Genomic DNA, 72,089 nt, shown 5'->3' with positions numbered 1-72,089 from the left:
TTGAGAACGTACTCTGGATTGCATACTGACCCATCTGGTCCATAAGATCTGAAGCAGGCATCCATTTCTCCAAATGCACTACCAAACCTGGTTCTTTCAGAATATAAGAACATAAGCAGTGCCCTGCTGTATTAGACCCCTGGCCTATCTAGTCCAGGAGCCTGTCTGCACAGTGGCCAACCAGCTGCACAAGGAAACCCACTAGTCTCCCAGAAGACTGCCTTCAGAGGCAGTCATACTGCCATCAAGGCTAATAGTCATGACTTTCCTGAATTTGTCCTTTTTTGAAGCCAGCCAAACTGGTAGCCACTACAGGTAGTCCTCATTTAGCAACCACAATTGGGACCAGCAACTTGGTCATTAAGTGAAGTGGTTGCTAAGTGAAACCACGATTGGGTTTACAATCCTACTTCGGCTTTCCTTTGCTTTACAGAACTATGTAGGTCATAAATGTGAGGAGGGGTTGCAAAGTTACTTTTTCATCACTGACATAACTGCAAACAGTCACTAAATAAGGCAGTCACTAAATGAGGACTACCTGAATCACATCTTGTGATAGCAAATTCCAAAGTTTAATTATGCCTTGCCTAAAACAATGTTTCCTTTGTCTGTCCTGATCTTCCAGGATTCAATTTCATTGGGTAATCTCTGGTTCTAATAGGGAAAATACTTCAGCCAGCCTATGCTTTGTTTAGCAGAGTGTAATGTCAGCCTTGTGAGTGCTGTACTTGAAGTGCCTACAAGCATCACTGTATTGTGGCTAACCCATGTTTTCTCTTCCAGGAGAAGGAACAGTTAATATGATAGCTGCCATCTTTACAGATGTTCTAGCTGGAATGCCTACTAAAATAGCAAGGATTCAGCCGGACTGCACTTTCCATGGGGGTGGAGGATGGAATCATCACTCCCTACTTCACTTTCTGTGAAGAAAATGCCTTGTCCCATACTGCCTTTATCCATGCAGAAGAAGAAGGGAGCCTCTTTTCCACCTCTTCCTGAACGGATAAAGCAATGATGCTACTCGCAGTCTGTTTTGCAGAAGTTAGGATTTCTTTTCCCAAGGATTCAGCTCTTGGCTTCATCCCCCTGCTGGGGCATGTAGAAAACAGGATCTGGCCTGAAAAAAATACAGTTCCCCTCACCTGACTAGACAATTATGTGTCAATAAATCTAAATGTAACCCAACATACCCAGGTACCCTAATTATCTAATCCTTTGATAGGCATATAGACAGAACTGGGTTACCATAGTACCCTGACATAGTGCAGCTTTAGGTTTATCTTCTTTATAATTGCTTGTTTCTAAACATAATTATATATTTCAAGTTGCTAGATACTCTTGTGTAGCTTTGCAAAAAAAAAAAAAAAAAATTATATATGGTGAGACACCCAAGGCAAAACAAACATTATGAAATCAAAGAAGCCTTTATTAAGGAAAGTGGCACATAAAGGACACAGAGAAAACAATATTCTTTCAACTACACAAGCTTAAATTAAAATGCTTAATACCTTCTGGGTGGCAATTCTATAGAAAGTTACTGCAGAATAGTAGAGAACTTTCAGTCTGTGGGCAAAGAATTATAGACATATACAGTATTGCATATAAGGAAACTGTGATTCACCAGACATACTTAGTAAACAGCATTAGTCACTGAAGGCTACTTTCTTACAAAGAGAAAAACCTAGTGGGTGTACTCTCAGTTTCTACATGGGATACCAATACTTTCAAGCATTTGAATAAATTTTCCTTTGTTAAAGTGTTTGGAGCATGCTAAATACAGAGCAGGGACGGGAAAGAACATAAATGTAGTTTAAATGAATAACCCTACCACCCAACTGTAATAAAAGGACAGCAGGACAGGGAAGGTATCGAATATGGAAAACTGCTTTTCATCTCAGTTCAGGAACAAAAGTAAAAAGCTTGTTCTGGCAAAGAGAAACTTTCACATTTATGAGTGTCACATGAGTTATTCCACATTCATTTGGGGACTGAGGATGTGCCATCTGTCCTTCCTCCTGTCTATCTAAGCTGGCCACCTATGTTAAAATGCTGTTATGGAATGCATTTAAAGCTGCATTTGGGTTTGTGCAGCTTTGCAGCAGGGAGCTGAAAACTGATCTAAAGTCATGAGCAGCTCCAATCACATAGCTCCTTAATTTTTTGCAGTCCAACTTGTTCTATTTAAAAGGAAATGAAGAACAGAAGCCGCATGAGAATGAATGGATGTTCACCTCTTTTCCAAAGTATCTCATACTTCCTATAGGCTTCAAGTGTGACCTGTAAATGTTCTGTTTTTTAAAATGCATCCTGTTACAATTCTTCCTGCAGGTAATATGCTGAACCATTAATAATAATGAACATATTAATAATTAATTGGTCCTAACAGCCGTTGAGAATTTGCAGACTATTATGACCTACTTTGTTGTCATACAGCCAAGCATTAACATCTCCTTAACTAATTTCCTTTTTCCTTCTGATCACATCAGCCCTGTCTTTATCTGCAGTTCTCAGGCAGTCACTGGAAGAATGTCACATTCCTTTGCCACAATCAATCCTTTATCCTAATGAATCAGTGTTTAGCACTGACCATGTAGCATCTCATTCAAGCCACTCCAGATTTTTGCAACTAACCACATCAATATATGGTCATCTTTTGGCAAAAAGACAGGCAAACTATTGGGTCTCAGATGCCTAGGTGCGATCAGCACAACTGATATCAGATCTTCCACTCTTTCCACTAGTCAGTGCTATATCAAAAAGGAAGAGTTGCAACTGCTGTTGTATTTGTTAATTTCCCATGCCATCTTGGAACAGATCGCATTTGGTAGTGCTACACATGCTGTATTTCCATTTACTCCCCTATATACCTGATAAGCTTGAGGGACATCAAGGAGAGGAAGAGGAAGAAGAGTGGCTGGTGGACATTCTACTACCTGTAAAATTTTGTGCTGCCTGTAACTAAAGTCCCAATCTATTCAGACCTTCAAAAGGAAGGAGTTATGCAGATAGCAGTGAAAACGGTTTCCCATCCTTGGTTTACTTTATGTATGTATGTATGTATGTATGTATGTATGTATGTATGTATGTATACATATTCATTCATTCATTCATTCATTCATTCATTCATTCATTCATTCATTCATTCATTCATCAAAGTTAAATACCTGCCCATCTCACTAACATGACTTTAGGTGGCCTACAATAATAATAATAAAAAAAATCTTGAAAATCTTAAATAACCATTAAAACAATTAACATAAAATATAAATAAAGTCATGGAAGAATCTGCAACCCAACCCATGGCCTGCAGCTCTTCCTGAGCAACAAAGAGAGCTGTTAGCCCAAGGTCTTCTCAGCACCAGCTGGTGAACATTGACTGGTCTAATACTAAGTTAAACATTAGGAATCTATACTGTTGTGTATGCAAAGTATTTCACAACGTTCAATTATTTTATGTCGGCCTTTTCAATGGCACATGCAGTATACTGCACATTTGAACTCTGCTACAAACCTGGGAGCTGGTGGGAAAGTAACCTGGATCCACTTGTACACATTTCCATTTTCCTTTTTCCCCCATTAATGTTCTTGTGTGATATTGTATGGATGTATGCAAGAAAGGCTGTATCCAAAACCTTTTTCTCCATACCTTAGAGTGTGTATCCACAAAATATTGCATAAGATGTGTCTTGATACCATCATAGATACAATATCAAGGCCGCCTTTTTGCAGTGTTGCATTGTGTATGCACAAATTTGTCAATAAAGGAGAGTCATGTAAAAATGGAAGCCTCCACTTCCAGAGTCATTTAAGAAGAAGTGCAATACACTGTAGATCAAACCAATATGGAAAAGGATATTTTCAATTTTAACTGTTCTAAACGTTAGGTAAGAAAAAAACAGCTACTGTGAAAAACTTAAATATTCTTTAGAAAGCCTTTCTTCTATAGAAATGAATGGAATGAGTGCATTTTTCATGCTACATATATGCATTATCCTACTCAGGCCAGCAATACAGACTTTGTGGTCCTTTCTCCTGCAGTTCACCTCCCAGCACTTTAAATCAATTCAGCCAATAGTGCTGGGATCTGTTGTTCACCAACATTTGGAGTGCAACAGTTCATCTCCTTGACTTTGAAAAATCAGTTTCATACATCAATAAAATATAAGGAAGCCTTACTCAAGTGGAGGGATGTATGTGCTGGAAATAAATTCCTCAAATAAGACAAAATAATCCTACTCCATGGAGGCAATTAAACTATGCTGACCTTTGAGGAGATCACCAAGAAAATGGGGGATTGGGAAGACTTATATAAATCATATCCCTGCCCAGTCCCACATCAATCTCGTGCATTGGAAGCATATGGAAAGCAGCACTAAAAGCCAAGATTCCTACATCCAACTTGGACTTTGAAGTCCAGATTATTCATAGCAAGGGAATTACAGAAGAAAAAATCATTTGTCTAAATTCAGTCTCTTAAACACAGTTTGTCTTAAGATATGGTAGCGCTTGGTTGACATTGTCTGGCTGTAAAGCAGGGCTACTTAATAGTTTAATGGGAAACCATCAATGAATACCAGGGGCTGTAGGCTAAACTAAGAAGATTAAAAAAAAAAAAAAAAAAAACCTTCCTTGAAGGCAATGGCAAATCACTTCCATACTGATACCAAGAATACTATATGGACATGATCTTGAAATTAGCAGGAATTGATCTTGACTCAAGGATCACCTTAAATTCAGATGTTATATAAAAATAGCTGCATTATTTATTTGGGGGAACTATTCTAGGGGATTTCTAGCATGTCATATATAATTTTATAATTTATATATGTGAATGAATATGCTTCTAATTACTATTTATATGTTAAAATATTGCAAGTTAGAAGATAATTTATGACTTTTATTGCATGGTCCAGTGATCCAATTATGTCTGGTCTAAAGCAGGTATAGGAACTGAATTCAGTTGCTAATGATGGGGAATAGTATGTAAATAAAGATAGTCTAGGGTGGAAACAAATCCAAAACAAAAGAGATGCTATAGATAAGTAACATTCATTTTTTGTCTATGTCAACTTTTTAAATACTGTTGCTGAGGTTCTGACAATACCAATGGAAATCAATAACATATATATGGAAAATATTATCTACTGTTATAATCTTTTTTTTTTTTTCCTGTCAATGGAACTGTCAGCCTTTTGAAAATACAAAATTTCAAAGCTTATATGACATTTAAAGTTAAAATGGTGTCAGTGATCCCACTGGGATTGCTTGATAATTAGACAAGTGCAGGAGAAATTTTAAAACATGCCCTGAATCTCACATTTTACAGACAAGCATTTTTCATGGATACTTAACTATATATCTGTGCCCTAACTAACATTTTTTTCCTCCTAGATCTTGGATTTTGGCTAAATTTAGGCTGCACAGCATCACAATGTGAATTTTCTTTATTTTTATAGCAGAGTGAAATTAAGGACAAGCTACAGATAAACTATAAATACACTAAAGAATCCACACAGAGGACAAAGAACAAAAAAAACCAGGTATGCTACATGGATTGCCTTTTGAGCAATTGGACTTTCCCTTCTCAGTTTTCTCACTTTAGCCCTGATAGTTTTCAAATCTTTTTTGGGAAGGTTGGCTCAAACTCCCTAGAACAGATTTTGAGGAAAATGCAGGAGAAGAAAACATTGACTCTTCATGCTGTGTACCAAAATGATAATTATCTGCCTATAATTTGCGGTAAGTAATTTTTTGGCTAACATACTTTCCTGTCAAACACTGCTTAGATTTTGGAATTGAAGATGGGTGCCTTCCAATCTTTTTATTCAGAAAGGTTTTATTCCAGTTCACAGTAGGCTGCTCTTTTGTGGATTTTCAAAAGTAGAGATAAATGAAGTTACTATAAAGTTCTTCTCAGATTATGATATTTAAGTGTTTTAAAAAAAAAATTGGGAAGCATAAAATTGTGCACTGTCTAGGGTCCTTAACTGCAGCAAAATAAATAAAGTGAATATCGGGGAAGGAGAACGTTGAAGAAAAAGCTAGGAAGAATGGAGACAACTTGATCATTTCAAAATGCAGCAAAGGGTTCTGGATGGTGGCAACATAAGTAACTCTGCTTTGTACAACACAGCTTCTTTTAGTCTTGGAACATTCTCAGTCCTGTAAAAGATCTTGTAGGTGCTAGGTAGAGGGGCAATGTTCACTGGTGGCCTTCAAGATGTTGCAGCATGGTTTATTTTTTCCAGATGGTCCCACGCTTTCAATCGATTCAGATAATTGCACCAAAATGGAAAAAGCTCCCACCATTTGGTTTTGTCGATGGCACACCTTGTAAGCTGAACTCTGCTGATAGGATACTCCTGTTATTGAAAGGGAACTCAGAATCTAAGCAATTCACTCTTGTTTTGTTTTAAATGTGAATGCTAAAAATGTTTAATATGCACATTCACTTCTGGAAGCTATACTGTGATTTGATTTATTTAGAAAGCAAATGAATCAGTCATTAAAAAGCTGTCGCGTCCGATGTTCTTGGAATGGATGAATCAATTATATTGAAAAGACTAGTCTTTTATTTGAAAAATAATGAAATGGAAAACCTTTTTGTTTCTGCCGTTAAGGAGAAAGGCATACAAAATTGATACAGAACATTTTTCACAATTTAAAACTTGGCTAACCAAAATTTGATGATGTAAGAGAATAGTTCACATTTCTAATCATGTTTATATTTCATCTGCCATCTATTATTTAAATTTAAGGCCTGCAAATCTTCATACTCATATTATGCTATACCCCACATCATTTCTATTTGGCCATAAATGTGATATAGACAAATACTGACATGAAACTGGAGCCATGCAATAAATAAATAAATAAATAACATGTTATGTTTCCTGAAAAAATTGTATATCATGAAAATTTCCCTGATAAATTTGTCATAATTACAAATGATTCATGGCTAGGCAGGATGATGGCTCATTCACTAATAGAATTATGATGAAAAGACAAATTAAGAAAAAGACAAATTGACAAGAGTTTGGTTTGGTCAGATTATAGATGGCTTATTTATGCCATGGTTCCAGAGGACAGTAATGCGGATTTCCATTCAATCTTTCACAATCTTTTCTTTAAATCTTAAAGAAGAAAAATGAAAAAGAATTTCAGAGGCAAAGTACTTGTCTATAAATTGTAACGTGTACATATGAAAATAAGGCATTGAACTTGCTAAATATATTCATACATTTTCAGTCACTGAAGATTAGGAAGAGGACTGCCAGATACAGAAGAATGTTTAGATTATATAGCATAAAACAATGATTTTGGATTCTCATAGAAACATAGAGCTGAATATGGATGCTTATGCCATCATCCAACAATCTGCATAGTTTAAAAGTCCAAGTCAAAGATAAGGGCTGTTCAATCTCTGCTTGAATACAAACTAAAGAAAGAAGTGGAATCACCTCCCCCCAAGTATTAATTCCAGAATCAAACTTCTCTTACTACTAAGAAGACTTACTTAATATTTAACCAAAACATTATTGATTTCAATTAAGGCTATTGTTCTTTCTTTCTGGGCAAAAGAGGTCAATACCATGGCTTTCTTTTGTATGTCAATCTTTCATATCTTTGAAGTGTGCTCTTAAATGCTCCCTTGTCAAAGCCATATAAACCCAGTTTCCCATATGCCTCTTTATAGGACATAATTTGTAAACCCTGATCATTCTCAAGGTCCTTCTGACACTGTTTCCAACATTTGAATTTTACTTAAGTACAGTACTCAGAATCAGATTAGTACTAAAGATGAGTGTGATCTGTGCAGATTATCTAAAACTACAATTTGCTTTTTTTTTTTTTTGCTGACATATCACGATGTTGACTCATATTTAGCCTATGATAGATTATAATTGAAGGACATCTTGTTAGGTACTATTACAAAGACAGGTATCCTCCTTTTATACCTGTACATTTGGTTTCTTTTTTCTATAAATGTGTGTGTGTGTGCGTGTGTGTGTTAAATTTTATTCTTCTATTTTAGCCTGTTTCTCTAAACTACCAAGGTCATTCTCATTTTTTTTTTTTAGTCTTAGAGCTATTCTGCTCCACTTTGTGTCATCTGCTAATTTAATGAGAATTCTTTCTGTGTTATAATTCAAATTATTCCAGACCATAATTAGCTTCTTAATCATAATATAATGGGGTACTTTGCTAAGATCAAGATATATTATGTCGACATTATACCCAGAATCTCTTAAGGAAGTTACACATTAATAAGAGAGATACAGTGAGTCTGACAAGACATCTTCTTGACAAATGCAAGCACTTATGTTCAAAGTACTTACAGACTAATGATCTGCTCAAGAAATCTTTCTATTTATTAATGTCAGGCTGACTGATGTTAATTCCCTCTTTCCTGACTTTCACTTTCAAAACATAGGGACAATGCTTTTCCTCCTTTACTTCTGTGCTACTCCTGTGCTGCCCATACTCAAAGTATTCTCAGAATTAATGGGTGGAAGTTTGGCTAGATGTTAGTGAGCCATTCATTTGTCCAAAGAGAGCTGGATATATTCAGGATAAATTGATATTTGGTTAATAGCCCTCAGTTAATCTCAAAAAAGCCATCCTTTCTGGGTACAGAAAGTTTAGCCAACATATGAATAAGCAATTCAGCCTTTTCTTTGTCTAACATTAGCATTTTGCCAGCTTACCAAGCATTTCCATACTGGTATATACAAAACAGGTTAGAGCTGAGACATAATAAGAGTTTTATGTAAAATAGTAGGAGTTTGCTAGAAGTAAGAGAGTTAAAACCTGGTTCAAAGAGCTGGATTAGTTGTTGCCAGGTAGTCAGAATTTGGGGCATAGGAATCTCTGGAGAGAGCAAATGGAGGAAAGAGTTTAAGAGGAGATAAATTGTTGCTTTAGACAAAAGGAGTAGACAGTGTGTTGACCTAAAAGAATTAGGGATCTCTGAATTATTTTTAAGTAAACTTATGGTAAAAGGGAGAAAACAAGACATTTTTCTCTCCCAACCAGACTTCCACTCCCTGCACTTAACAGGGAAGGGGGGAATGAAGGGTGCAAAGCAATACAGAGCCTCTGATGGCGACAGGTTTTACCCCAGTATCAGCTTGGGGAGGTTTGAAACTTGTAACAGACAAGACAAGAGGGGCAACAGAAAAGAGATCAGGAGACTGGATGAAAAGGACAAAGAGATCCAACCCAAGGGCAGATGGAGGAGAGTGAAAAAACTGCTACACACATCAGCTATTCCCTATGGCATTTGCAAAGGAAGGGGATGGGGGAGAAAATAATTGGTTTGTTTCAATATGAATGGCATATTTAAAATGTACTGCATCTTTAAGAAGTCTGCTAAATCATTGTATATGTGAGGAAGAGAAAGGAGAATGATTAGCTGCCGGCTGGCAGAAAACAACTCAGCAAGAGCAAAGGGCACTCATCCCATTAGTTCAACAGCTAATACAACAGTATTGTTTTTCAAGGAATTCTGGTACTTGTGTGATGCTGTTTGTATATCTATATGGTTGCTGTTTCTTTATTGCAAATAGTAAAGCTATTCTTGGTAGTTCACACTTAGGGGTTGGGGGGGTTTATTGGCTGTCCCAAAAGGGAGGAAGAAATCAGCTCCTTGGATATTCTGCTTCTTCCTCAGTTGATTGGCTGGGTGGAGACATGGCACCAGGCTTATTTAAAATAAATTGCAAAGGAGCTAAAGAGACCCACCCTAGTCCTTAGGGCTGTGATGAAAGTCAACTTCTTGAATTCAGAACACCCTCTACTTTACAATAGTGACTACTTGTTTCTACGGTTATGGATTATTTACAATCAGAGCTTATAGCCTCTCCAAACATAGCTATACTGAAGTTAAATGAAGAATTGCATACAATCTAATTCTGCTATTAACCGAGCAGTAAAGCTGCTTTCCATGCACATGACCAGATAATCACCATAGCAGCAAGAAACTCCTGACATTTTAGAAATTAATGTTATAGCTCAGCAGTAAAGCCGTCATATGCACTTGGACGAGTCTCTATTATTAGCTGTTTCCATTTGTTAGGTTTTGAATGGCAGAGAACAATCAGCGATAGGATCATCTATGGTTCCATTCTGAGTTCCTTGTCAATGATCCATTCTGATTCTAAGCATCTTTTAAATACTTACTGAAACATATCTTGCAGATTTCAAAGCTACCTTGGGTCCCTCAATGATAGCAATGATATTCCTCATTGCTCTTAGATCTAAACTGATTGATCTACATTAACATGGGATTTTGAGTGTCTCCTAGAAGAAAGTTGTTATGGTTGTTTTTGCCATTATTATTATTACTACTACAACTTGAATGAATTAGTTTCAATATTTATATATGCTGTAGCAAAAGGAATAATTTCTTCTTCTCTAGAAACCCCACCCCCTCTTGTTTCTGTCTCTTGAGCACTTTGGCTAATGCATAGAACAAGAACATGGATGGTAGGGCCAGTACAGATCTGACTGCATCTGAGTTTGGTCAGAAAAAGTATGATTTCTGGTTGCCAGGCAACATCAAGCAAAATCTCCATAACAGTCTGCATAACAGATCTGCTTTCTCAAGAATCCATGTCTTCATTCTGTAAGCCAACAACACATCTTCCAAAAAGTAGCTTACAAGTACTATAACCCATTTTGAGGAATGGACTTTTTTGTCTAGCAGAGGCAGCCATAGCTGTCATTTTATACTGTCATGCATAGCAATCAAAACTTCAGCTATAAGACTTCTAATACTCTTTGGTGGTTGGGATTTAATATCTCTATGATTGCCTTCTAATTAAGAAATCCTGTGTTCTGCTTCTATTATATACCGTAATAAGCCTTGCAGGATATTCTGATCATCAGAAAGAGTAAAATGATGACTAAAAGAACTGCATGCTGAGCAAGCAGAAGTGGTGGTAAAGGGGTTCTAGAAGCTAGCTGTAAGTTCAGAAAGCTAGCCTTCTGAATAAATTGGCCCTATTCCCGCCAAGTCAATCACAGATGCCGGTCCAGAATTTTAGTATCCTGAAATTCACATTGGTATATTATATAAAAAATAAGTTAACCTTTTCTTCAATAAAGAGAGAGAATGGGAGAGATGGAGAGAGAGAATTATTGCAAAGTAGCACCCACTCTGGTTTAGTAACACATATGAAAGGAAAAGAATTTACAGAAACAAAATATCTTACCATAGAAAAGGTTAATTACAGTATTTTGTTAATTAATTCACATCAGAAATACTTAAAAAGAGCACTGTTTTGTTTGTTTCTTTACAAAGGTACCATATTCTTCAGTGGCAGGCAATTGCAAGTCAATACTTAAATGACTACAAATAGTCAAAACCCATAATTGCTTGGTCCATCTGATGTTACCTTTCTCAAAATGTCCTATATAAAGAAGTGGGTAAATCGAAATGCAGGCCACTGCCATCCCATACCAGCAACAGGAGTGTTGGAGGGAGAGCAAGGCCAATGTCAGTACAAGATACAAGTGCAGTGAATAAATAAATAATCCACCCCCGCAATGCCTATGCAGACATTCACTTGCTTATATGATGGTTAAATAACTAGTGGAGAAAGGCAGACATCCAAGTTTCAACATTCTCATTTCTATCTGCTCAGTCTCTGATCTTCCCCATGTTGATGAGAAAGACTTGGAGAAGGCCTTAGCTCATATTTAGTTCACTACGTCTAGCAATCCCTGCACAAATAGAAAACCTGATAAAGTTGGGATTTAAGCAAATACCATCAGGAAACATCGCATCTCAACCCAAACTGAGCAAGAGGGGACAATGACATTAGGGACAGGGTTTCCCTGTATTCTCCCTCTATTCTTAGAACAAGCTAAATAATTGCCTAGTGTCACTATTATCAGATCAGATCAGATTATCAAGTAACCATGGCAGTTAAAAGGTTGGAATAAAATATAGATGAAACATTAAGCAGAAGAGAAAATCTAGTCATTCCATAAACCACATTCTTACTTAAATACAAGAAAAATACAGTACAAATTCCACTGCCTAGCAGTGGAAACTTATCAACAAACTTGCATGAAATTATCATTAGGTATTGATGAGAAAAAGCTCCCCAGAGGATATCAACAATCTGGCAACCTTATACCTGAGTGAGACATTGTCATCTTTTCCCATACGGAATTACTGTCTATGTATCCTCTCCTACTAACTTCTTGAAAGAATCTATGATCTATCTAATTTAACAATTAGGAGCAGAATGTAAGGAAATAGAGAAGAATTAGACAATAACTATTTTTGTCCAAGCAATTAGACAACAGGCACTGACAGTCATTGTAACACAATTCAGAGCAGAACATCAAAATAGTTCAAATGTGGAATACCTCTATGAGGCAGCTGTAAAATACAACATAAATGAAAGAGTTTTGTTCATGGTGGGGACAATACTGAGAACTCCTTCTAGAATGTCACATACCAAATGTCATTGTGAGGACAATAATTCATTATTGGAAACTGAATATAACATTTCAGCTAGAGAAACCATTTAAATGAATATGCAGAGGAGAGATAAATTCAAAATAGTGAGATTGTAACACACAGAAACATTCAGAGTGAGGCACACTACTTTCCTTATAGGTACATCAGGTAGTAAGGAATAGAACTGAGCTATATTTAGAAGCCAGCCAGGTTAAAAAGGGTTTCTTCCTTACTTCCATGGCACGCAAATGGAAATATAAAATCAGATCAAATTTTCTTTGAAGTTAGGAGATACACTTGTGGAAAAAAAAAAAACTTTCCAGACGACTGCAAGGTTTGTGAGAATAATCTTTTTTACAGTAAAGATAACAATCTCACATAAATGGGGAGACTTTGATCTTCAAAACAATTTATATGTTTATTTCTACATGAACTCATTTTATCCTATATTGACAATAGGCAGAAGAAGAATACATTGGCATAGTGCATTTGCACCACACTTTGAAATACTTTCGGTCACTTTAGTTAAATGAATGGATGTCTATCTGGTATATATGAATCATATTTAAATATGTCCTTCTTTTACCTTCAACAATCAGCCTTTCTTTTTCAGGCATGGCAGCTGGGACTCTGAGATTTACACTGGATTAGATGTCATTCGTGGGAGTCATTTCAGTTGGTATTGTAAGTAATACAACAGATATTGTAAGACCACTTCTACAGTCTATATAACTATGTATTTATCAACCTCTGATGAGCTACTATACATATTGGATTGTGTTTTAACCTGTTAGGTCACACCCATAATATTAATAGGGAAAAGCACTAATTTTCCCCTCCCAGTGAAAAAACATCTATTGGATTGCTGCCGAATTCTGAAACGATGTACTGAATGTCCAAAATGCTGAAACGTGATATTATCCTATAAATAAATAAATGCATATTACCAGAATCCGAAAAATGGATGAATTTCTACTTCCTTTTCTCTCTCTTGAAGCCAAAGCACTACCAAAAAAGCCAGCTCTCCTTGCCAAACATATAGATATAATAATAAATGCAACAAAGAATCTTGTTTTCATAAATGCAACAAAGAATCTTGCAGTGTACTAAAGACTGACTTTTTTTTTTACTGCCAGAAATATTGTGGGCTATGTTTCCTAAAATCTTAAGGAAAAATAAATTTATTGGTCTTTAAAATGTCTCAAGATTCCCTGCATTCCTCCATAAACTATTTTATATATGACATTGTTCTACCCAAGTATAACACATTCTAATGTTTAAAACCTATGGATTTTATTGTATGAGTTAATATGAAAAGTTAATAAATTACATTACTTCCTAAACATTTTCCAATTGTTCCAGACTGTCACTCCACTTACCTACCATGGTGAAATTGTAAAATAAAACATTCAGTGTATGACATAAGAAAATTTTAATCCAGGCACTGCAAAGTTTCAGATTCACTTGAGACTAAAGGAAAATTATATTTTTATGAAAGGAATCTTTTTTGGATTCAGTTATGTGTCCTTTAAACTTCAAAGTTGTCAGCTCTTCTAATCAAAATGTTAGCTCTGTTGGAAGTTCATCAGGTCACCCAGCACTGCTCTACCAGCTGAAATTATTATAACATAAAGCAGGCAGGTCATAAGGACAGTTAGAATAGTTAGACAAGATAAGGTTATTTGCCAGTGCACTTCAGATGTACCTGAATATTGTTTCTCAGCTTAAAAATAAGGAACAGATTATTAGTTGTGAACTGGCCTTCACTTTTTCAGTGAGAATTTCAAACTGGTCACAGGTTGGTTGGTTTGTTTATTCAATGTATATAGCCTATAGCTTATATAGGGTTGCTGGTTTATTCATTCATTTGTTCACTTGCCTACTGCTGAATTTTGTGACTCCCAACAGTTCCCAATAAGCCATTTGAAACAAAAGGCATTCAAAACCAAAACCAATAACATAACAATAAAGCATTGAAATAACAATAAACAGTTTCAGATACATTGATGCCAACCCCACGTTCACATTGTTGTGAGCAGCTCAGAGTCATCAAGAGTCAGGCAGCATACAAACTCAATAAATAATAATTACTATATAATATAATATGTATTATAATTTTATATACTGTATGTGTGTGTGTGTGTGTATTATATATATATAATTATATAACAATAAATATTATTGTTGTTGTGATGCCATTCAACACTCCGTGGGGAAGCTCTGTCTTGGCAGTCAGGATTTGACTTCAGCTTGTTTCCATCCAGACCAAAGCATTAGGTCAACATTTCTACACACACCCTAAATAAATCCCAATGGAAGCTTCCTTCTACATATAACAATGACCTCTGAGGTATTTTCTTTTTACTGATATTTCATTAAGAGGCTAGGTAACAGAAACAGCTCATGGGGGAGTGAAGTTTTTGTAATCCATTTCTTTATGATGACTTGTCCTGTCAGCCTTGATTGGGGCACTGTTTCTTCTTGATAGTTCTATATATATCGGGGGGATTGTCTATATCCCACTGTTTCTGCCCAGTTGGTGTGATTGGGCAGAGTGGATGCGCTTCAGGCCCTTTAACAGTGTCATTGATCAGGACCCAGGAAATGTGCCTTCTCTGCCACAATGCCTGCCCTCTGGAACATCCCCCCAAGGGTCTGTGCGGTTCCCCCAAGTCATTGAAAACTTGGTTGTTCTACCAAACACAGTGGGGCACAGCGGGAGGATGTTTTGCTGTTATTCAGAGTTTGCCTTCTGGATACTTATGGTCAAGTTTTTTTTTTAATTGTTCTCACTTTTTTGTTCTTTACTTTAATGTAAGCCACTCAGATTCCTCTGGAGTCAGGCAGCCTCTAAACTGTAAAAAGCAAACAAAGAAATAAAAACAGCCAGAAAACTTCTTTATCCATGCACTGATGATATTACCTAGCTTGATAATGAAACACTGGCAAGAAGAAAAACAAATTCACAGAATACCAAGAATCTAACAATTCAACCTTGAGCTACATATATTTTCCGCTAAATAACAATTGCACAGTAGAGAAGAACGTGACTTGCAAAGGCTCCTTGTAGCCCCAAGGCCTTGGATGAATCCTCCAGAGCCTCTTAAAAGAGTTGTCTGTGGTGAGATGGGTGACCATATAAATTGGTTAAATAAATAAATAAATAAATAAATAAATAAATAAATAAATAAATAAATACCGGTATTGCTGATTTCTAAATAAATAAGTAAATTGGGATATGATTTCATCATTATTAAATATGCAATGGTTAATCTTATTAACTCCAATTAATTACATTTAATATTTGTTTGTTTTTGTAATACATTTGGAATGTGATCCTATCAGGCTATAACAAATCCTAGTATTGCCCTTGGTTCAAAATATACAGTATAACACACTCTGTGAAACAATTATGTTCTCAACCTGATTGGGCCGTCTGTGAATTTTCTTTTTTCAATAAATAAAATAAAATAAAATGGAACATTAAATGTGATATTTCATTTAGCATAAATACATTCAAACTGTTGAACAATTGGACTTATCTCCCATGCTAGTAGGGTAATGTTCAGCATTTTGCAATTCAGAGTTTAATAATATATGGAATGAGAACTGCTGGATATACAAGCTGGGTCCAAAAAAGGCAGAGGCACCTGTGACCCCATTGCTAACATCCCATGGATAATGGAAAAGACATGGGAGTTCCAGAAAGACTTCTATTTCTTTTTTTTACTTTATTGTTTATACAAAGGCTTTTGACTATGTACACTACAACAAATTGTGCACAACCCTTAAAAACATGGGTGCACCAAGGCAGCTGATCTGCTTAATAAGAAGTTGTACAATGATCAAGAAGCAACAGTTAGGGCAGAATATAGAACAACTAAATAGTTCAAAATTGGGAAAAGAGTATACCAAAGTTGCAAACTGAATATATTCTGTGAAATGCTGTACTAGAAGAAATAGAAACTGGAATTAAAATTGTTGGGAGAAATATTAACAATATTAACAACCTCAGTATGCTGATGACATTACTTCAATAGCTGGAAAACCTCTCATTTTTCTCACAAAACATCCTGTGGAGTAGGTTGGGCTGCAAAATAATGACAGGCCCAGTCATCCAGTGAGCTTTTATGGCTAAGGGTGAACCTGGATGTCTAGGACTGTAGTGGCTGTCTGTTTCTTTGCTTTAGAATATCAATGCTGAATTAAACTCCATGGTTTCATAGCCATGATCTGCTCTTGACCATGAATATGCTTGAACTGACCCCTTGAAGATGGCTGGTTCTACCAATGGTGGAGGAAAGGGTCACCATCATTTGTATGGGAAACTTACAAGCAAACACTCATGACTATCTGGACTGCACAATGAAATCTTCAGTAAGCAATTAGTTATTAACAAGCTGCATGGAGCTCATGGGTCATCGGCTATACTCCTCAAAGATACAGACACAGAAGAAACAGACCCATATATCTGGTTATAGTGTTCAACTGGAACATGGCATAATAATAATAATAATAATAATAATAATAATAATAATAATAATACAAGAAGCAAATGAGGAGAGTACTGTTAATGCATAATCAATTGCATTGGGAGGAAGAAGATCAAGAAAATGCTCTTTCTGCTTAGTGCTGCTGTTAACCAGGTGAGCTAGGAGGCCTCTCTGTTTTGCCTAAGGCCATCAGAACCAACAGTGGTATGAAGAAGAAGGAACCATCTGCTCTAATGATGCAATCTGGACTTCTCTTCTATTTTTCCTTTTCTATCTCCAGAATTTGTCTGGTACAGATTTGATACCAGAAGCCTTGTCTTTGGCTAATGCTAGTTTCGAGAGACAAAGAGTTGTAACTAAACTGTTCCACCTTCATACCACTTTAAGGCACAGTTAAGAGAGGAGAGAAAGTCATATAATTCCAGTACTAGATTTGAGACAGCAGGTTCACTAACAGAGGAGGAATCCCATGGATATATGTCTTCCTCCAACTGAAAAAGCAAATGTTTCATGAGATATGCAAAAGAAGAGAAAGAAGAGTAAACAGAAACCCAAATGCACACCCTCACTTCTGTTACGCTCAGGAGGAGTTCAAATCAGTGTCTAGCTCTGACAGGGAGTCAATAATCTCAAATGCACTTAACTTCAATAAAATTGAATACAGCGTCCGCATATTCTATTGTGTTTCTACTATCAATTATTAATGATGAAAGCCTTGTTTGGAAAACCATTTTACTCTCTTGTAAAAGCAGGACTGTATCCTGTGACAAACATTTTAGAATAATTACTGTTTAAGACAAGAACATTATTTATTCCCATTTTGATTATGGCTCCATTTCTTTCAGGAAAGTAATTCCAAAGTGAATATAGAGCACTTAAAAAGCAATCCCTGGCCTGACTCATGTAAGGGTTGGAAGGGAAAGTGGAAATCATCTAGTGCAGTGTTTCTGTTAGCCCTTTAAGGTAGTCCAGACAAGAAGCACAACCAGGAACATCAGCATGAGCATTATCATTATTGTAAGGCTACATTAAACAGAATCTTGCAAGATTCTGAAAGTATTTCTCCCTTCCTCTCTTTTCAGTCTCCAGAAAACTGGAGAGGGTCCCTTTTGAAATGTTTCTCATGCTTTTCTCCCACCTGCTGACTGAGTTGCCTCTCATCAGACCCTTGCCTAGGCTGCAGATATTCCTCCTGTCTCCCAAGGTCATTCCTACATACCATCACAACTTTTTAAAACTTTTTTCTCCAAGAAGCCCTTCTCACTTTTAAAAATTATGGAGGACCAGAACAGCTTTTGTCTATATTTATCAATATTTTCTTTTTTTCCCCTAGCATTGTTGCCCATGCCTGATGCTGAGGGCTGACAGAGAGTGACTGGCTTAAAGTCACCCAACCAGCTTTCATGGCTAAGACAGAATTAGAACTCACAGTCTCCTGGTTTCTAACCTGGAGTCTTAACTACTAGACTAAACTGGCTTTCAAATATTTATCAATATTTACCTTATTAAAAATTAAAATTGATGCATTTGCTGCAGCTACCACTTCTCATGAATGTTTGATGGGATTTTAATATTGCATTATTTTCCAACATAGGCTGGCAAATAATTTTGATTTTGAGGACCCCTGAGAGGGTCTTGGGGACCCCCAGGGGTCCTAGGACCACCCTTTAAGAAACACTGATCTAGTGTAACCCCCTATAGCCCATGAAGAATGGCTGTATTACTACAGCATCCCCGACAGATGGCATACAGCCTTTCCAGGAAAACATACCCTCAGTTTAGTTATAAGTTGACTTTACAAGCCTCTGTTGCAGTCTACAGTAACCCTTATTTACCTTTGAGCCTATATTTCATGCTATCTAGTGAAGATAAGAAGAAAAGGAAAAAGAAAGAAGTTGCCCCTTTAATGGTGGGATTTATTGAATAATTTGCCTTGTTTATTTATAAGAGTTATAAGTTTTATGTAGATACCCATGTTATACAGTATAATCTCAGGTGTTATAAACAAGAACCTCACAGAATTAAAACCATTGCACAGCACCAAGGTGCCATAGCACTCACATGCCAACCCACATGTGCTGGGGTCAAGTCCTATCCCGGCCCTATATTTTCTGGTCCAGATAGCGTTCTTCTCATTTGATCCTCTCAACAACTAATGTCAGGCCAAAATCTTCTCCGCTCACCCTCCACCTCCCAGCTTCCAAAACTCTTAATGTACTTCTACTGCTTTCGGGAACCACCATACAATTCTTGGAAAGTTGCAGGTTCAGAGATTAGCTATTCTTTTATAATATGAAATATCAAGCTTTTCTTTGTGTAGGGCCATTATTTCCTTGATTTGCTTCCAGAAACCAGCAAAGCCTTTGCATTGTAACTTTTTATCAAAGACCCTCATACAGCATTCTGCAGCTTCTCCAACACTATATCATGGATATATGACCTTTCCATGTCCATTCCAAGAAGCACGGGGGCATCTGCAGGGTTGGGGGTAGATGTTAAAATCTGCAAGATGCCAAGCGTAGCATCATGATCCAAGCTTACCTCTTTTGCACATTTTCCACATTGAACACACATTCAGATGGGATGGAGGTTGGATTGCAATGTCATACCCTCTATCTTGCAGATTTTATCCCCCAGTAGGCACCATTGAGGAAGCACTATGGATAGAAAATCTATGGAGTATCACACAACGGTATATAGTTTAAAAATTGCAGTGAAAGAAATAATGTATAGCCATCATGTAAAAGCAATGAATAAATATCAACTTCCAATAAACTTCCTATTGCAAATGCCAAGCAGTTTCTTTTTGCTTTCTCCTTCCCCATGCGTAATTCTTAAAAACAAAACAAAACAAATCGACCACAATGTTTGGAATGCCAAAATCAGCAACCCTAGGACAGAAAATTGCTTGTTTAACTGGTGAGCTTCATCGTGATGGAGCAGTCCATTTTACTATATTTTACTATATATATATATATATATTTTACTATAGTCACTGTCTAGAATTGTGACAGCTGTATGCAAAATGGACAATCTACAGAGAAGTTATATTGCTCTCTGTCACTCAAGTCGGCCTTTCTCAAGAAGTGACCCAAGACAGGCATAAAGAGATAAAGCTGCAAGATAGAAATCTTCAGTTATTTCCTTTATATGACTTCCTGATAAGGTATTATTCATACAAGGAGGCTCTTAGTGTCACTTTTCTACAGCTGACACAGGATGCTTCTCAGTGAGCCAGAAGAATTATTATTTCAATATATTCTCCCTGAAGAATTTCTGCCTCTTTTACAATATCCCTCTGAAGCCCTGTCCAGGTTTCTGGACTGAATATCATCTTAGACAGGATTACCTGAAGCGGGGTTTTCTTAAAGATGCCAGGAATCGTTACATTCCCTGCTGTGTAGTTCACACGGTTCTGGTACTGTTGTCAATTTGCCTTGAGTTAAAGACAATACTCTTTCAAACAGCTTGTATATCTCTCCTAATGTGTGGAGAAATGCAACTTCAATTGCATTTTTAAATGTGTATCTTTATAAGCAATGCTGGTCTCTATCCTTCTGTGACTTCTGATTGAATCTTTTTTTTCACTCTTTCCTTGATATGAGTGTTACTGTTTTGAGACAGTGTTCATTGCCTATATATATCACATTTATTTATTTACATTTATTTTAACCGGCCAATGTGGGCTTTTAGATAAAATTTGGGAAGGAGGGAAAATAATTTAATAAAGACATTCCAAGCTATTTTGGTTCATCCTGCAGTATATTATTGCCAGCTTTAGCATTTGCATGTCAGATACTGAAAAAGGAATACACTTCAGAAGGACAATTACAATTAATAGATTATTAATAAAGTCTAAATACTTACCATGTTGGAGAAACTCCCTCTCAGTCTGCCACAGTGAGCCAAAGCAGCAGGGAAGAAAGAATGTTATGGCCTCTGCTTACAACGGGTTTCCCTTTATAGGCCAGATCTTATAGCCCCCCACTCCTTCCCCTGTGCCTTGGAATGCTCACCTGAGTCCGGATAAGGTTAATCAAAAGGGAATTAAACAATTTATTTCTTTAGATTTTGCAAACAAAGAAGATGAAAAGAGCACATAGACAGACAGTGGGGAATCCTCTAAGAATGTTATGTAGTAGAGTAGGCTGTTTACCTTGTTAAGCCCATAGCTGCACAGCGCAAGCCATGCTGGTGGTGAAAGCGGTCAGCAATTAACTTATTAAAGTCAGAGCGGGGACTTGTTAGTTCATGGCTCGCGCTTGGCAAGCAAGCGGTATGACGCTCCAGAAAGCAAATAGGAAGAGCTAGCTTGTTTAAACAGCCTCTCTTCCTGGTGTTAATTGAAAATGCAGGTCAATCACAGGACTTACATTCTCTATATTTGCGGATCTGCCAATGTGCACATCTTGGTTTGCATCAACCACAGCAGCCATTTAATCAGATCTTCCTTAAAAATGTCATGGCAAATTCCAAGATTAAACCATCAACAAAAAATTTGAGGTATGTAAAACATTACAGGAGCTGATAATCTTGATGTACGGCATGTGCTATTGTCCCATATCTGTCCAAATACCACCTCTCTTTTCTTAGATGAACTTAAGGTTATTTTCATGGAAATCTTTCTCACTTCAGTTGACAGCTATATACAAGGAGGTTGTGTCCTGTGATGCCCACCCCCTAATGGAACAATATCCATTTGCAGAAAAGATCCGTCTTCCCTGTCCCCATGCATCCTCCAAAACTGATTGAGGATTGAGGATATTTCTGAGAAGCTTTGGCAGCCTAGCAGGAGCTACTGGGAGAAAATATGAGGTGATGTTCTCCTGTACTACTGGAAATTCACTTGCCTAGTGCCCAATACATATGTAAGGATTTCTTGCATTGTACATGACTTTATTTATTTACAAATTTATAAGACTATCCAACTCATACTGACTCTGGAAGAAAATATATTTTTTCCCTCGCAAAGGGACTGGGGGACTGGGGTTCCTATTACAACTGCCTCATCTACCGATGTCTGCAACATTTTCAATAAATCACAAGTTTCATTATATTTAGGACAAAATGTGATGCTGTTCTACATTCATCATTGTACCATCCAGCATTGATATGATTATGTAAGTTCTATGATGTTTCTTAATTTGGAACATTGTGAATTTCAGTGTTGCTTAATTTATATATCAACTTGCTTCTCTGTCAACTTGTTTTAATTGCATAACAACCAAATGCAACATTTTTAACAATTAAGTCCTCAGAAAAAATCATTGCTTCTTCTTTGATGTAATGAGAGACCAGATGGCTGAAAACAAGGGTCTCAAGCTTGGCTGTTTTCCTTGATGCAGAAGAGGGAGAAGAAAATGGTAAATATTACCAGCTGGGTCCCCTTAGGCAAAAAACAACTATGAAAAGAATAAGTCATCACACTTGAGGGACAGGAACAGAATGCCCACTGTTTCCTGATCCCATTGCTTACATGGAAAGTTGAATACAGATGGGAAGAAACAAGAAACAAAACATAGCCCTCCTTGAGGCTAGGAGTGGGGAAGTGAGAAGTCTTTGCGTACCAGTAAGCTGTACCATGAAGTTAGCAATTATTTTCAGATTCTATCTTACTGAGAATGACTGGAATAAAGTTTTGAGGAGGTATATTTTGGTAATAAATTCATTTTCTATTTATTGGTTTGGTCTATCACTTTGTTTTCCATTTAGAAAATTACTGGCAATAACTCTTTTATGAAAGACTAGCTCTAGCATTGTACAGGAGTAATTTTCTTTTATGTGTGGTGATTTCTTTTGCCTAGACCAGGGATGGGGAACTTGTGACTCTGTAGATTAATTAAAATTTTGTGCAATGTAAGGTCCTCTAGATGTTTGTTTGTTTGTTTATCACATTTGTATGACTGTCCATCTCACAAAAAGTGACTCTGGGCTTTTAACAATCTGATAAAACAACACATATATAAAACAATCAGTATAAAAATATAAGAATCAATATTAAAAGATAAATAATATAAAAACATAATATATACAAACCCTAGGCAAAGAGAGAATATGAATAGCCACCTCAGCAATGGAGCCATCTAGGCATGTTTCAGGTTCCCTGGGAGCCCCAGGACTGGTGACATAACCAGGTCTTGAGGGACTTCCGGAACATCAAAAAGGATCTAATTTTGAGGGGAATAGTGTTCCATAAGGAGGGCACCATGGCAGAGAAGGTCCTGTTGCCTGGAACCCACCAAATGTACATCCCTAGCTGATGTTACCTGCAGTATGCTTTCTCTGCCAGATCTAATGGGGCAGGCTGATGTAATCAGGGAGAGGTGGTCCCTCAGATAACTTGGTCCCATGTCATGAAGGGCTTTAACGGTTAAACCTTGAACTGGACCTGGAAGCAAACTGCACCAAAGATAGCATAGTCCTGGAGCCAGTGGGCTTCAAAACCCAGAGCCACTCAGTCTTGCCAGGGTTCAGCTGAAGCCTGTTGTTCTCCATTGAGATGCTCACAGCCTCCAGGCACTTGGATAAGAAATACACAGCATCGCTTAATTCGCCAGGGGGAGAGATAATTGGGTATCAGCATACAGATAATATCTCACCCCAGGGCAATGGATAAGCTCACCCAGAGGCCTCATGTAGATGTTAAATAGGAGAGGGGAGAGCACCAAACCCTGCAGCATCCCACATAGTAGGGGTCGAGGGTGGGACCTCTCCTCCCCAATAATCACTGATCCCTGGAGATTGACCCTGGAGAAAGGAAGCAAACCAGCACAGTACTGTGATGTCCACCACCAATCCTCTGAGCTGATCCAAAAGGATATTTCAGTGGTATTGAAAGCCACCAAGAGATCAAGTAGAGCAAGGATGGATGCACAACCCCAATCCTGCCCACACCAGAGATCATCCAAAAGTGTGACCAAGGCCATTTCCATCCCATATCTGGGTCTGAATCCTGACTGAAAAGTATCCAGATAATTTGCTTCCTGCAAGACCCTCTGAATCTGTTGTGCAGCCACCTTCTCCATCACCTTCCCCAAGAAAGGGAGGTGAGATACTGGATGAAAATTGTCCACTATGGTGGGGTCCAGTGATGGTTTCTTGAGGAGAGGGCAAATTAAGGCCTCTTTAAGACCTAAAGGAACAACCCCCTCACTCAAAGGGTTGTCAGAATTCACCACCACTAGAACCCACTCATACAACATCCCCCAGGCTGCTTTAACAAGCCAGGAGGGACATGGGTCTAAAGAGCAGGTGGCCAAGCTCACAATCCTGAGGACACTGTCTACTTCCTCAGGTCCAACAGATTCAAACCGTTCCCTGGTAAGACTCCTCCCCAGGCATCTCCTCTGGACCTGCAACAAGACCAGCATCCAACTGGGAACGAATCCAAGCAACTTTATCTGACAGATGCAAATTTCTCCACACACCCATGCAGAAGGTTCCCTGTGCCCCCTTTACCCAAAACACAGCTGCAGGACTACAGTCTGTGAATACAATAAGGGTAGAGAAGTACTGGTGCTTCACTGTCTTTACTGCCACAAGGTAGGCCTTAATAGTGCCTCTAACACATGTTCAGCTGAATTCATCCTTTATTGAATGCTAACAACACTCTAGATGCCTCCTCTCCCATTTCTTTTCTTTCAGCGCCTCTGTGAACCATGGGGAGTGATGGATTCCCAGAGAGGAGAGAGGTCACATGGGCATGACCTAATCCAAGGCCTCAGCCAACTCCTTATTCCAAGTGGCAACCAATTCTTCAGATGGACTGTGCAGCAGACCAACAGGGACAACCCTCAGCTCCCTCAACCCATCTGGGTCTATCAGTCACAGGGGGCAGACCAAACTAATGGGTCCATCCTCCCTGCAGTGGATAGTGGTGCTGGAGAATCCCATAGAAATCAGGGTGTGATCTGACCATGACAAGAGAAAGACTGAAAGCTCCCCCAATTTCAGATCACATTGCCACTGCTCCAATGGGAAGACCAGATCTGGAGTGTGACTGCTGTCCTAAGTTGGGCTCTGGATGACCAAGGATAGGCCCATGGCTGTCATGGAAGCCATGAACTTCTGAGCCACCTCAGACCCCATTCCTCAGGAAGGCGGATTGAAGTCCCCCAGAACCATGAGTCTGGGGAACTCCACTGTCAATCCAGAAGTGGAGTCAAGTTGCTCAGGCAGGGAGGTTGCTATGCAGCAGGGAGGCTGGTACAACAGTAATAATCCCAACTGATCCCTAGAGCCCAACTTAATGAACAACGCCCCTGAAAGCCATGAGAGATTCCCTGATGACCATCACCACACCCCCTGCCCTGGAGTCTCAGCTGATGCCACACTTGAAATCCAGCTGGGCAGTTTCTCAGGCAATCCTCCCTTCCAAACCCAGCCAGGTCTCACTAATACCTGCCAGGTCTGCCCTCCCATCAATGATCAAATCATGGATGAGGGAGGCCTTATTACCAGGCATTTAGAAGCAACAGCCAGAGGCCAGGGTCTGCTAAAAGGGCATTGGGGCTGAGATCAAGAGCTGGAACACAGAACTATTAGCAGATAATAGTTCCTCAGTCTCTGAGGGTAGCCCACTCCCTATCTCTTGCCATATCTCCCCATGCCCAACGCCATCATGATGCTGTGGCCAACCTACACCCCCCCCATAGCAGCCCCATCCCCAGAATCAAGTCCCCCAAGACCTGGGACCAGGAACCTCCCAGCATCCTCACCTCACATCCCTGGGTACCCTGAAATAGCTTAGCTCCACCAGCTATCAGCACCAACAGGGTACCCAGCCCTCACCTCCCCACACACTATTCCCCACACACACACATTAAAACACACTCAAACACCCACAAGCTCCCACCTATGCCACTCCCACCAGCAGGAGGAGGGCTCCCCTCATTCATCCCCCAATTCTGCCCTTGGCTCTCACCCAGAGGAAGGAAGCAGACCATTCACAAAGGCACTCAACCCAGGTGGAGCCACATTGTTCCCTCCCTCCCTCCTTCCCTCCCTCCCTCCCTCCTTCTTTTGTCCCCTCTCAGGGCTACCCAGAAGGCAGGCAAAAGTGGCCTCCACAGAGGAAGGGCTCCACAGTAGCATGCCTCTCTACTATTCCCATCCCCTCCCCCCAGCCACCTGCCATGCCTCCTAAGCCCCAGCATCCCACAAGAAGAATAGAGGAGGTGATATGGAAGGATCTCAGCAATGTTAAAGGCATCTGGCAACAGGAGCTCCAGCAGCAAGCGTCCAGCCACAGCGTTCCTCAAAGTCAGCTTCCAACTGAAGTGGCCAGTGGTGGCATCGAGCAGTAGCATCCCAATTCATCCCAGAGTGTCCTGCAGTCATCTTTGGTCCCAAAGCATCCCTCAGTCCTCTGCTTCTCAGCCACTCCTGGCATCTAGCAGCAGACCAGTCCACTGCAGGCAGTCTGCTCCAAACACCATTCCATAGCAAGGATGGCGGAGCCAGACCAGAGCAGCCTGGTAGAACTGAACACAGTTCTTTCTGCCGGGCAGCCCCCTCTGAGTAACTGCTGAGCCTCACTCGTGGAGCTACTCTGCGTCAATCCCAGAGCCTTTTCCACCAGGCGACACCAAAAGGACGGGTCCGGGCCAAGAGTGCATGGCGAAAGGATTGCAGGGCATCCTTCCCACGGAGCTTGGAGACCCAGCTGGCTCGCAGCCTCGCCCCTGCCCCTGCCCCTGCCCCTGCCCCTGCAACTTCAATTTTTTTCTCCTCCATTATTGGTTACTCTAGCCAGAGTTAAGGGGAACTGAAGTTCAATATATAGAAGACAAACATTGTCCAAGTTTGTTCTAGATGTTTTTCTCTACAATATGCCCAATTATTATTAATGCTGGGATTTGTTACATGTTCACTTGATAAAGGAATAGCAAATTATAGCAGTAGCTTAAAAAAATAAGCAGTTATAGTACTAAAAAATAAGCAGTTATAGTACAAATACCTCTAAGGAGGTATTTCTATCAAATGGTGTAAATCCCCCTGTTCACTACAGCCATAAATCCAACTTGTTTCCCAATCTGATTCTGAACAATGTATTAAATACAGAATACAGGCCTGTAATTTATAAGGACATTCTGAATTTGTTCCTTCTTCCTAAGCATTTGCAATTATTAATGTTCCTTTAAAAAAATGAGGATCCACAAACTTGTTCACCATAGTTGCCATGGCAGCTTTTCTCTTCCTTGTGATAAGCATGAAGCATAACCAGGACAGGGTATAAATCTTATAGCAACTATGACAAGACACAAGTAAAAGTACATTATTGAGCTTGTTTTGTGACAGATAGGGCAGTAAAAATCTCCCATTTCTCCATCTACAAGACACAAGCTTTCTCAGGTTATGAAAGCTATTGGAACCTAAAAGACTCACTGTGGTAGGGTTGCTAGGCATTTAAGTACCGATGCTGTGTTTGTGGAATACCTTCCCCAGAGAAGCTTACCAAGCACTTCCCTATTTAGGATCTTCCTGTAGCCAGATGAAAATTTTTCTTGCACTGTACCATATTAAAACACCACGTTAGACTTACTGGATATTGTTTTGATGCTAGTTAATATTGCTATCTTTTGTGCTTTTTTATCTGTGGTTTTTGTTTTCTCTGTTTTATGCTATTCGAATATTTTGTTTTCATAATATCATGGAAGAGGTTATTGAGTCCACCCCCTGTTTGGTTCATGAAAGCAAATTAAAGCATCTGCAACAGGAAGCTGGTTCGACCCTACTTGAATGGAGCCCATTGTTTCCATACTGCATATTATAAAGTTGATCTGATTTTCACACTGTCTAGTGGTCTAGAAATATAATAAATAAATAAAGAAGTTCTTCAGATTTGGTTTGACCCAATCACCAATTCCAGAGGAGGTATTCAGAACATCACTCGTCCTGATTTTATCAGAATTGTTTTAGGTAGTATACCCTGAGATTTCAGATAAGAAGCTTGGAAAAATCAGGCCAACTATCTATATCCTTAAATTTGTTCACCTCGGCATCTTACCAATCACACCAAAAGAGATTGATTAAATATGCCCTACTGAAAGAAGGAGAGATCCTGGAAGCCTTTAAGAGACCAGCCCTCACCAACCTGCACCAATCGGAAACCAGTTTGGCTAAAGGCCAATCAGAAGTCAAGATACCTGGCTATAAAGACAGGAGCCCAGTCAGTCCCTGCTTAGTTGCCTGTGGTCTGTGTAGCAGAGTACCTTGTTGCTGAAGATGCCAGCTACAACTGCTAATGAAACATCAGGAAATCTGTTGTCTAGACCACATTTACTAAACCCTGAAGCCCAACACTGTGCTCTAAGATAACTTTACAAGAAAGCCTAACTGGAAACAGAAAACTGAAGTAAATCTGGCAAAAATGGCTTGAGACCTTAGAAGATGGTGATGATTCATCTCCATGTGCTTCTAAATGAAAAGGTTTATTTATACCTATTTCATTCCAAGTTTGGAACAAAGGTTGGCATGGTAACTACCTGTCCTAATGGATAGACTTTGCTGAGAGAGAAAGTGTGAGGCGTCCAGATTTCCCTTCCATACCAGCTAGACCATTCCTTTAAGTAAAGGGTATGCTAAAAACTTCACATTCCAGGCTGATTTTCATATGACTCAGTTTTATGCTAAACAGGTTCTGTGGGACATCGCTGGGAGGCACTTGGCCATATTATTTAAGATACTGATTGGTCATGTACCTGGCTCTTACTTCTACTCCCTAGTAAATTTCCTGCTGTGTGAACTTATTTGCATTCAAAAGGCTGGCTGAAAATAAAGGCCAGACCCTGCTAAGAAATCCCACAGAAACACTCTGTAAGTATTTCTGAATTAAAGTTTCCTGATAAGTTTGAGTAGCTATATCTAATACATTTCAGTTAGCAAATCTATTGTAGTTCTTGTTATTATTTTAAATTGCAGCTGACCATTTCTGACTTCTCTCTGCTGGAGTATAAAATTAAGAGTGGAGAATGGCCCACTGAAACCTTCTGTAGAGCTTCAGCACTGGAAATCCAAAGATTGCCTTTCTCTGTTCTCTGATGAGATATTGAGAATGTGTGCTGAACAATGATAGGTTCACATGACAGATATATTGTAGCTCATACTGAAACTCCATGCTTTTAAAAAGGTGACATAATAGGATTAAATAGATTTATTGTGTCTTAAACTTAGCAAGTTTCTGAAAATATCAAATTTTCAGAAGAAAAACAAACCACATGCAAAATATGGGCTGACAGTGATTGAATGGCTGTGTTGTGTGGATATATCATTAAAAAAATGGGATACTGATCTAAGTCTGCCCTTCATTAAATCAGAATGCTAAGTGTTACAGTATTCAGAGAGACACAATCAAGGAAGCATCAGGCACTTTTACATGACCACTACTTTCACTCCCCAATCTCTCAAAATCTGCTTGAAGATGATCCATAATCATCCTTAAACATGTGGACCTCACAAGGCTGAGATCAAGGAGCAAAGACTCACTGTTCCACTCTGAATTTTTGCAGCTCCTAGAAAAACAAAAACTCCCTTACAGCCAACACAAAAGGTAATTTATTTTAATTGATTGTGTACACACCCTATCTATATACTTCCTACTGTAGTGCATATTTGTCTGGTTGTGTTAATAATAATAACAATATAATTAATTTTAAAAAACACAGGGGCTCCTATGAAAAATGCTAAAAAACAAACAAACACTTTTTGCCTTGAAAGACCTGAAGTCAAGGCTCTGGAAGGCAAACATTTCTCCAAACAAGGAATTAGACTGTTGTATAAGCTTCATAAAGCTATAGCATTAAATACATCATCACCACCACCATCACAGGAGGAAACTGATACTGTCCCAGTAAATACACCAATATTTATGTTGTTTACTTCAATGATCTGTTTAAATTCTCTAAATGCTGATGGTGCTAAAACAGTAAGGAAGTTAGTATTTGCATTACAAAAAAAAAAAAAAAACCAAGCCAAACCTGAGTACTGCCATTCCTATCCTTTTTTTTAAATAATATTTTATTGAAATTTTAAAGTTACAAAGTTAAAAGTTAGAAATGAAAAAGAAAATTGAGAATACAAATTATAAAGAAAAGGAAAAGAAAAAGTGAGATAAAGTAAAAGAAAAAGAAAAAAGATATGAAAAATAGATAACTTCCAATCTATCTCTGGTTTTAGGAATAGTAAGACTATCATAAGTGCTAGTTTTTAATACATTAAATAGGAGTAATTCTTTGTCAAAACATATCCCATTACATTTATAATCTAATCTTCAAATCCCCATGTAAGCTTCACCCCACCTGCATTTTGCAATTAATCCATCAATGGTTTCCATTCTTTAAGGTAACAGTTATTTGAGTTTTCCTTTAATAAGCAAATCAGTTTATCATTTTCTGCCATTTCCATCAGTTTTAACAACCATTCTTGTATTGTTGGTAGTGTCTGGGTTTTCCAAAATTGTGCATAAAGAAGTCTTGCTGTGATAATCATGTATTGAGTAATTCTAATAAGATGTTTTCCTATTTGAAAATCCATTATCCCCAACAGGAATAGTTCTGGTTTAAATGGAATCTGTATTTGTAGTATGCTCTGCATCAAGGTTTGTATTTGAATCCAGAATTTCTTTGCAATTTTACATGTCCACCACATATGGTAAAATGACCCTTCTTGTTGGTTACATTTCCAACAAACGTTGGAAATTGTCCCATACATCTTTGATAGTCTTTGGGGTGTCATATACCATCGATGCAACATTTTATAAAAATTTTCTTTCAAATTATAAAGTAAATTTTAATCCTTTAGACCACATATTTTCCCATTGCTGTATATGTATATTATGTCCAATATTTTTTGCCCATTTAATCATGCATTCTTTAACTTGTTCTTCAACCATTTCTTCTCTCAACAGTAATTTATACATTTTTGCTATTAAGTGTTCATCTGTTTCACATAACTGAATTTCAAATTCCGATTTATTCTGTTCAAATCCAAATTCTTTATCAGTTTTAAATTTTTCTTTATATTGCATATAAGAAAGCCATTGAAAACTATATCCTTCTAAAACCAATTGCTTTTTTTATTTGATTTTATATTCTCCTTGTTCTTTTTCTAATAAGTCTTTTTATCTCATCCATTTATTTTTATCTCTTGTTTCAGTTCTATAGAAGGCTTCTTGTATAGAGGTCCACATCGGCATCTTAGGGCATAAAAGTGGTCTGCATTTAGTCCAAGCTTTTAATAGAGATCTTCTGATATAGTGGTTTTTAAAGTCCACATTAACTTTAACTTTATCATACCACAAATATCCATGCCATCCAAATCTCAAATTATAACCTTCCAAGTTTAATATTTTTTCATTTCTCAAGGTAATCCATTATTTAAGCCATACTAAACAGCAAGCTACATAGTACAATTTCAAATCAGGAAGACCCAAACCACCTCTTTCTTTCACATCTTGTAAAACTTTATATTTTATTCTTGGTTTTTTCCCTTGCCATATAAACTTAGAAATGTCATGTTGCCATTGTTTAAAGGGTGCTTCTGAAGTCAGTATTGGAATTGTCTGGAAAAGATATAGAATTTGTGGCAAAATATTCATTTTAATCACCTGCCATTCCTATCCTGATTTCCAACATTAGGGGACTTTCTCTTAATCAATAAATCCTTCAGGACAGGCCAAATGCTGCAAGTTGAAACGCTTCTGCTACATTGTATGTTTAATTTTGGTGAGTTTATTGCCAAGAATAGATAATGGATCAATAGTGCTTCAGTATCAATATTCTTGGTTAATAATTTAATATTGTACCCTTTTAAAACAATTTCCAAATTACTATAGGGGCAGTAAACATTCTAAACTTTGGAGGTGCTTCATTCACATTACTGATATATTAACTTTACAAGGAAGATAAACTACATGTTACTATCCTTCCATCTAAATGCATTAAATAAGATGTGCGTTATGGACACACACACCTTACTTGTAGCATAATCTGGAAATCAACATGGTGAAGGGAAAAAATTTGATTGACAATGTATGTGTAAAGCCAAGCAAAATTGAATGGACTTAACCACCTTGTTGTAGTGGTTAAGGCAACAGATTAGAAACTGAAGACCATGATTTCTAGTCCTGTTTTAGGCATGAAACCAGCTGGGTGACCTTAGGCCAGTCACTCTCCCTAAGCCCTAGGAAGCAGACAATGGCAAGCCACTTCTGAAACCTTGCCTAGAAAACTGCAGGGACTTGTCCAGGCAGTTGCCAGGAATCAACACTGGCTTGAAAGCAGACCCCTACCCCCCCCCACCAAAATCAGTAGATGGCAAATTGACATTTGTTCAAACCAGATATGGATATCAAATTTCAATGCATAAGAACTTTGAATATTCTAAATGATGGGATACACAATGTACACTCAGATAACTACTGTACACTTCCATAGCCCAATACTTTGTACCATGGAATAAAGACAGTGGAGATAAATCTGAAAGTTATTAGATATTAATACCTTTGAAAATGATCCCATTCCAAAGGACTGGGTCATTTGGTTAAATTAATATATTACACTAAAGACTATTTTGGATTTCAGCTGGGTCAAGCAGTGTTTTGGCAGGTAGCCCCCCCCCCCCCTTTTACATAGGCAGGAGAGTGACACAGTAAAATCCCACAAGTGAGCAAGGCTGAGATTTCTATATCAATATACAATACAATACAAATACAATACAAAATACTTTAATGACCAAGTATAAAATATATACAAGGAATTTGTCTTCGGTGACGAACAGCAAGATCAACAGTGCATTTGGATAGTAACAGAAAATAATAAACAATAACAATAACACTACACAATAAAATAACTTTTTCAAAAGCAGAAGCCACTGTCCAGCACATATCGAGTCATGTAATATTTAACAGAGCAATGGCACAAGGGAAAAAACTATTCCGATGTCTAGATGTTTTAACATATGGTGCTCTGTAGCGCTGTCCTGAAGGAAGAAGTTGGAACAGTTTATATCCAGGATGGGAAGAGTCTGCAGATATCCTCTCTGCCCTCCTTTTGACCCTCACAGTATATAGTTCTTCTATAGAAGGCAGGCGGGTTGCAATTATCCTTTCTGCAGACTTAACTATCCGTTGGAGTCTGAGTCTGTCCTGTTTGGTTGCAGAATCAAACCAGACATTTATAGAGGAATACATAACAGACTCAATGATTCCCCTGTAAAACTGTACCAAGAGCTCCTGGGATAATTTAACCCTCCTAAGTTGCCGCAGGAAGAACATCCTTTTCTGTGCCTTTTTAATGATGGCTGTAATGTTAAGCATCCATTTCAGGTCTTGGGAAAGTATAGAACCCAGGAACTTGAAGGACTCTACCACTGATACTGGGCTGTCAAGTATGGTAAGGGGAGGAGTATTAGAAGGATTCTTCCTAAAGTCCACAATCATCTCCACGGTCTTAAGTGTATTCAGTTCCAAGTTATTACAACCACACCACAAGACCAGTTGTTGAACCTCCTGTCTATATGCTGACTCATTTCCATTTCGAATTAGACCAATGACAGTTGTATCATCCACATATTTCAAGATTTTAACCGAAGAGTCTTTTGAAATGCAGTCATTGGTATAAAGGGAGAAAAGCAGCGGGGAAAGCACATATCTCTGAGGGGCACCTATACTGATTAACCAGGTACTGGATGTAATTTTGCCTAACCTCATGTGTTGTTTCCTACCTGTTAGAAGACTGATTATCCACCTACAGGTATGATCAGGCACAGTAAGCTGGATCAGTTTGTTGTGAAGGATTTCTGGAATAATAGTGTTAAATGCTGAGCTGAAGTCCACAAAAAGAACTCATGCATAAGACTCTGGAGATTCAATAAGTTGCAGAATATAGTGTAAGGCCATGTTAACAGCATCATCTACTGACCTATTTCTTCGATAAGCAAACTGCAGTGGATCTAACAGGGGATCCGTGATAGCTCTTAGGTGAGCCAGCACTAACCTCTCAAAGGTCTTCATGACCACAGATGTCAGTGCAACAGGTCTGTAGTCATTCAGCTCACTGATGGAGGATTTCTTAGGAACTGGGATGATTGTAGAGCTCTTAAAACAAGAAGGGACATAACCCATCTCCAGCGATTTATTAAAAATATGCATGAAAACGGGGGCCAATTGTTCTGCACAAGCTTTCTGTGATGGACTGGAATGGTGGGAGGGGAGTAAAGAATGTGCTCTCATCTCCAGAGGAGCGAGGAAGAGATAAGCGGAGGAGATTGGCACCTCCCTGAGAAATACCATCGGTACGAACTGGCTGACCCTGGGAACTGGGCTTCAGTCTGGGAAGATTCTTGTAATGGGTTGTAGCTAATAAACCTTGCTGGATAATTTCTGTATGGTCTCCTGGATTTCCTTGGGCTAGGCCTGACACTTTCAGACACGACGTGGTCACACCGTCTAGACCTGGAGCTTTTCCAATCTTTTGCTTTTGAAACAGACCTCACACTTATTTTTCTAGGATCACCAGAGGTAAGGGACCCAGGGGATTGGGGACAGATGTAGAGAAGTTTAATGCTGATGATGTATCTGAGATACAATTGGCAGCAGCAGATAACAGTTGTTCATTCTCAAACCTGCAGTAAAACCTGTTGAGATCGTCTGCCAACTGATGACTCTCTTCAATCAGGAGAGGTGGGTTGTTATAGCCGATGATGTTCTTCAGGCTTTTCCACACAATCGCAGGATCATTTACTGAAAACTGACTTTTCAGCTTTACTGAGTAGTTTCTCTTTGCCGCCTTAGTCTCTCTCGTGAGTACATTTCTAGTCTGATTATACATAATCCTGTCCCCATTCCTATGGGCCTACTCCTTGTCACGACACAACTGTTTAAGCTTTGCTGTGAACCACGGCTTGTTGTTATTATATATATGTATGTTTTTGGTGGGCACACATAGTGCTGTGACTTTGTTTCTTTTTCTTTTTTAAGGTATGTTAAGCCTTTCATACAGCTTACAAACCATTAATTTTGTTTAGTATCCAATTGCTGAGAAATCATCTTGGAAAGCTAAACAGCATTGGGCCTGGTGAGATCTTAGCCTGGATAGCATCAAGAAATCCCAGGGCTGTAGACATGACTAGGTAGTTAAAAAGAGGAAATCCCCAAGCAAAGCAACAGAAAACCACTGCTATGTTGTCCCCTATAGGGGTGTGTCCATGAAATAACTCTTAAGGGAAACTAAATGTTCCTAATGTTTTTTAGTAGTGATTTGCTATTGCATTTCAGTAATGTAATTTCTTAGAACTTCTAGAAGCACTAAAAAGATCAAGCTCAATGTTCCCATTTTTCTGGAATTCTGAGCTCCGTGCCCCCCAACACACCTCGGCACATACCCAAATGATGACTTGCAATGGATAATCCACTTTCTCAAATCAATCAAATTCATGTATAATGCATGTATAGAGGAATAGGCACATTTATAATGTGAAGAACATTCTTCTTCTCTGTGCCCATGCCTCTAGGTGTTCCTATTGATTTGATACTTTCACATTTAGGGCTTCCCAAATTCTGACTTTAACTGAAATGGACTGAATGCTTAAAAGTGCACAGAACCCTAAGATACATTTTCATGTAACTGCTGAAACTCTTTTGTGTGAAGATAAACTTCCAAAATTGGTTCAGGCAACATTTCAGTAGGAATTCTATCATAAAGCTTTCTCTTGAAGGGGAAAGAGCAAGATAGAATGATCCTGGAAACCATCATGCCATCAGCACAAACAACCAAAATAAGGCCTCATATGGTTTCTAAACATCTCTCCTGTAACCTTTCAGAGAAACATCATTTTTTCTCTCTGTCTCTATCACAGTGATGATAGAATGCCATCATTCTAAGGCTTCCATTATCTTTTGGGTAATATGAGTTCAACTACAGCCTCCCATTCTGTTTAGTTATAGGTGAATTACTTTTGGCTTGGAATTTTTTTTTTTTTTTTTACTGCTTCAGATAATACTTGAAAAAACATTTTCTCTTTTCAAAGCATTATCACTAGGCTTAGAATGCGAGCAGACACATGCTAATAATATGACCTCCTTTATCATCTTGCCTTCTGGGTGCTGCAATTTGGTTTTGGCTGTCTTCAGCTTGGCCTATAGCATCATTTAAGGAAGTGAGATCTATGAACTGGATAGCAACCATACAAAATGTAAGCAAGAGTTTGTGAAGAAAATTGCTTGACTCAAATGTGCACCAAAGGGAAGACAGGTTGAGGGGACTGATCACAAGACAGAAATAAAGAAGAATTCAACTGAAAACCAAAATCTAGCATTATTTAACTTTTGCACTTGTGCCTCTAAAGCAAGAGAACAGCCTGAACGTGTATGTTCAGTATCTCATATTTTGACATGGGAAATAATTTCTGGCAGATATAATGTTCAAACTATAATATGTGTCAACATTACAGTTTGGACAAATTCATATATAGTAGTTGCAGCTACTTATGAGTGAGATCACTCATTCTATCTCAGAGATTTTGAACGGAAGAAGATAGGTGGGTTAAAGCACATAAACGTGAGGATGGCCCCATCCCTGTTTCCATAAGTCCCTCAAGTCTTGGTTGTGTCATCAGCCTTGGGGGGTCTGAAGGGAATGGTGAGTGAATGAGATGGCTCCATTGTCTATGAGATCTGATGCCCTCTTCTTGCCTTTTTAATCATATACTATTTATATATAAAACATATACTGTTTTAATTGTTGATTGTCTTTTTATATTGCTATTTTATAGTCTTTTATTGTAAGCTGCCCAGAGTCATTCTGTGAGATGGGTGGCTATATAACTATGATAGATAGATGATAGATAGATAGATAGATAGATAGATAGATAGATAGATAGATAGATAGATAGATAGAGCAAGCAAGCAAGCAAGCAAGCTTTGTCAGCAATATCATCAAATGCCAAATCTGGAGCACCTTTAACAAAAGTTCCTCCTCCCCTTTTCTTTATCTTAACAGGACATAACTCCCGTCTCACACTTCCTTCGCACAACTGAAAATTAATAACAACAACAACAACAACAACTTGCTAGGTTGATAAAAATGCCAAGCACAGTCTAAACATCTGGCTGACAGCGCAGCCAACCATGATAATTCCATTGAGGTGAGCTAACTGCTAAGTCCAAATTGTAACAGCCTTGTCAACACGATAACAAATGATATGCACGATGAACATCCAAGGCCTTAAAACCTCCAACCATCTGATATTGTTTCTGGGTAACAAGTTTAGATGTGCTTGGATGTCTCTGTTCAGTTGTAACCAAGTTAAAATCAGATATACACTGAGATTGCAGATTTGTCATCAGAAATGGGAAAAGGGTAGTTGTTGGAAGATATCAAAGAAGGCTTCTGGATTTATGGGATCCAAAGTTCTTCTGCTCCTCGACAATACTGCCAATAGGGGAGTGCATATACACTGATGTATAAGTGTTGTAAATGATTTTCCCTCCCTTAGCTTGCAATAAGAATTAAATCAGTATTTCCACTCAAAAAGGATAGGGGGAAGTAGAATGACATTTGATTCTTATTTCCACCCTGCTTCAGGCATAATGGAAGTTTTAATATTAGTGTTTTTCAAATAAGTAGATAAGATTGCTCAGCCAGAAATCTTCTTATGTAAGTAGCTCTATATACATGGAAAGAATAGTCTGCAAGACCATACATCAAATGAGAATGGGGAGAAAGAAACGGTCTTTTTAAGAACTCAAAAGGACTGAAAGGAATGTTCACTGAAATATATGAAATATATGGTTGGGGCCAGTCTTACACCAGTCTTATAGAAGTTCTCGCCCATTATCTTCCCATCATACTTCATTTCCACTGTACAATGTTATTTGGAAGTAAAAGTCATACCATAGTTACATAGCTCAGAGTTAAGTACCTATACGTTTCCCACTCTATACCAGTGCAGGTAGATTTTATTCTTTAATATTCCCCATGAAATCTTGCTCGTAAAAAGAGCTGCTTCTTGAACTTGATGAATAAATAAAATGCACCACCCCATATAGACTTAAGGGTCATTTACTTTCAAGTAACTACTTGCTTAGCATTGCAATTTGAGTCATATATCAGATGCATTAATGTCAAAAGCTGTGCTATCCAATTTATTTGGGTAGCTTAAATTAATTTTCTCATCTTTTTTATTATTATTTTGACATAGAAATATGTTAGATGCAAAATTAAAAAGAAGAAAGGAAAAGGCAAGCTTATCAAGTAATATAAATATTCCAATAAACTGATTGTATCTAAATAGATCTAAATGACATTTACAGTGAAAAAAATGGTAATTAATTTATATGGATCAGATTAGTCCCTCAGCTCAATTAAGAAACTAACTCAATTAAGAGACTCTGAACTCTAGTGGCACTTTTCATACCATTTTAGTGGACTTGGATAAGTTGCCACTAAATGATTGTGTCTTCAAACCAATCTTATAGTCAAAGCTCTGAACATGAAGATGAAACTGGAATCATAGAATGTGAAAGTTGGAAGAAACTTGGAAGGTCATCTAGTTCAACCCCTTACCAAGAGCAGGAATCCACTGTGACCAGATCCCTGACAAATGGCCATTCTGCTTTTATTTAAACACCTCCAGAGAAGGAAAATCTACTAGCTTTCAAGGCAGTAGAAATTATTCCATTATTCAGATGTTTTTAGATTTTTTTTTCTTGATGTCCAACCAGAATCATTTTTTTTTTCTTTTTCATTTCAACCCATTGTTTCTTATCCTTTGATTCGCACTAGTGTTCCACTAGACAGTCTTCCAGATGTTGGAGAACAGCTTTCGTGTCTCTTGTAGTTTTCAGGTCTCAAGGCTAAATATAAACAATGCTTCCAATCATTTCTCAGAGGATTTCCTTCCAAGCCCCTAATCATCTTGGTATTCTGTATTCTGAACTAACATAAACTCTCTCCTTTGTGTGTTCATGCAAATATTTCATATTATAAACTTCTGTTCAGGAAATATTATCCTGACAATAATTAAATCAGGAGGATTCTTAAGGTATGATTTTCCTCACCTGGGACAATGTGAATACTTAAGTCTTACATAAATGGCTACTGTTGCTGTAGATTTCATGAATCTGAAAATAGTGGTGATGTCTTTACAAAGGTCGACTACATTAATCATAATCCAATATAGCAAAGGTATGCTGCCTAATTTAAAAAAGAAAAAGAATGTTTTTTGAACCTGTCACATCCTGCTGAACTCTTTCTACACAGACTCAGGTACTAGCAAGGCTCTTCTGTGCAACTGAATTACTGCAATGCAGTCTACATGGGGCTGCCCTTGAAGAAGATCCAGAAGCTGCAGTTGGTCCAGAAAGTGGTGGTCAAGCAATTATGGTCATGTCTCAGTATGTCCATGTTACTGAACTCCTTTGCTTCACAAGCTGCACTGGCTCACAATAAGCTTCCAGGTACAATTCAAGCTACTGGTTGTCATGTATAAAGATTTTCATGGCATAGAGCCAGGATATTTGGGGAACCACCTTTCTCCAATTGTCTTTACCTGCCCCATCAGGTGTGGCAGGAGGGGCATGCTCCAGGTTCAGTCTATTGAGAAGTGCCATTTCTCCCTGAGATTAGGTTGGCCCCAGTCTGCTGGTCTTTCAGAAAACCCTTCAGACCTGTCTGTTCTCCCAGACATGAGAATTGGGAAGTTAGGTGAGCCTGTGAGTTATTGTTATTGCTGCTGATGGTCTTGGTCACCATGTTTTATTTGTTTTATTTATTTTAATTTTAGGTGTGTATTGCTAGTTATGATTATACTGATGTTTTCATCTCTGTTTGCTGCCCAGAGTCACTTGTTCAATTTGTCATACAAATTGAATGAATAAATGAATGGGCTTTTCCATGGGTATCCCACATTGCATGAGTCAGGAGATGAAGATTAAAGTTCATGTTTCCTTAGAAAGAAACTCTCATTGTCCTTCACAGCCCTTAATAAAGTTTCTAAAATTATAGAAGAGGCAACCCCAAGGCACTTTGAGGCTATAAACCTGAAGGAGGTCATCTCAGCTAGAGTAGATCAGTTCATCAGACACATTACTGATCTACAGACCAAACCACAGCATAATGATTAGAGGAGGAAGGTTTTACCAGCATATTGGTAGCACTTTTATTAAAAATACAGTGTGCATTAAAATCCTACAGTTTTCTAGTCCCATTTAGCTCACTTTTTGACATCCTTCTGAACAGCCATATAAAGCATTTGTTTTTACTAAACATTATGAAAATGTTTGCCGAAATTTTAAGTTAAATATGCATTTCTTTTATTAAAAAAAAAAAAGGAAATGCCCACTATCAAATTGAGTAACAATGATGGATCATGGAACAGGACAGCTACAGTATATGCCTCTCTTTCTGCCTTTCAGCAATATTACCATAACAACAAGCTAACAAGCCATATTCAATGCCATCCCTCCTGCCTCCATAGGAACCAGGTATTTTATAATTTTATTAAGAGTTTTAGATAGAACAATAAAAGAATACAAGTGGGAAAAAAAAGAAAAAAGAAAAAAAAGTTGTAAGAAAACAAAACAAAACAATCCAAACCCTACCCCCACAAAAAAGTGACTTCTCATCCTCAACATAACAAGTATAAACAATTCCATAATTTCTGCACCTCTTCTTATTTAGCCAATATTCAGCTCTTCATCCCATAACATATCTCTTAACAATAGGCAAATCATATAAGTAACCTCTTCTCGCATCCGATTCTCAGCAAAAAAATCCAAACAGTGCTCTAAAATATTGACATTAGTTAACATATATAAAATTTAACATTCCATATTTCCACTCTTAGTTAAAACAAAATTCTATTTAAAAGGCATAAAATGGTCCCAATATCCCAATATAAACAAAGTTAAAGAGAGGTTTAACATAAGAAAAAGAGATCATTTCTTCTTTACAAAAGACAAACTCCAATACACAACATTTTTATCTTAAATAACAACTTATCCATTATGATAAACATTCTATATCTCAACTCTAAACTATAAGCAAATCCACAAAATAATGAAATTTAGCATAACAGAGAGAAATAGTTTCTTCTTTAAAGAAAATAACTTCCTTATTTTAAGTAAAAAGACAATTAAATACAAAGCCAATTTGAGTACTAAAAAATTAAGACACATAAAATAACAATAAAGGAAAGAACTTAAAATACCTTATTAAGTATAAACAAATCCAGTGTACCACATTTTTTTTCCAGTTAAGATGTCTGCAAATCCAAAAAGAAACAGCCAAAATAACATGTCTCATTTTATCCCTAGTTGAATAAACCCATTTTATATTCCTTTTTTCTTCTATACAGAACAATCTTTTTCTGTAATCCATTCAGATGGTAGTTTACCTTTGTCTGAACTTTTTTCAGTACTTTAAACAATCTCTTGTGACTCCAACAAAAAGAAATTATTCCAATTGCTCTCTAGGATTGCCATTTTTATTTCCTTCTTAATTTTCAAATTCTCATCCACTTTTTTTTTATGTCTGGTGAAAAGTTGTTATTCAGATTCTCATCCATGTTTTCCTTGGATAAGTTTTGCTGCATGTCTTGTCCTATAAAATCTCTGAGAACAAACTGTTCTCAGAAAAACACAATGTAGCTGACATAATTGATTCAATATCCCGATGCAGTCCTTGAAGATATCTTTAAATGCCATTTTAAATTACTTGTCTTATTATGTCTTCAGTCTCAAAAACAATTTCTCTTTCCCACAAACATGCAATTATTATTTACAAGTAATTTCAGAGTCTTAATATTCAAAGTCAAATTTCCAATGCTTTCTGAGTCCTTAATCCATTTTAAAACTTAGCCAAAACCTTGTCTTGCTTTTTGCTGTTTATTTTAAGGTGTTAAAATTTATAAAAAATAAATGTTCATACTCCTATGTTAAAGATTGAAGACACTCACCAGCTATTTCCAGCCTTGTCACTTTGCAGGTGTCTAACTTCTTTGAAGCAGTTAATAGGCAATTAGAAGGTAGTTAGCAAGGGAAGTGTATGAATGTAGTGTCCTTTAAAAAAAGGCTTCATTTGCAGCTTGAGCAATTATGGAGAATTCTACCATCTCCAGATTTCTCTCCCATACCTGAGATCTCTGTCTTGTGGTCTCTCCGTGAGGAGAAGAAACAATCGTGAGGAGAAACAGTTTGGGCAATCCCGCCATTTCTCTCTTTTGTCCAGAACGGATTGTAGGTAGGATCCTTATTAAATGTAGGATTCTTATTAAAGTCCACAGATGTTGGCTCTGCTTTACATGAAGCTGTCTTTAGTTCTCCATCTTCCCCAGGAAGTCCTGCAATAGAACCCATGTTTCTAACTCCCTTCCCCTCCTTTCTTTTCAGACTTCCAGAAGACAATTGTTTCTTAACTTATTTTCAGATGCTGAAATTTCCGTGTCTGGAATTTATTTGAGCCCTTTATACTTACATATTACTATTTATGTATTCTCAAGTTAGAGGTAATCACTGATAATAAATAATGTGTACATTTATAATTCACTCATGTCACTAAACATATTGTACTTTTCTAGAGAACAAAGGTTATCTGAAAGGATGTGGTTTTTCATTCCATGTTATGAGCCTTATGACTCTTTCCTCATCGGTAATGGTGAAAAATTGTGCCATTAAAATATTTATATTTAGGATTAACAGTTGCATGCTCACTAAACAAGCACCGTCAATAATTTTCACTTTGATGCTTTTTATGATAATACAATGTAATTGGATTCAGCAGTAAATCCAAACACAGCTCTAAGAAATGAAGCAGAAGCTTGATGAGGCATATCATAAAATGATTTAAAATATGCTTATTGAGAAGAAGATGCCAGGAAGCTGATAGTTTTGTTTCTTAAGACAATCTCTACAGAGAAATGCAAATAATTTGGATAAAATTGATGTTGTACTAGTATATTTTCTCTTTTTGGTTAATTGGCAAGTGGATAATAATATACTCTATTTTCTGAGGCATATGAATAAGATATCATTTAGTTCAAATATAGTTAAGAAAAAGATTATTTGAAAGCAGCATGATCCTATCAATATGTGTCTCCAGTTCTGAAGCATGGCTTATGCAAATAAATGACTCCTTTTGCAGGTTACATAGCCTATTAGTATTCCTTCTATTGTTGATGTATTCATTACCTGTAATGGATTTCTAATCTGTAAAAACAAAAATAATAACAATAATAACAAATTAGGATGCCAGCCAAAGGGAAACAACTTTGGGGGGTGGGGGGGGGAATAGCTTCTGTAGAAGTTACGTGGTTGCAATGAGCTCTTAGAAGCTGGCTTTTTTGGCAGATTTTTGGTGGTCTGCAAAGGGATGGTGATGATGGTGCAGTGGTGGAATGTGGTTTGATAACAGACCAGTGCTGGAGCAGCAGCAGTAAAAAGAAGGATTGGTGGGAGCCTTTGAGTCATCTTCAGGTTTGAGCCTTCAGCGGAGCAAAAGCTGGGTTCTTGCATGTAGGTTCTGGTGAAGCTTCTGGAACCCAGGTGATAATGGATTAAGGGAAGCCCTACAGGAGCTTTCTGGAGTTGGAAAATGTGGCTGGCCATGCTAACTTGCGTCATGGGCAGTAGTGGTAGACTGGTATGTAAGATTCTTTTTTGTGTGCATGTATGTGCCTTTCAGTCAGTCTTGACTCCTGACAACGGCCTGCACAAGGCCCCGCAGTTTTCTTGGCAAGGTTTTCAGAAGTGGTTTGCCCTTGCGTCCTTCCTAGGGCTGAGAGAGAGGGACTGGCCCAAGGTCATGAGCTGGCTTTGTGCCTAAGGCAGGACTAGAACTCTCAGTCTCCTGGTTTCTAGCCTGGTGCCTTAAGCACTACACCACACTGGCTCTTTGTAAGACTCTTAGGAGTTGGAACTGGTAGCATTCCAGTTGTGAGGAATGTACGCAATGAGGATAGGCAGCCAATTTGAGTACCTGCCTGAGTCCTATGGCTGTCTGGATGTTGGCCATGTAAACTTGCAGCTCTATCACTCCCCCCCCCCCCGCCACCATCCATCAGAGGGGATGGGGAAAAATAGCTTCATCTTCACTCCAAACCTTTTAGAAAAATTGGAGTCACTTTGGCCAGTTTTACTCCTCCTAGGAAGGGAGTCTTCATACTAACATTCCTAAAGAACATTCTTCTTGTTTGAAATTGATATGTATTAAGTATAGAAAGAGCCAAAAGGTGCTTGGATTTGATAAGAATCCTTTGGCACCAATGTTTTTGCTTAAGAGGCAGCTACTGTTATGGGCACTGAATTTGTAACCTCACAGCTAATCAGAGGGAGCTTGCTAGGACTTCCGGGGACCGCAATGGCAGACTGAAGACTGCTCCATTTTTGGGAATTTGATGACTGTGATGAAAAGAGGAGCCAGTGAATGGATCAGCTCCTTGAAACCCCTTTCCAGATTAAGGAGAGGACAAGGATTACCCACACATTTGCTCCATACAGATTCTCCCTGCAAAGAGATAAATAGTGATCTTCAGTGGGTCTGAGTGTTCTGGGAGCCACAGGAAAAACATTGTGCCTAAGCCATGGTTCAGCATCTTCAAACGGACACTGGGTTTGCTTACTTCCTCTCTTAATTATTTTAGGAAGTTGCTTTTTACTGCTTCCTTAGAAGTTAAGAACCTTTTGAAGGGCAAGTTTTATTACACCAGGAGAATCTCCTTCAACCCTGGATGAAAGAAGCTCTATGTAAGTGTAAGGATTAAAACGAAAAGATTTACTTTTTGGAAACAGCAAAAGGGAGACTAGAATGTGGAGTTTAGAAAGTTAAGGGGATAGATGGTCTTGAAAAAGCATTTCCTGTGGGGTGTTTACAATTTATGAAATAATATATTAAGTTTCTATAATTAATTGTAAGAAATCCTCCCATGGGGAATTTTTGTTGACTGGAAAATAAACATATGATAAGAGGGGACTTGAAAGTTGTCTAGATGGAACCGGAGAGAACAAACAATTACAATTAAAGGAGAAGAGACCCATTAATACAATTGAACAATATTATTTAACTATAGAAGGAATTAAGGCTGATTGGGAACAATGTATTCAGAAATTACTTACAAGATTGTCTGATATTATAATAGAGGATATAGACCAACAGATTCTATAGGACAAAACAGAGATTGAGGCTGATTTGAATGTGGATTTGGAGTTTTAAAAAATGCTGGATTTTAAAAGTGATATGGAAAAAGATGCTGTGGATTTGAAAATGGATTTAAAAATGCCAGAGTATTGTGTGGAAAAAGATGTCAAAATGGATTTACAAATGAAACCAGCTGATGTTATAATAATTAAAGGTGACATACAAATAATACATCAGAAGAGTGACTTGGAAACCCTTCTTATTCTGGATTTACAAAATAAATGTGTTAAACCAATGAAACTGTTTCTGAGAAGAGACAAAGAGGAACTACTGAAGTTGTTCCTGAAAGGAGACAAAGAGAAAATGATTAAAAAATCAACTTGTCAGACACTATTTGACAGGATTAAAGATCCAGCTTTTTAAATGTAAACAGAAGGTTTACAAAGTGAACTTCTTTGACTATGGTTAAAATATATGTTGTGGTTTCTGGTAACTATCAATGGGATTTCTTTTTGACCAGAACTGAATGACAAGATTTCAAGGATCTGTTTATAAGTGGAAGAGATTTCTTTTGCTTTACTACTTAGAGAAAGGGGTAAGCTGGGTTACAAAATGGATTTTTTTGATTAAGTTAATATATATATATTATTATTTTTAATAGCTCTTGATAGGCTTTTGCTGGCAAGGATTGAATGATGAGTTCTTATACTTTGATTATTGAAAAAGGATGAGGTATGGAAGAAGAAATTTTTCTTTTCTTTCTTTTTATGGAAATATTAGAGAAGGTGTTAAGCTATTGAAGTTGTTTATCCTTGTCTGGAGGGAGGGGTCAGTCACCAAGTCTGGTCCTATTTTGTTTCATTAATGTGAATTTAAATACCTAAACAAAAATGTTTGGGTTCTGTTTGGCATCAGTGAGAAGAGATGAGCATATATTATGAATTACAGATGTTGAAAAAGGTATTTCTTAGTAGATTTATTTCTCAGCTTCCTATCTTTATATTGTGCTTAGATTTTAATCAAAAAGAAATATCTAAAATTGCATTTAATCAATGATTATGTAACATTAGAAAACCCTCAGTAGATAAAGGTCCTTTTGGTATTAACTTTGTACTATTTTTCTCCTAATATCTTCTCTTTATCATCTGAGCAGAAGATAAATTGCATTGAAACTTTGCTTTCCTCCACAGCATAGCACCCAACCAAGATCATCACCATGTGCTCTGTCCTCATGCTGTCATATGGCTTGCATCAAAAGCAGAGTCTCCTGATCCAGGACTGAGGATGATTGTGCAGAGGATTTGAAGGGAAGCCCAGTAACCATGTGGAAATGCTCTTTCATTCAGTTCATATTCAGGGCTACCACAACCCAGTGTGTAAACTGTGTTCTGCACAAGGGTGCCACATGAGGAAGAGGAGTGCCAGTTGAAAGTTATTTTTCTTCTTCATGATTCAGGAATCCAGTCCCATCCACTTCATTTCAAAAGCCGTGCCGCAGAGTTATACACTGTAGAACAAGACCATCTGAGAAAGAGGAGGAGATATAATATTTTAAATATTTTTTTTAAAAAACACTGTTTTTGGTGGAGAGGCCCTAAGTGGAATTCTGCAGAAGGGCATCTTGTATACCAGCAGCAGTCCTGACTGTATTTACCAGAAAAGAAGCCAACATGCCGAGATCCCATCAACAGCTGTGTGTGTGAGAGAGAGAGAGAGAGAGAGAGAGAGAGAGAACACGCATGAGTGCTATAATGCAGACAGAAATCCTTTGCCCAGATTCCCTATCTTGTCAACGTGGGTTTCCTACTTCCACTGAAATCAATCTTAGCAATTCTTTTTGCCAATGAAACTGTTGCACACCTCTCTGCTTTAATTATTACTACCATTTGCCTATTTGCCAATGTTCAACAGGGTCTTCCTCTTCTAGTAAATTCTTAGCAAATATAAAAACAGCACTGCCCCCCACAATTCATGGGAATTTATTTAAGTGCATCATCATCATCATCATCATCATCATCATCATCATCATCATCTTTCTTTTTTTTTTTTTTTTGGATAAATATAGTCATTTTAAAAAAAGAAAAAGAAAAGATCAGGAGCAAAATTCATCCAATTAGATCTGGATTCTTTGCCTGTTCATATTTTTCTACATCTTGCTTGTATTTTGAGATTCTAATGTGCCTTTAATTTAAAGAGTTTTCTTTTCTTCCTTAGGAACAGTTTCACAAACATACATGCAAAAAATCAAGAGGAATCTTGTTTTCTTTGAAAGAAAAGTTATCCTAATTTATTGCTCCTGAGGAAGAACTTTGTTTATGCACCTCATCTGGGGAGAAATCTCTTTGTGGAGTCCTTGGGGTTCTCTGAGCTTGGTTGTTTTCTTGCAGACATTTTGTTACCCACCCAGGTAACATCTTCAGTGCTGGAAGGGACTGGGGTTTGCTCTCTGTTTATAAACAGTAGCTTGCCCTGTCAGTGTTGAAAGGGGTGTTGTTTTCTTCATGGTAGTTCCTTGATTAGGGTATTGTTTGCTGGCTGATTGTTTGTCTGGTGTTGATCCTGGTGTTAATCTCTGCCTATTTGGGTGTTGATTGCTGGTGAGAAGGTGATTTGGTCTTTTTATTTCCTTTTTATCGTCTTTTTTGAATAATCTGTAAATGTTGTTTATCTCTAGGTGCCTGCTGATGGCTGACTTGTCTGAATACCAAGCTTCCAGGAATTCCCTTGCATTTTTGGATTTAGCTTGATCTAAGATGCTGACAGTTTCCCAATGGAAACTATGGTTAAGTCCCTTTATTAATTATTAGTTGAATCTCTTTATTTTGAGTCTTATCTGTTTTTTTAAAGGCTTTCATTTTTGTAGACCTCTATCATTTTTTTCTTGCAACTATTCATTTTTTCCCATTATGGCTGCTTTTAGATCCATGAAAACAGCATGACAAATATGGCTGAACTGAAGATATCTTTTTGATATAGCTTTAATTTGTTGCAAAATTTTCTTCTTTTAGCTTCTCATCCCACCCACATGAATACACTTTCCTGTATACACCCAGAGTCATTGAGGTGGGTGGCATGCAAGTTTAATAAATTGTTAAATTATTATCTGTGAGTGTCACAAAAGTATGTTGGCATACTTTGTGCTGTCCTTGCTGCTGAGCCCACTTCCGCTTCAGCAACCAGGCCAACATCTGGTGTTGTCTTCACACATTTAATGTGGGACAACTCAAGGAAAGCAGTTGGTGGATTCCATTCCCACCCTCTGCTGGGTAAAATTGCTACCATCAATTGTTTTTCCTATAGGAGGAAACAACTTATGATAGATAGCTAGATTTGCTGTCAAAATTTGGTCCCTGACTAGGTGATCTGGGAGGGAGGTATGCCAAGGGTGTCAGATTAGGTACCAAGTTAAGTAGGGCACTGTCAGCCCCATGATGTAGATGAGATCAAGAAACAAACTCCAGGAAAGTCTAATACTATTTTTATGGACTATTGTAACAGAATCTTGCAAGACAGGTTGTGCTTGGCTTCCCCAAACCCCCAGCCCCTGGTACTCCTATGATACTAAGGAGGTGTCTTTCTCAGCTGTTCCCTCAAATTGTTTGGGGCTTGAGTTGTGCTTTTCACCTTATTGCTCTGGAAGCAGATCTGGCTTTTCTCTGTCAAGGTCATCTACTTTACTCTCTACAGGTACCTTTTTTTTTTTTTTTGCTGGAAGGGGAAATCAAATTTAAAATAATAGTTAAAGCAATTAACAGCAGTTAAAGAAGGATAGTGTAATGGATGAGTTGGGTTTGTAATAATGAAAATATAAATATTTAATATTGTAACACATTTTAATTTGAAATTGGACTGAAATGTCAGATAGCTGTCACAGATACATTTGTTCTGAAAATTCTGTATCTCTATTAAACTGATCTCTGAAACACATTTTCAGTACACCCCAAATCTCAGCCTAAATTTGCCCTGGAGGTTTGAGAGTAGGGGCAGCTAGGGATGCCCTGTGGGGGCTGTTCTATGGGGCAGGGCTTGCAGCTTTACAGGAAAAACTCCCCCTTCCCCACATCTCTTTCCCTGCTCCTCCTGCCACCTCTCTCACCCTTCACAGTCTGACTCAAAGTGAGGCATCTTTGCGCCATGGTTAGGATGCCCTCAGGAAGAGCCCTTTGGGTGATTTTTCAGAGGGAGCTGCTCAGATTCTGAGAATGGCAAAGGAAGTTGAAATGATCTACTGCTGGGCTAATTGGATCTGAATTTTTTATTGTGTTGCGGGGTGCCCCACAACTGCTGTCCAGTTTGTTAAGAGTTATTCAGTGCATACTCCTTGTATTTTTATGTGCTCAGTTTAAAAATGATTGATTTTGCCTTTGAGACAGTCTTGACTCCTGGTAACTGCCTGATCTAGTTCTTGCAGGGGTTTTTTGGCAAGGTTTTTCAGAAGTGGTTTGCCCTTGCCTCCTTCCATGGGCTGAGAGAAAGTGAGTGGCCTAAGGCCACCCAGCTGGCTTTGCGCTCAAGGCAGGAATAGAACTCCTGGTCTCCTGGTTTCTAGCCTGGTACCTTAACCACTATACCCAACTGGCTCTCAGAATTATTATTTCTTTTATTATTTTATGTCTGCTCTCTCCTGATGCTGTTTGCAATGTTTTCATTTTGCCTAGTAATAGAGTATAACAATCAAGTTAGTTACTAATAATACAGTTAGTTACTAATTAGAGAGAGTTGCAAAAAAGAGGGGTCAGATGTTGACCTATTCAGAATCAGTGTAGTCAGAATTCACATCACTCTGATTAGAAAATCTTCAGGTAGCCAGAATTAATCAGCTATCTCGTATCATTTTCATTATTACCCTATTTATTTACTCTGCTCTTTAGAACAAATCCTCAGCTCAGAAGATTTCTTTTAATAAACCCAAAATAATTAAAATTCAGGAAGAGACAACTCTGCTGCTTAGGAAAAAAAAGATATAGGCAACAATAACAGGAAACAAAAGAAACCAGTTATATTTTGTATTAGATAAGAATAAAATTTAATGTGATTCAACCTGCTTCACATTTTCAAAGCTGCATTCAAATTATAACATAATTATCCTTTGTTTTTTTACTTCTTAGAATTTTACTTTGAAGATATAGATTTCTTTTCTCCTATCTCTATTGGCCAGATTTTAACAGCCCAGATCTGGTAGTTCTACACTGGGGTAACCAGATAAAAATGCACACAGACATATGCATTTGGGAAAACAGAATATAAAATGTGTACATTGCAGAAAATAGCATACACTGTTACATACAGGTGGTGAAACTTCTTAGAGAAATGCAAATGCAGTTTTCTGCACAAGAAAATACAAGCACATTTTCATGAAGACTTCTTTATATATACAAAAATGCTGCAAATGTATGGTGAAAAAGTTAAAAGAGATGGGGGTATTTAGCATGAAGAAGACAAAATATAGAGGTGATAGAAATAACGCTATATATCTGCTACATGGAAGGTGGAAAAAACTTGTCATTTATTTTTTTCAGGCAGCAAAAATGGAGCAAAAAAGTTGAAGTAGATTTTGCTGAAATACCAGGAAAAGTTTACAAAGACAATTCATCTACACACCCTCATTATGTTGACATTGAGATGGACTGTTGGTTGATTGGTCAGGACAAATCCTCCCAATGAACCTCCATCTAGGTGACAGCCTAGGCAGGATGAAGCCATTGCTAAGGTTAATCTGTAAGGAAAGTAGTGTTTTCCATTAGAAAATTCAGTATAACTTATGCAAACATTCTAGGTTGCATGGAGGAACAGTCTGAGAGAGGCTAGTGACCAGCAGGGCTCCAATTGGTCAGCTGCAGGACTGCCCTCTCCCAACTGGTCATGGGGCTGTGTGCGTCTACAGCCATTTTTGCTAAGGCTGCCAGAGAGACCTCAGCTTCATCCAGAAACAAAAGGTTTTTTTTCTTTCTTTTTGATATAAGGGAATATTGATCTTGTGGAATACTTTTCATAGGCTGATATTCTTGGTGTAGCTTGATTCCTTCCACCACACTGCATTTCACACCAATAATCTACCTTGTCTTCCCTGCTTCATTCTTCTCCTGCCTGACTTCCTGCCTCTCTGCCTCTCCCTTTCTCTCCCCACCTCATGGATCATTCATCTTCCCTGCCCCTTCCCTCCATTCTTGCTGGAGAACACTCTTGTCCTCCCTGACAGCAGCAGCCCCAACTAACTGCCATCTGTGCTCAAACTGGGTGCAGTGGGACAAACTGCAGTTGTTGGAGCTGATGGCAGTGCTCTCCAGAAAGGGTGGAGGGAAGGGGCAGTGAAGAGGAGAAGAACCAGGAAGATGAAGGATCCTTAACTGGACCAGCAGATCAGGAAAACTCCTTCCTCCCTGACTGCAGAATCAGCAACAGACCACTGCCTCCATGTGAAGGAGATGTCTCCAATGGCCTCATTACTTAGGCATGGTAAAAATAGAGCTGTGGGGGTAGCAGATTTGGAACGGGCATGCTTTCTTTCTGTCTCAAGGCCTGGAGGAAAGCACATCCTTGGAGCTGTGGGGATCAGCAGACAGTAGCAGTTACTCTAGAGTGGAACAGAATACCCCAGGATTCTTTTTCTTTGTTTCTTTCTTTCTTCTCTGTTCTTTGTTCTTTGTTCTTCTTTCTCCCTCTCTTCCTTCCTTTCTTTTCTGGAGTTATTTAATAGGAATGTTCAAGGAGAGAACATAGAAAATCATTGGTTGTTCTAGAATACTGTAATTACTCTAGAAAACAATAAATAACACATGGAACCACCAGATCAGCAAGTTCTGGGAGAAAAAAAACAGAATGTTCCAAGGGACACCAGAACATTCTTCTATGTCATGTTTTGCACACAAGTAACATTTAATTAAAAGTTGGGCAACCATCTGAAAAAAAATTGTTACTTCCTACATTGATTCAGCAGCCTAACTGCAGCACTGTTAGGTGACAGGAGGTGAAGAAAGAAATTGGAAGAATCTTCTTATGAACTATTGGTCACAAATGTATTAACTCTCTTGCTTCTTGCCAAATGTCCCAGCTTGTTGTGGGGAGGACCCATTTTGATGTGATCAAATCAAATGCTATTCTTCCTTCAGTGAGATAGGTGCAGGTGTGGGAACACAGTGTCTCATTGCCCATCTATTTCTTTATAAGGAACTCCTTATTTATTCTTTATTTCCTTATTTCACTACAGACTGCCTCATACTCATTTTCTCAAATTATGCATCCAGCCCAGTGCTTCCAAACCAGGAAACAAACAAACAAACAAAAAATATGATTAATAATGAGAGGATAGGTAGGTGGGGCAGCCTAATGCTCAACTAACCAGGCCACACAGAAGCCACTATTTAAACAACTGATCAATGGACCTGAGTGAAGTCTAAAATTCTCTTGTCCTTCCACTGCTAGCCCCACCCCAGCCCTCCAGGGAGTTGATTGAAATGGAGGAACAAGGAGCCACTCAATCCGTTTGGAGCTGCCTAACAGTGCGGGCACTAAAAATGACTTTTTGCCTCACCCTCTCAGTTGTCAGTGAGACCAATTAATGGACCCCTCACTCTAATGAGTCATGTTCTGATTGCAGATCCTGCACTGAGCATAGAATTTAATTACATAATATCCAAAGTCCCTTCCAGCTCCATAATGCAGTATTTCCATGCATACATTGGAAAGGAATGGTTTGCTAGAATTTATCCAGAAACTGTGGCTGGATCAGAACAACTCAGCAATAGTTGCATGTTTAGGAGTCTCTCTGAATACCAACATAGAGGATAACTCAGAAATTATTCAGTTAAAAAATAAAGAAACAAACTTTCACCTCTTGCCCATGATTATATATACATGGAGCTGCTATAAAATGAAACTGTCATATACATGCAGCTTCCCATAAAATGAAGAATAAACCATGAAAAATACATGCTTTCCAATGGGGAATGGATATTGCATGCATAGCGAACACTAGATCAGAGAAAGACTAGAATTTCTGATTATAGCCCATGGCCCCATTATTGTTATGCTGTGTCTTCACACAGCAGCAAGGATCCCTATATTGTAACAGCTTCTGTACTACTGGAAAAATTCACATTATATCTATTCCTTTGGTTTTGCTTTAAAGGTGTTAATATATTTTACTTACATTACCAAAATTAATGATGTGCATGGTATAAAATGGATATGTCACTGAGGGATCGTTCCATCATGTTATAAAGTAAGTGCTGAGGAAAAAAGAAAGTATTATGATAATCAGGTTCTGAACACAGCTGAAAAATGCAACAAATACAAATTACAACAGAAAATCTGTCTGTGATGAATCTTCTGAAAGCAAATCTTGAACATAAGCTGCATTGTAATTGAAATAAAATGTAAGTATTCCATCTTGACCATTAGGCCATCTCATCCTGTACTTCATTATTCAGACAAGGCATTGTCAATGAAATGAATTCATCAGTGTAACAGAGATAAATGATGCAACATAGAACAGTCACAGTTATCTCCCTGCACTTATGAAGAAAATTGTCTCTTTGTACCCTTATATCAGTGACAAAGATGTCTGGACTTTATAAGCATCTCTTTCTATTAAGTCTGGCTTAAATATTAATGGCACTGAAATTTAACCTCTTAAAGTGGATTCAAGTAAGTACTTAAAAGTACTACTGACAATAAGAACTGTAAAAAGATTAACCTACAAGAGTTGTCAAATCCTGTGAGTTACAGCATTCTTATTTTTCTAAAGGAGAAAAGAGAAGAGAAGAGAAGAGAAGAGAAGAGAAGAGAAGAGAAGAGAAGAGAAGAGAAGAGAAGAGAAGAGAAGAGAAGAGTTATGCTGATAACCATGAGCTGCTTTGTTTTTCCCCATATAAAACAAAAACATTTGGAACATTTCTGCAAATATAGCTTTCTAATATAACACGGTCATGCAACATTTTTAAGTCATATCAATTTTAATAGAAGAATTACCCACCCACATAGCTTGCTTCCACTAAAGAAACTCCACTATACAAATTCAGTTTTACCTGGATCATACATTCATAATTCTTTAGTCTAAGATTGCTTTCTGCAAAAATGCTTTTAGTACATTCATAATTATATGCAACAATGTTTTTTTTTCTCATGTGTAAAGAGGCTACCCATGGTGTATGTCATGATCAAAGTACTACTGACTTTATGATTTTGTTTAGTGGGGGGGAAAAAAAGATCACTGTTGAAATTCACAATAACAGAGTCCCCTTTATATACACACAAGCCTGTATCCTATCCTACATATATATATATATATACAATGCAGACAGTAAATTTTAGTCTCTTTCAGAAAAAAAAAGAAAAATTCAATTATTATTTGAGAAGGCAACTTTCAAGAAGCAAAGTTTAAAGCATTCATGATAATGGGGCCATTTCTCTTTCTCCCTTTTCCTTTTTCTCCTCCCTCTTCTTTAAATCTGCCTTGCTGTCATCCCTAGCAATGACAACAGAATTCCAATTAGTGACTTCCTCCTGGGAGATGTCATTTTTCTCTCACAGCTGAAAGACACAAGTGTGCCACCTTTATTTTTTCTTTTTCTTTTTATAAGAACTTTATTAAATTTCAACAAAAGATAAAATATAAGGAAACAAAAAAAAAGCAATTGAAAAAAAGAGAGATCAGAAAAAGAACAGAATTAAAAGTGCAGGGGAAAAAAAGAAAAAAGAGAAAAAAGGTAGCTTCTGACTTTCTTTGGTAGAGATACAAATATATAAGACATTCACCTATTACTCTAAAACTGTCATCTTTATTTTTTTCAAAGGTGAAAAAAAATGCAGGAAAATGGTGTCTGCCTCCACCCTCTGGCTCTACTCACTACAACATTAAGACAAAGTACGGAAAGCATTCAGAACATGGTTTCTGGAATTATTTTCAGTCCCTTTACCAGCAGCAGGGGCCATAGGAGGTGTCTATATTTGCTTCTGAGTAGCAAAATAACACAAACACACTGCAGCAACCCAGAACAGCAGAAAAAGGAAACAGACCACCTGTACAACATCTTCCAACAAAATGGATAGCCATGCAACTTCATCAAAAAGTGCCTGACCACTCAACCCACTACAGCACAACCAACACAAGCTATGAAAAATCAAAAACATCTCAGAAACAACCAACAGACTATTACCACACAGCATCACCGTAGTAAACAAAACAACTAAAGCCCTCCAAAACATCTTAAGTAAACCAAAAGTCCCAGTAGTCCAAGAAGGGGGTGGGGGGAGGAGTCATCTACAACATACAGTGTAAGGACTATAACAGCCACTCTGCAGGACAGACAGGCAGCAGAGCGCATCCATGAATGCCAACTAGCAGTCAGAAGACACAATGAAAACTCCTTAATCTCACAAGACATTAACCATAGTTTTAACTGGGAAACTGTCAGCATCCTAGACAAAGCTAAATCCAAAAATGCGAGGGAATTCCTGGAAGCTTGGCATTCAGACAAATCAGCCATCAAAAGACACATAGAGATAAATCACATTTACATGCCATTCAAAACAGACAATAACAAAGCTAAGAAGGAAACAAAAAGCCCAGAACACCAACATCCAGCAACCAACAACCAGACAATTAATTAATTAACACCACACAAACAATCAAGCAGAAATCAATACCCTAATCAAGGAACTACCAAGGAGAAAACCACACCCCTACCAACATTGGCGATGTAAGCTATTGTATATAAACATGGAGCAAACCCCACACTCACTAGCACTGATGATGTTACCTAGTTGAGTAATGAAACATCGGCAAGCAAACAGAGAGCACCAAGGAGTCCACATAACAAAATAATGCTTTTGAGTCTGTGTGTATGCTTGCATTTCCCCAAGGACTAATTGAAATGTGTGCATATCAAGTCCTTCTCTCTCTCTCTCTCTCTCTCTCTCTCTCTCCCTCCCCCCCCCCCCCCGTGTGTGTGAGGGCCTAATTAGGTTGAGTGAATATGTACTGCCCCATGTGGTGGTATGGCCTCATAGCAGGAAACACAGAGAATGCTGCATACAATCTATTTTGGTTCATGCAACTGGGAGACAGGATGGAGGGAGGCTTAGAATGGAGCAGTCAGCAATGTTCTGAGCCACTGCCCAAATCCCTCTCCCACAGGAATGCACTCTGAATTTTCTTCTCATTGTTTTCACTGCAGTGCTCAGCCAGATCTGGCTCACTTTTAAATTCAGTCTTCTTTTTGCCAACTTCTCCTCTAAGACCAGATTTGGTCCTGTTCTGTCCAGTTTTTGGAGTTATCATGCTGACAGAGAGGCACATTCCCAAGTTCCTTGGGACATACTTTCTTTCCAACATTCCACTGGGTTGGAAAGAATAACAAGGAAAAGATTTGGCGCCATTCCTGCTCTCAGGTTCTACTCTTTGTCTAGAATAAATAGCCAAACATTTCCATTTTAAGTGCAACCCCTGTGGTGGAAGATACATGGAAGTTCTGCATCAAAGACAGCAATGGGAAGACTATGCTATGTACAGAATATTGATTCCATGATGCAAATATAAAACATGACTCCACAATACAGAACATTCCATATATGTCTGAAATGGCACAAGGATTCTAGTGGACTACCCAAATGGAGGGCATCTCATCTATTAAATAACTAACTAAATAAAATTAGAGCAAATAGGGAGCAAGTTTCTATGGGTGAACACATGTGTGAAAGAGGGAAGAATAGTTCTAAGGAATAAAACTAAGGAGGGTCAAACTTGATTGAATGAGAGACCACCAGGAACTTTTAGGTCTATAGGTAGAACTTGTAGTAAAGGGGAAAATAAATAAATAAATAAATAAATAAATAAATAAATAAATAAATAACATCCCAGAAGTCAACAACAAACCTTTTTGTTATTGTTGCCAATGAAACTTTCTGCAGAGTTGCCAGGACTGAGTTTATTTGAAGGAGATGTTATCTTAATCCTCAATCTATATAGTCACGTATTAAATAATTTTTATTTACTCCCATATCACAGCTGTGAATGTTATATATAATTCTAGAAAGAAAACTATAAATCCATGTACAGTTTGGAAATGAACCATTTTCAAATGTTGCATTTCAGTGAAAGCATTTCCTTTTCTTCTCAGCTAATGCCCTGTGTGCATCACAGCAGGAAAATGAAAAAGAAAAGGAGGTAAAAGGCAAGCTGTCGGATTGAAAGCAATCAGGCCTTTCAGTCCATAAATTGCTGGCAAATATCTCTTTGCCATCTAATGACACTCTCTTAAAAACTAGAGAGAAATAATTTACTAAGACTAACTTTACTTTAGGAATATTTCAAAATTGAATACATCTATACTGTCTCTCAAGAAAATCTAATATAAATGACAAGGGTGTCAGTCTCAGACTTGAGTTTTCTATTCAAGTACCTTCATTTCTGAATTCAGTAGGAGACTTGGAGAAAATCTTTCAGTAATTTCTGCCTTGGTAGATTTATTATATCACCCATAGCATATTTATTTATACCAAATAAAAAACACTTTCTCTGAAGCTGTAGGCTGCCCCCCCCCCAGTTCATTTTCTTTTGGAGGGTGCATGTATATGCACAAGATGCTTTGGGTTAATGAAATGTAGTTTTTGCACAGTGTTTAATCCATCTACATCTTATTAATGTGGCTTGTTTCTCAGAATTCACCTGCAGTTCTATAGTTTATTGACTTTATCTTTGCAATGCTGTTGAAATAAGTTGTAATAAATATGCAAGCATATTTCTTTTTTTTTTTTAAACAATGAACAGAGATATTAAGTACCTTGCATTTTGGAAACTAAAGATGGTCACTACAGATAAATTAACAGTAACCAGATACTTTAAAACAAGTATGTTTTAAATTGAAATTCAAATGTAAAGAAAACGATACCTAAACAGCCCAATGTTGTCTATATCAGAGTCTGCACACTCATTTCCCAAGTTCAGTAAATCCTCTGGATTCAAATTAGCTCCATTAAAGATTTCTTTATTGAGAGTAATGTACAGCGTCTATAGATTGTTGAGTCTAACCATACCCAAGCAATCCTAACCATACCCAAGTATCCTTTTAACCTCTTCCCCCCCCCCCTCTCTTTTCCTGCTTGAAATTCCTCGTGCCTTTTTCTGGTCTCACGGTTGCTTGACCTTGTTGGTGCCTCTGCAGAGATAACGGTAGCACCTGGCATGGGCATCTTCCTCCCCCTTCCCTCCTAACTTTGATGGCAGGAACAAGCAAGTGGGCCTCCAATTAACAATTCTAACATTTAACCCTGTCAACTATGCATCACTAGTTTACCTTTAATTAAGCTTTAATTTCTAGCTTGTGTAGATCCTGACAGTCTATCCATGTGGTTTTATTTGTTAAATATGGAGGGGGGTTACCCTTGCCTTCTGCAACACAGTATGAATTCATGCCTTTGTCATGGTCACTAAAATGATCATCCACCTCTACCGTCTTCCTATATTGCGGCTGCCCAGTACAGGTGCCTGTTTGCTTTAGCTAGGCAGCTGGAATGACCTTCACATGGAGAAATTATCTGAAGACCTAAGTCGTCTAGAGTGTTAGGAAAGAGAAGAAGAGGACAACCAGCAGCAAGGTAGATGGACTCAGTTCCAGAGGCAATGGGTACAACATAGGGAGCTTGAAGAACCTGGTTGAAGACAGTTCATCTTGGAAAAGGACCATCTATGTGGTTGCTAAGAGTTGATACGGATGGCACATAATTAAACAGCTCAATAATGACTAAGAATGGAAGAATGCCACTTTGAAAAAGGACTGCCTAATACTATAGTAGAAAGGACCTGGTCTCATTTAGACTTTTATTATGTATACAGTTTGCTTTGGATCCTGAACTGAATCAGTTGTTGTTTTTCTTTTTAATGAAGAAATACTGCAACGTGTTTTTATATGGTGCTCTTGGATAGCTTCATATTTATGAAATATTTATATTTTTATATTTATGAAATAGAAATCCTGGCAGAAATATACACATCTTAATGCTTTTTCCATTCACTTTTTTAAAGCCTTTCTCAAAGTCTTAAGGCCCAATTTATATACACACCCAAATGTGGTGACAGAATCTTGATATGAGAAAGTGGCTATATAGCTTCAAGCTGCAGACAGATATACCACTTATGAAATTTTGTATGCAAAAATAGTAAAAATAAGAACGAATTGCCTACAAATGGAAAATCAGCATAGTAGGAAAACATGGTGCATCTGGCTCCGATGTTCAGATTTTCTGTAAATTGGGTTGTACCTCTGATGAACACTGAAAACACTGAATATCTGCAGGCTGAAGGTTTACAAACTGTTTAATCATCTACAGGGAGTCCTCATTTAGCAACTGCCTTGTTTAGTGACCATTTGCAGTTATGACAGTGACGAGAAATAACTTTGTGATCAATGCCTGCATTTACAACCTTTGCAGCATCTCTCTCTCAGTCACATGTTCGCCATCAGTTAGTATGTGTTGTCCTATGTCAAATCATAAGCACACAGTCATGTGTCTTTTCACTTAGCAACCACTTCACTTAATAACCAAGTTGCCAATCCCAATTGCAGTCGCTAAACAAAGACTACCAGTATTTGCTACCTCATAAACATATTCCACCATAGATATTTTGCTTAGGAATAAACTAGTTAGCTTTCCTTTCTTTCTTTCTTTCTTTCTTTCTTTCTTTCTTTCTTTCTTTCTTTCTTTCTTTCTTTCTTTCTTTCTTTCTTTCTTTCTTCCTTCCTTCCTTCCTTCCTTCCTTCCTTCCTTCCTTCCTTCCTTCCTTCCTTCCATCTCTTCTTCTTCTTCTTCTTCTTCTTCTTCTTCTTCTTCATCTTCTTCTTCTTCTTCTTCTTCTTCTTCTTCTTCTTCTATTTCAGCAGAGGAGAAAATTGGCAACATTTAGGAGCATGGCCCCTTTTATGCTGCTCTGACTAAATTTTTTTCCAGATTCCCTTTAATTGTCTCTACTTTGCCTGAAGAGGAATCCCAGAACTTAAAACTGCTCTTTAAGTGAAATTTCAACAGCAATTTTAAGACACATTCTAAATACGAAGGCCAATTCATAAAACACTTTTGATGGGTTGGGCTTTGTTTGTTTGGACATTTCCTTGCCCTCCCCCTCCTCTTCTCCACTTCCAGGCCCCTCCATTCCAACTGGCTGTGAGAATAAACAAAAATGTTAAAAGGAACAAAAACAACTTTGTCAACAGAGTGGCACCATCCACCAGGGTCAGGCAGTTTGAAAGGACAATTGCTTTTCACCTGTTACAGGATACATTCAAATGTTGGCAGTGACATCTTTTTTCTTCTAAAACTTACATCTCAATATCTATATCAAAAATTATGTTATATCATTTGTCTATTATAAGGAAAGAATTATTACAGATGTCAAGCAATAGGTTGGCTAATATACATACTTACGGCTATCAGAACTGGGCTGCAAAAATCTGACCAACCACTACATGGCAACAATGAGTTAGACCATTCTTTATTTCTTGCTGCTAGTCCCACTTTAGGCACGAAGCCAGCTGGGTGACCTTGGGCCAGTCCCTCTCTCTCAGCCCTAGGAAAGAGGCAAGGGCAAACCTTTTCTGAAAAACCTTGCCAAGAAAACTGCAGGGATTTGTCCAGGCAGTCTCCAGGAGTCAACACTGACTTGAAGTCACAAAAGAAATAATAAAATAAATAAATCTTAAACTAAGATAAAATTAGTACCTGCATAATTATCCAGTAAATAAGCTCTGGGTCCCCTCAATTAAAGAATGCCATCTAATGGGACCTATGAAGCAGACCTTTTCTGGCACAGTGCTTGCCCTCTGAAGCACCCTATTCCCCCAAGATTAGATTGGCCCTGAGCCTGCCAGCCTTTCACAAAGTGCTGAAAACCTGGATGTACTCCAGGGCATGGGGGATGTGAGATTAGATGGCTTGTGAAATGTTACTGTTACTGTTAAGAGTTTATTGCATTTGTTCTCAGCGACCACTGTAGGTCATTATGCTTTTGTTGATATTGTTCTTGGTATGGTTTTTTAATGCGTTGTTAGGCACCAGAGTTGCATTTGCAAAATGGGTGACCATATAAACTGATTTAGAGAGAGAGAGACAGAGACAGAGACAGAGATAGAGACAGGGAGAGACAGGGAGAGAGAGGGAGAGAGGGAGAGAGATAGATGAAGGATATAGATATGAAAGAATTTCATTTAGTCTGCAATTATACTAGCTTGTTTCACATGCACCAGCTTCATACATGGATTGAGAAGCAATTATATTTTGGCTTGTGCTATTTATTCATTTAAATGTGGATGTGTGGGTGCTGTTTTTAATTAGGATGGAATGGACTTATAATTGTATACTTATGAAACTGATACAGATGGGAAATTGACTGAACCATCTATCTCCACGTTAGTAGGGCAGATTCCAATAATAGCATAAAGATTATCAGATGCCTACTTTGTAAGAAAACTGTACTACAGTTTCAAGAAGCTCTGTCTCAGATTGGAGTGCACTGTGCCAAATGTGTTTAAAAATAAAATGTATTCTATTTTATGACACTCTTTAAAGCTGGTGTTTTATAACTATGCTAAAAAGGAGAGTACACAACTATATACTGTATATTAAACATGTTAATGCATATATTACAATGATTATATCTTAGTGGTCTCAATGAGTTTGTGAATTAGTTTGCTCCATGTTTTCTATATAGATATTTTCTATATAGATATAATATTTTATATATTACAGACAAGCAACATTTTCCTAGCTGGGAGCTACAAGTCAGCCTCCCAAGTGATCATTCTGAGTGAAGTATTGCCATTTATCAAAATTAGATAATTTTAGGATGTTTGGAAAGGTTTTACAATGATTATGGAAAAGGTTGCATTCCTATTTCTACCCTTATTTTAAAGGCTTTTAACTTGAAAATTGCATGGTCAAAATTGAGCCCAGTTTCAGCAACACAATCCTGGGGTGCTTTGAGGATTGCATATGGTATCCTAGGGGTCCAAACATGACCTTTGGGATACCAACCCCCATATAGATTATTCCAAATACAGAGAAAAAGAGAGAGGGAGAGAGAGAGAGAGAGAGAGAGAGAAAGAGCACAAATTAGCTGTGATCCTACACAAATACATGGCTGTGAAAGAGAGTGTGACCATATTCCCAAATCATGTTAAACCACAATATACTTTGCTTTATTTTTGCTTCGCATGCTTTCTGAATCCAGCTAATTGTTGGTTTACTCAATAAACCACAATTAAGGAGATCATGGCTTAATGTGATGTATTTTTCTGTGCAAGAAAGAACCGTTGGTGGTCTTATAGCAGCATATTAAGAAACATCCTGTGATCTATCATAATAAAGAACTGGAGCAAAATAAGACTGTCAAAAAAGAATTAGTAAAGTGCATTCTACAACACAGTTCCCTTGATGTTTACCCCTTTTTTGTCTGCTTATTAACTGGAACAGCTATGCTAACCATTATAGATTTCTCAATTATTAAGTGGGGATTATTGACATTCTGTTAAAGAATTGTTAAAGATCAGAAAAGAAAGAATAATTGCAGTTCTGCACTGAATGTGATCACTGAGTACTAACTTGGTTATAAATAATAAGTTGGAAGAATTGCTACTGTAAAGATACAATTCCTACAAAAATGAGGACAGAATTCAACCTCCTCCACATTTCAGCTTCTTTCTTTCCCATCTCTTTCTCTCTAAAAAACAAAAAGCAAAACCCACACTTCCAGCTCTTATCCACACAATATTTACTGAAATTAGAAGTTAGGAAAGAGATGGGGTTTCCTCCAGTGATCAGCACTGAATCTGGACCTTCACAAACATTATGGGTGGAACACTAGGAATAGAGATAGCAAGCAAAGGACTCCTCTTTTTCTCTGCCTTTGCTCTGCTTTCCTCTGACTGGAAGACTGATACTTTTAAACTCTCTCTTTCAACCTAGTTTTTGAAAGAAGAATAAAGGTTTTTCCCTCCTTTCTGTCTTCATTCTCTCACCATGAGGACAGAAAGTTCAGGATGCAAGTTTTCTATCAGAGCATTGTAACTTCCTTACCCTTTATTTATCCTTTCTGACCTTAACCATAGGCATCAGTGTCTAACCATACTGATAACAAAATGATGAAGCATCCTTAGTGATGTCATGATGCAGGTTCTATCCTTTTATATGCACGTTAGGATGTCACATGTACCCCTTGCCGCTCCCTGTAGATACCTATGCTTTAAGCATCTATCTTCAGATACTCAGTAGGCTTTTTTTCTTCTTATACATATATGCTCTGTTACAAACAGATCCCAGTGAATGAACTGCAGGGTTATCTTAACATCCTCCTATAGTCCAATTGGAATTTTTCCATCCATTTCATCTGATGAATTTCAATCTTCATGGTCACAAGTAATAACAATAAAAAAAAGTTCTTTAGCCTTTCTTTTGGTCTTACAATATCTTGAACTTACTCAGGTTATAGAGGATGACTCCTGGACATTGATTATCAGAGTGAGAGTAGTCTTATTCTGAAATCTATCTCAGCATGGTTTAACCATACAAAGTGGAAACTAGTTAATTATATGAACTCATTAATCTCCCCATCACAATTAAGGTGTTTTTTTTGTTTTTTTTGGTCCAGATTCAACAGCCTTCCCTCGGCACTTCTATACAGGAAATATAAAAGATTCCTATAGCTAGTTAAACCTGCATTTATGTGATAGTTCAGTCGAATCTATCCTTCACATACTGTTATACTGTCTGAATTCAAGAATTTTAACTCTAATAGTATGCACTCCTGTATCATTTATTTTACTATGTTTACTCACACCATATTTGTACACTTGATCTTATTGTACCCTCTTCCTTTCCTTTCCTCCTCACTCTCTTGTTACACTGATCACTGATTGACATTAATAAAATCTAATCTTCCAGCAGCAACAGCTTCAGCCTAGCTCTCAGATGGATGCTAGTTGGAGTCAGCTGAGTCCTACTGCAAAGAGGTCTCATTTCACCAAGGATGCATTGAGCTGCTGTAGAATAAAGGTGCCGGGGTAAAGAGGCATGTAAAGGCATCTTAGGGTAGGCTTGATGAAGCAGAACCACCCCAGTATTTCTGGGGAAGACAGCTGCATTGAGTTAAAGAGGCAGAGGCACTAGTGCCAGCTGATGGTACCCCTCCTGGAATAGTTAAGGAAACTCAGAGGTTAGACAGTGGCTCTGGGTTGGCATAGAAAAGGAGATCATATTATGGATTCATGTTTAATTTGGAAATTTTTGCACAGTGCAAACATAAACTATAATTGATTTGGTCTCCTGTGTAGGTTCAAGAGGTTACCTAAGTTCATATAAATTGTGAAAAATAGCTCTCATATTCCCAATGTATAGTGTTTAGGAATAGAGGATCCATATTTTATCAATTCTTCATATCGCCTCTGCATTATAACCATGACAAACTATTCCATATAAACAATGCTATTCAAATTTGCTTGGTTTGCACAATTTATGCAGATCAGAGAAGGCAGCTTTTTTTTGCTGAAGATTTGAACTTTTGATCCCAGATAACCACATTGTAGGTATAGGTGTGGATGTACTGTATATTTATTCAAAAACACCAGCCTAAGTGTTCATGCAATGTAAGTAAATGGCATTTTCCATCTGTATTTTAATGAAAAACCCAGCTTCAAACAGGTTTATTTAATTAAGAATAAAAGCAAAGAGAAACAACTAAATTAATTCCCATGGACAACTTTAAAAGTGTATCTGTAGGAGAAGCCACAGAAATCCACAAACAGCCAATAATTATCCCCACTTCTTATAAAATACCAGATATTGCAATTATTCTACAATGCAATGACTTAGCTTAGAACATAGATAACAAACATTTGGTGTTCCAGATATTTTGTTTTCATTTTGCTGCTGCTGTTTTCACTATGTACATTTTTTCCCATTTTCTTGTTAAATTGTTATACTCTAATAATGAGTTAAAGCTAAGTCTCGAAGGCAATTCAATTTGTTGTCATGTTTATGAATTATTGTCTTTGCCTTAACATATTAAAAGTCTATCCAAATATATTTAAATGTCCTGAATAAAATATTCTGGACCATATTCATCAGTTATGTGAATGGAAGACTATGGGATAGAGTTTTCCTTTCAAAAAAAATTCTGTATCTGATTTTCTCAGATTCCCCTCTTGTATACTAAACCCTTGATATTTTCTCAGGGTTCCCAGTATCTAAGGAATTTGGGGGTTGGGAAGCAGGATGGAAGAGGGAATGGGAAAACTTTGTTGTGCTTAATCTATTTATAATTTATTTATAATAATTTATTTTGAGAAAAAAAATGCTCCTATGAGATGTGTCTAGTTCTTAAGAAGAGAGAGAGAGAGAGGACTCCTCAGTGACCACTGAAAGATTCAGTGAACTTGTTATATATGCTAGGAGTGTTTAGAAGAAAGATTTAATCAAGAATGATGCTTAGCCAATAATCACAGAGATCCCTAATGTGCTTTGTTCAAAAATTCAAAATGAATTTAATTATTTTTAATTTTGGTTAAAATATGCAAAACCTTTAATAGTGAAAAAATAGAGAGGTATTATATTTATTGCCATACATACATACATACATACATACATACATACATACATACATTGTGTGATCCCACTGACAGGATCATATTTTATTTTTATATAAGAGTATTCACAAATACCCACACACACACATTTCAAGCTAGAAAACATCATAACTGAGCCCATGGACTCTACATTTTCCATGAAAGTGTATTCAAGAGAAATATTAGGTTTGTGCAAAGCTATTAAGTGTTTTGATGAAGCTTTGACCAGATCATTTCATTGAAGCAGGTTTGAAACAGCAACTCAAAGTGGGTAACTTTAAAATGTGTTGTAGCCTTTCAAAATGCATCATGGATTCTATAGGTTTTCTATTGCTTTGGGGGTTGTTAGAGACAACATACAGTGCTATAGTTTCACTTCTCTATATGGAGAAGGCTGAAGGAGTGGAGTTGGTTGTGTGATGGACCATCTGTCACTCACATAAATAGCTAGCCAAAGAATTTTATCACCTTATTATAATCTGTGCCCATCATAGCTTTTTGGGGATTCCTTTCTTTTCTTTTTTTCAGCTCTCAGCTGTAGGTCAGTCACAAGTCTTTACTGTGCTTTCTTTTGTGCTTAATAGAGCATTACCTTTCTGTGCTGATCCTGCCAATAAAACTGAAAGTTCAACTACTGTAGCTCTCAGCCCTCTGAATATGGGCTAAAGGCTGATGCATCAAGGATGCACCCTTGAGTCAAACCCTGTTTTTGAATTTTGCAGATTTGAAGCAAGTTTAAGATTCCCAGCAATGAGTGAATGGGTGCCAAGCTGTCTGGCTCAAACATGTATTGTTTTTAACAGTAAAAGACAGCATGTTGTCATGGAGAATTTGCTACTCACCTTTAAGGAACCAAAATGATTAAAGATCTCCAACAAATTTATTGGCGTACAAAGAAAACAATGATCACTGGGCCCCTAGCCAAGAGTGCTGACAGCCCTGAACATTCTACAAACAAGGCTATATAGATATGGGAGGATATAATAGTGTCACGTTTCACAAAGGTGTCATGAATAATTAATTTATGGTCACAAGATGAAGGGTCATCCCTTTGTGTGAGATAAACAGATGACCCTCAGCCTGAATGATGGCACTTTGAAACCATCATTCAAAGGCTCTAGTGCCCACATCAATATATCTTCAACACATAACATAAAATTCTGTATTTTTCTATGTTTCATCATGATAATAGGATGACCTTCTTAGCACTTCTCTTCCAAGAAATACCATGTCTGGAGTCTGTCATCTGTCTCCTGCTGCTTTTGCCCTGGACCATAGATTCAACAGGAAGAACACTATAAAGCAATGGAGTTCACTACTACTAAATATTATAAGATTTAGAAATCAGGAGCAAAGTAGGAACAAGACAGTGCACTGCCTGAATCCTAAAAATATTACTATAACCATTCTATTTATAAACCTTTAATTTTTTTCCCACAAAACCAACTAATGCTACTTGCTCTGTGTTGGACTCCTTTTCTTTGGCCTGTCTCTATCTGTGCCATTTTATCTCACGGTGCCAGCCTGCTTCTGCTTCTAACTAACCACCTACTGTAACATAAAGTGCTGCAAGGAAGTCACAACCCTGACACAATCAACTCCTAGCACTGATGAGAGGGTTCTTCTCAGGAGGGGCCAAGCTTGCCATTCCGCCCACAAAACACAGCAGCTATCACAGCACCCCAAAGACAAGCCAGTGGTCATTCTTTAGTGTCACATCAAGGGTGACACCCCAGAAAAGCAAGTAGAAAATAGCTTAAAAAAAAAAAAAAGCCAGTATTTATTTCTAAGTTGGAGTAGGATATTTCATGCATTGGTTTAACACAACTCAAGGTCTTTAATGGATACTTTGGGAGTTGCTGAGCTATCCTTTCCTCATCCCTGTTATTGCTGCCTATCTTAGAGGAATAATTTGAAACATGTATTGGAGTGATGCCCTTGAAGGTATCCGTCTGAAACTGGACAAGGTTAATATCCTCTAAAGGGTCTGTGGTTCCTCATGGTTTCATCCTCTGCTAAAAAAAAAAAAAAAAAATGAAGAAACTGCATGGATGTTGATGCTTACTCATTTCGGGCTATGGAGAAATCTGCTGCTGAAGTGGATTCTCAAAGCAGCTTGAAGCACACTGGTTTGCTCTTGAATCACAAACTTCTATTGAATCATGCCCTCCTCCAATCTTGAATCTCTAAACTGAATCAAATCAGAGCTGATTAACACAGGCCCAGGACACACTAACTGCTTCCTTATTTGTTTTATAAAGAAAGAAAGCATCAACATTAAAAATTAAATGATGCTCTTTCCAATTGGCTGTCCTTCTTGCAGAAATGTCTCCTTCTATAGTTTACCTTGTGTAGCCGTATATAAGAATAACATCCTTCTGTAACCTAGCTATTTAATATGATAAATAGAGTAATTAATGAGCCAATGACTGCCAGTTTTTCCATATTTCCTCTTCAAGCTCCTAGTCAAGTCAGCTTTTGCTGCTGTGATTAACAGAGCTCTGAGCATAAGAAAATTAATTTATAACTTATCAACAACATCGTGCCACAGTATGCAGATGACAAGCTAGTGGCTATTTGTACCAAAGCCACATTTTATTATTACTATTTTAAAAATGCAGATATGACAGTCCTGTTCAGTGCCAGAACATATTTTCCACAACAATGAAAAACAAATGCAAACCACATTCATATTGCATAATTGCATGCATGAAACAGAATGATCACCTCTGGTCTTATACAAATAAAAATAACTTAGCAGATCCTAAAGTAAAGAAGCAGGGGCAGACCTGTGATTAGAACAGGCTGTAATTCTGTTTGAAGTGAAGATTTTGTTTATTTTTCTGATACAGGATGTATAGTCCACTTTTCATGAACAGTGTTCAAGGCAGAAAACAATTTAAAGATTTTAGTCAAAATTAATCAAATCCTAATTAAGAATAATAAAAGGACTAGTAACTATCCCCAACTCAGCAGCCTGAAAGAATAATTTTAACACAGTGCTAACCAGACATTTATCTTTGTACACTCAAGTTACAATTCCTTGAACCCAAAGTTCCTTTCTCATTCAATTTGAGATGTACTTGTTTTTTGGTTTTCTGGAACTTCCCAGCATTTATCTTGAAGGAATAACATCCTCCACTTTTCCCTTCTCTTGACTCCGGCTTGTTGCTTGTTTCACTTCTCCAGATCTTCTCCAGTTTCACCAGGATAAAAGATTTTAACATGGTCAAGAAGAAACTGAGTGGAGATCTCATTCTTGCCCAAGTGAGCAGGGACATATCTGAGAGAAAATGCTGATTCCCTGCCTGGAAAGTCTGGGAACTGTAAACTTGAATCTTCAAGGGAAGCCAACAAATGATGAATTCCATTTGCCAGACCTGCCTAACAGTTGATCAGAAACACTTCTGAATTAAGCTTCAATTTTTCCCTCTCATTCCAATCCTTCACTAGTTTCAGACACTGATTTAAGATGCAAATAGCTTCCTTCAGTTTCAGTGGAAACAGGAAATAGAATTTAGTGTTTTCAGTGATACTGAGCTTGGGAACAAACCTTTGGCATGGTAATTGGTCCCAGCATAGATTGTCCACTAAGTGGACTAAAGTTGAGCAAAGCAGACTCTCTATTATCATGCCTGAAGCCTGATATGGATTTGGATTTGGATTATCTGTGAGGAGGCTGGTATTTACCAAAAATCGAACCTACCCCCTATTATGGAAAGTAATGGTATATTCTGTGCAAGATGTTAGTTCCTTTTGGTTCCTGATCAGAGTTGAGTCCTTGCTATCATAATAGATACAGGTAGCTCACCTCTTGCATCATTGTCTCCTCATTAATGAATGATCTTAAGAAGTGAAGCTGAATTCCTGGGTGGCAGTGATGGCATGTCAAAGACCCAGTCTTGGCATGGGGGTGAGGGTGGGGGGTGAAAACAACACTTCTGCTAGCTTCTCAAAAGAATAAAAGGTGAGAATTACTGTCCAAACCACAAAGAGTCAGCACAAGGCTAGAAAGCCAATTGCAGCATTATTGAACAGCCATTACAGCCTAGCGCCCTCTTTGGTGTTTGTTGAACAGTGACATCCAAGAAGAAATTTCCTGAAACATACAAATCCATCAAAAGAAGAACCTTGTTTTCTTTCAAGCTGACAGTCTCCACTAAAGGAGTAGTACTAGCAAAGTTCTTCATATGATCAAAGCATCATAAGATGGTTACAAAATGGAGTTGCCTATTTTCTGACCTAGCCTTGTGGTAAGTGGACTTGATAGGTACTCACTGAAAGAAATTATACCAACAGACATCTAGAGGGAAAATAGGGCTTAAATCTTTACTGGCATGAAGTGAAAAGCAGTGACACCCAACTTTGCCAAATATAGAAGGAAAACACTAATAAAAGAAAACAACAATGGCAATGTTACACTTTTAGAGAAACATCTGCTACATTTTCTTCCAGGCATAAGAAGTCGGTAGAAGTCACTGGGTGTTAGGAACATTAGAAAATGCTCACTTCCCAGTGTTTTTTTTAAGAAGGGTATATGTTATTGCCACCTCATGCTATAATAAATAAATAAATAAATAAATAAATCCATGATTATTTTCTCTAAATTCTTGTTTCTGATAGAAAAAAACAAAACAAAAACAAAAACAAAAAACAAACAAGCATTAATCTCCAACCGGGAGCATAAGATTTCACTGAGAATTATTATGTAGGCAGTCACTGGCCTAATTAAATGGATCTAGTAAATACTCAACAGAGATGTGTTTTCTACTGCACTATCATCAAGATTAATAGATAAACAATAAGGTAGTCTTGGAAGTGAAAAGGTCCTTGGTGGAACATACTAAATTAACCACCAACCACTTTTAAAAAATCTTGTAAAATACTTGACCCAGCAGTGTGTCTGTATCAAAGGAAGACAGTAGCAGCTAGCTTCATAATTATAACTTGATCTGTTGATATCAATCACCAGGAAAGAGCGAATATTTCTTTTTCTACCTGCCACATTTTTATACCATCCCTTGATTTAAATTTGCTGGATGGCTTACAGTAAATAAGACAATTTAAATACAATATAAAATATAAACCCAGAGAATCAAAATAACTATAAGTATAAAACCAACTCAAAATCAGTTTCAGAGTTTAAATATAGATTTTAAAACTGGGGAGCTCACATTATATAAAAGGTCAAGGTCAACTGAATAGTCTTTGCCAAGTCACTGAGAAGATTACAATGTACAGAGGCAAACAGAAAGGGACATTTTTTTCAACTTCCCAGCTTGGTGTACAAAGGTTGGATATAAATTGGCAGAAATCTGAGCACTGGATGTAGGTCCTGCACAACTGCTACATGTGAGAAGACTAAATGCCCACATAAGACTTGAAAATGATGAATTCCAGTTCTAACCATTAGCAATTCTTATAACTTTCTGTTATCTTTGGCAGCATAGCTGCCCTTCAATTTTTAAATAAGGAATTGCCTTTGGGAGAGAATTTTGGTTTAAAATGCACTTGAATTTCTTTTGTGAAAAATAATTTTACATCCCATGAGTTCATACATTAGATCAGGGGTTTTCAACCTTTGTTTTGAGCAGTGGAACATGTTAGCTTAAAAAAATAAATCACAGAATCCCTAATGAAGAAGCAAGCAATGAGTCATCATGAAGACCAATGCCCATCTCCAAATACGGCTTCTGAATGACAGATGATAAACCCCACACTTTCTGCTATATCTTAGAACAGGGGTTCTCAAAGTATGGCCCGCGGGCTGGATACGGCCTGCCAGGGTCATTTGTCCGGCCCGCCTGCCCGATTGGCCACCGCTGCTGTCTGTCAGAAGCGGAAGTGTCGGGGCTGTGTCGGGAGCTGCCAGCGATGCACGAGGAAGGAGATCGCAGAGCCGGACTATTGTACGTGACAGGTATGCCGGGTCTGGTGGCTCTCCGCCTCTCCTCAAACTATAGTCCAGCCCCCCAACATTCTGAGGGACCGTGAACTGGCCCCCTGTTTAAAAAGTTTGAGGACCCCTGCCTTAGAAAAACTGCTATCATTTTTTGGCCTTAGTCTCTCCTGGAACATTAGATAACACAAAATTAGGATCTCCAAAGAGAGAAGAGAAATGCAGGTGGCAGCCCCTTCAGCTGAATTCTTCCTTCACCTCTCCCTTGGTCATTATGACCATGTGAGCTGCAGAACATATATTAGAAGCTTGGTTTTTTATTAAAATGTATGGCGTGTTTATATGCAATTGTTTATATTGTTTGTAACCCACTTTGGAAGGATTGTGATCCTGAAAAGTGGGATATAAAGAACTGTAATCCAACTATTAAATAAATAAATTTGTGATTAAAGCGATTAGGGTTGTCTTCCTACAGCTATAAAA

Source organism: Python bivittatus, unplaced genomic scaffold, assembly GCF_059951505.1.
Source record: "Python bivittatus isolate LINGU-HERP-01145 unplaced genomic scaffold, Pbiv_v1 ctg000020_np1212, whole genome shotgun sequence".
Classification (NCBI taxonomy): Eukaryota; Metazoa; Chordata; class Lepidosauria; order Squamata; family Pythonidae; genus Python; species Python bivittatus.
This window is presented reverse-complemented; position numbering follows the sequence as displayed.